General features: G+C 57.1%; 2 protein-coding genes across 3 annotated transcripts; both read right to left on the minus strand.

The window, feature by feature from the left end:
* Window positions 1–11,180: 11,180 nt before the first annotated feature.
* MFNG (MFNG O-fucosylpeptide 3-beta-N-acetylglucosaminyltransferase) lies at window positions 11,181–25,014 on the minus strand. 2 transcript variants are annotated; one of them, XM_040985789.1, is made up of 8 exons: window positions 24,541–25,013; window positions 19,864–19,912; window positions 19,430–19,532; window positions 19,158–19,311; window positions 17,060–17,145; window positions 15,364–15,529; window positions 13,474–13,559; window positions 11,181–12,025 (listed from the first exon to the last, which is right to left on the minus strand). In XM_040985789.1, the coding sequence occupies exons 1-8, from the start codon at window positions 24,793–24,795 to the stop codon at window positions 11,959–11,961; spliced, it is 966 nt and encodes a 321-aa protein (XP_040841723.1). In that variant the 5' UTR covers window positions 24,796–25,013; the 3' UTR covers window positions 11,181–11,958. The 2 variants fall into 2 exon arrangements, with proteins under 2 accessions (XP_040841723.1, XP_040841729.1); XM_040985795.1 differs by lacking the exon at window positions 19,864–19,912 and having other exon boundaries at window positions 19,430–19,535; window positions 24,537–25,014.
* A 2,997-nt stretch (window positions 25,015–28,011) lies between these two features.
* On the minus strand, window positions 28,012–53,767 carry CARD10 (caspase recruitment domain family member 10). The gene is made up of 20 exons (XM_040991088.1): window positions 53,518–53,767; window positions 52,327–52,464; window positions 50,309–50,634; window positions 43,877–44,068; window positions 42,943–43,098; window positions 42,222–42,347; window positions 39,611–39,802; window positions 38,078–38,212; window positions 37,327–37,442; window positions 36,599–36,627; window positions 36,104–36,227; window positions 32,251–32,410; window positions 31,941–32,052; window positions 31,377–31,620; window positions 31,180–31,249; window positions 30,367–30,469; window positions 29,245–29,403; window positions 29,020–29,135; window positions 28,432–28,544; window positions 28,012–28,273 (listed from the first exon to the last, which is right to left on the minus strand). The coding sequence occupies exons 1-20, from the start codon at window positions 53,750–53,752 to the stop codon at window positions 28,039–28,041; spliced, it is 3,081 nt and encodes a 1,026-aa protein (XP_040847022.1). The 5' UTR covers window positions 53,753–53,767; the 3' UTR covers window positions 28,012–28,038.
* Window positions 53,768–69,278: the final 15,511 nt, after the last annotated feature.

Genomic DNA, 69,278 nt, shown 5'->3' on the forward strand with positions numbered 1-69,278 from the left:
CCTGTGGCTGTAATGAAGTACCTGAGGCAGGCTCATTTGATGCCCACCCTCTGGAGTGGGCACTGGGCACGGTGCACCCCAGCAGGCACTAGTAATGGCTCCGGTACCTGGCTTCCGGTGACTCCGGGCTCCAGCCTGGCCCAGGCCCGGTATTTGCAGTCATTTGAGAAGAAAGCCAGCAAATGGAAGGTGTCTCTCTCTCTCTGCCTTTCAAATAAAACGAAAATAAATAAAACGTGTAAGGAGAGATGATTTCGCTCTCAGTTTGGGAGGCTGGGGCTCCACGATGGGGCAGCCCCATGGAGGCAACAGGTACACAGGTGTAAGCTGGCGGGGTGCCTGAGTGCCTTTAAGGGCCAAGCTCCTCCACGCACCCAGAGACCTCCCATTCACTCCTAGCACGCGAGCCCTGGGGGGTGCACTCCAACCACACCCTGCAAGGAGTTATTCCAATATCCCACCCTAGACGGGGCGCCATTTCCTCTTCCTCACAGCTCACCTCACGAAATTCGCGCTAGTCCAGCCGTCCACCAATCAGGCCTTTCACCTGAGAATCCCACCCCCAATCGCCCAGCGCCTTCCCCAACTCTGCCCACTGACCAATCATTCTTAGGCAATCGCCTGTGACAGTCTCAGGCACCAATCCCCTGGGGCCTGCCCTCAATCCCTCCCAATCCCCGCCCCAACACCTTGCGGGCTCACCTGAGTAGCAAAAAGGCCCCCAGGTGCGGCTCTTTCTCTTCTCCTTCCGGCTGCCACCCCTTCCTCCTCGCCTTCCCACCACCCTGTCCTGTTCTGGCCCCGCTGGAATAAACCTCCTAAGATACCTCTGGCGTCTGGAGTTTTCAGCTCACCTTAAAGAACCAGGTTGCGGGAATTAGCTGCTGCGCATACTATTATCGTAATAACGTATGAATTAGAACTTTAACCTTTTAAATAACTAACACACCCGGATCACAGCAATGTCCTGCACATGTGACCCCCACACACACTAAACCACACCCCACGTCACCTTTCACCCACGTTGCCTGCCATAGTGGCTGGGTACTCAGACAACCTGGGCTCAAATCTCTGCCCCTGGGACACTCAGGCCAGCTCAGCGAGGCCACCAACAGATGGCAGCTCCTACAGACCCCTGACTACCGCAGCCTGAGAACTGCCAGGCCAAGTCCTTCCAGAATATTCCAAAATATTCCTCTGTACCCACAATGCTAAAAAAAAAAAAAAATCAAATGTGACTTTAAAAACTGTTGGAGAGAAACACAAGAAGATGTTGCCAAACAGTCCACCCACTAGAAGACCACTGGACAGCTGAGCCCTTGCCCTCCAGCCTAGTTTTGTAAGTAAGACACAACAGGCTTGAAATACGAATCCATGTTTACATTTCCTGTTTCTTTCGTATTGATGATGTTTGGTTCAACCAGCTGACCTAGGCACAGATATTGATGTTGTAATTGTGGGACATGTTCTGGTAAATATACAAAGATTTTTTTTTATCACATGTTTGCCAGAAAATGACCACACTTGGGGCCAGCATTGTGGCATAGTGCATTAAGCTGCTGTTTATGATGCCGGCACACCATATAGACACCAGTGTGGGTCCTGGCTAATCCACTTTCCAACTCCTGTCTGCCAAATGGGCACAGGAGGGTGACTGCAAGGATTGCAAGGGCAGACCCGGGACCAGCAGGGAGTGGGAGCACCAGGCAGGCAGCAGGGGACGGCAAGGACTGGCTGTCATTGCCATGGTCACGTTCCTGGTGAGGACTTGGCTCCTTCTCGGGTCCCCAGCAGGGACCTCACAAATCTGACTTCACACTGACTGCTCGGTAACCCTGCAGGCCTCCTGGCCCCTGGAGGGGGGAGGCCTGGGCTTTCCCTCTGCCTGCTTCCTGGAGAACAAATGAGGGGTAATCACTCGATGCCCTTGGCAACCCGCCCCCCTGCTGCCCCATCCCAAGCTGCCTGCCCTCTGACCCAGATGGAAATTCCACATTAGGGCCCCAGAGCCCCAGGAGGAAGATTCATTTACCGGTGCAGCTCTGGGAAGCATCTTACACAGGCCCAGGTCACCAAGGGCAGGGAACTGTGTCGAGGAAGGGTTGGCAAAGCCACAGCCAATGTTCGCAGCCTCTGGGGGCAGCTGAAAAACCTGTGCATTCATTCTCTCTCTCCTTTCTCCCACCCACCACACACACACACACTGATAATCGCTTTACTCCAGCAGCAGGTTTTAAGCCTTTATCTAGGCTACCCCGCCCCTGCCCCCAGCTGTCCCAGCCACCTCTGTCCCAGCAGGCCTTGCAGAGCTGCAAGCTCAGCCCAGGGCACGGACCAAGCAGCTGCCAGGGGTAACCCACATGTGTTCCCACTCCTGCACATGGATGTGTCACCAGGCTTCTGGGGCCATGCACCCCAGACCCCATTAGGTGCACCTAAAATCTTCCAGGCCCACCGTAACCCCCAAAACAGGGGTGCAGAGAATGGCTCCCTGACACTTTCTCCCATGGGGTCCCGTCCCTCCCCCATCCCATTGCCAACGTGCTCAGCCCTCCTCCCTGGGGAACAGTCTCCCCACAACACTGCCTCGGTCTTGCTTCTGGGACAGGCAGGCAGGGCAGAGTAGGGGTGAGGCGGTGTCACTCAGGGGGAAGCAGGCCCAGTCCTCCTAAGTTGGTTGTCCTGCCCCCCACCAGAGGCCACCAGGCCTACACTTCACCTGTCTCTTGTAGGAATGCTGTTGCCAAGTGGGCTTGGGACCCAGCCACAGGCTGCACTGAGTGATGCTCACTGTGTTCACGGCGCTTGCCCTTTATGGCAAGATTATTTAATAGTGGCTACTGCCCCCTGCTGGTGATGGCCTGCATTGCCCATGGGACTGCAGCTGCTGGCCAGGTAACTTCCAGATAACAGTGCTGGTTCCTGTATACCGGGGATGCTGTGTCTGGGCCCACCTATCCGGGAGCTCAAAAACAAAGCTGTTTGGGGCCGGCACTCAATGCTGGCATCCATATGGGCATCAGTTATTCCACTTACAATCCAGCTCCCTGCTTATGGTCTGGGGAAGCATCAGAGGATGGCCCAAGTCCTTGGGGCCCTGCACCTATGTGGGAGACCTGGAGGAAGTTCAGACTAGCCTTGCTCCAGTTGTTGCAGCCATTTGGGGAGTGAAGCAGCAGATGAAACTGTCTTTCTGTCTTTCTCACTCTCTGCTGAAACTCTTCCTTTCAGATAAATCAATAAGCCTTTTTTTTTAAGCTCTTGGAATGGGCATGTGGTCTAGTGATCTGGATTCTGTGTAGAATGTCTGCAGCCCGCATAGAGGGCCCAGCTCTGGCTTCTGCTCCAGCTTCCAGCTAACATGCCCTTGGGAGGCAGCAGGGATTCTTCAAGGAGTTGGGCTGCTACTGTTCAGATGGCAGACATGGACGCAGCTCCATCTGCCAGCCTCAAGTTCAGCCCAGCATGCTGTAGCCAGAGTGGGAGTGAATTGAGGCCTTCTCTTCTCTGTCCCTCTCCAATCAATTCTTACTTAAAGTTTTTCAGTCCAAAAGGTCAGCACAAAGACAACCATGAGCCAAGGAGCCCACCTGTCGCCCTAGAACCCAGTCTAGGTAAGCACTGAAGTGGAGATAGCCGGAGGGCTTGGAGTGACCACTAGGGAGAGGAAAGCTGCCCACGCAGCTGCACATGGCAACCACCCGGGCACCCTCACCCTGAGGCGATTGTGTCTCAGGGAGAAGACAGCGTGTCCCCAAGAGTCCCTGGAGAAGTGGGAGCCACAGGCACCCAGTGTGGACATCAGATAAGGACCTTGTTGCCTTTGGATGGAGATGCAGACAGGAAGGTGGCTCACTCCCCGGACACATGCAACGTCAGGACCAGGCAGAGGTCAAAGCTAAGAGCTGAAGTTCAGTCAAGGTCTCCCACATAGGTAATAGGAACCCGCTTACTGCAGCCATTGTGACGCCCTGCCAGCGTCTTTGCTGTGGCTTTCCTGGTTCCTGATTCCATTCATGCACCTTGCACATCATGACTTACTCAGCATGTCTTTCTTAGCATTCATATGAATAATACATGGGAGCTGTGCAGGGTATACAGCATGGGCTGGCCTGAGCTTGTTTACAACTTAGGCCATTCATGAGACTATTCTCCCTTAAAAAAAGTTTCCTCTTTCTTGCAAATGGTGACTGGCTAAGTTAATGATAAAGTGTTAGCAGAACGTAGTTAAAGTGACTCTGGTTTGGTTATCCCTGTTCAGGGCCCTGATTTACTTCTAACAATTCTCAGCTACTTTCTCAATTACTGTTGCAGGCGTGTGTGGTTTGCTGTGCATCCTGTGCCCAGTGGCTGCCTGCTTCTCCCGGGCCACCTCCAACATCGAACAGTGTGTGTTTGGTTCTGTTATCATTCGCAAAAAGAAAGACTTTTCGGTCATGAATTTTCATAGCCCTCCTTCTGGGACACAATTGAGAAAAACAAATTTCGGAGCATTTGGAAAGATGGGCAGACATATTGTGATTGAGTCTGTTTTTTTTTTTTTTATATCAGTCTACTGGTATTCAAAGAATAGCTTTGGTGGGGCTGTTTTTAGCTTTGAGCAGATTTTTAAAAAACATACAGCATAAGTAGATTTGTCAGAGCACAGGGTCAAAATTAGTTCTGTTGATGGCAAGTTATTCGATATTAATTCTGTTTAATGAACAAATGCAATTAAGTTGCAAATCCCTTCACAGGGTGCAATGTTAGGCCAATTTTTTAATTGGTATTAGGAAATGTCAGATTAGCATCCCCAAGGAAGACAAACTCTTTGGCACAATGCTGGAAGCATATGTGCTGGGTTCAAAGCCACGCCTTGCTCTCTCACACAGCTGGTGGCAGTACAAAGCCAGGCCGGCACCCCCAGCGCGATCAGACGGAGGCCACTCCTTGGTCAAGTGCGCCGTCTCTTTCTTCCATCATGCCCAGCAATAGGAGCTGATCTTCCACTGCACGCACACGCAGTGGGCCAGGAAGTCATGAGCGTGTGGTCAAAGCAACCGAAACACCTTCCCAAGAGAGGACTGCTGGATACAAAAGCATTGTTGGAATATTACATGGCTGTTAAAGAAAAAAAAAAAAGAATGAGGACGCAACGACGACAAAAACATGTCAGGTAAAAGCTGGGAAAGCTGGGCAGACTGGAGGGGCCATTCCCACAACACGCCTGGACCTGGGAAACTTCACGCCGACGCATTAGGAAATAGCTTTGGAGGTGGTTGGACAGCACGGAATGAGATGAATGTCACGGGCCCCAGGAGAGTCAGCACGTGGATACCCACATCCCAGACAAGAACATCCGGGTTCAAGTGTCAGCTTTACTTCCCATCCGACTTCCTGCCGATGCTCACCCTGGGAGGCAGCAGGTGTTGGCTTAAGCACCTGGGTACCAGGTAGGAGAGGGACCCTGATCAAGTTCTAGGCTCCTGCCTTGGGCCTGTCCAAGCCCTGACTTTTGCAGGCACTTGCGAAGTCAGCCAGAGAATACAAGGAATCTCTCTATCAACCAGAGGATAGAAGACATCTTTCTTTCTTTTAAATAAATGAAAATTGATCATTTTAGAAATAAATTAATACCATTCACTTGTACACTAAAAATAGTTAAAACGGCAAACCCTATGTCTGATCTATTTAACAGAATTTTTAAAAACTAACACTCCAGGGCCAACATTGTGGCAGTGAAAGCTGCCACCCACAGCACTGGCAGCTTGTACTGAATTGCCAGTTTGAATCCCAGTTGTTCTGGTTCTGACCCATTCCCTGCTGACACACCTAGGAAATTAGCAGAAGATGGCCCAAGTGCTTGGGTCCTTGCCATCCGTGTAGGAAACCCAGATGAAATTCCTGGCTCCAGCTGCACCAGCCTGGCAATTTCAGGCACCAGACAGGTGGGTGAGCCTCTGAGGACTCCACCTGGAGCCACCCCACTCTGCTCCAAGTGGAGCAGAGACCAGCTGAGCCACCGAGCCCTGCCACACCAAAGCCAGTGCCACTGGGGATTTTGTTCCAGGCACTCTGGTAGGTAGGAAGTGGTACATAAACATCTGACCACGTGTCAGAATTTATTTCAGTTTCATTTACAAGTAATCAAACCTAGGCAGCACAGATATAGACTGCATTAATGTCTCCTACAAATCAATTGACTTGCTGGGAGGGCTTCCTTCTCCAGGTCTGCCTCTGGCCCTGGTGACATCATCAAAGGGGCAGGAGCCAGTGTAGGATGTATCGAAGTAAGCCACAGCTTGGGACATGTGCATCCTGTGCGGGAGCCCCGGTTAGAGAAAGAGAGCTGCCCTCCTGTTGGCTCACTCCCCAGATGGCTGCAACAGTATTGTCTGAGCTAGGGTAAATCCAGACACCAGAAAGCCTACCCTGGTCTCCCATGTCAGTGGTAGGAGCCCTTCTTCTGCTGCCTTCCCAGGTACATGAGCAGGGAGCTGGAATGGAAGAGGAGCAGCCGAGACTCGAACCAGTGCTCTGTGATGCTGGTGTGGCCAGCAGTGGCTCAATCCAGTACCACAACAGCAGCCTCTAGGTGCCAGCTCCTGTCCACCTGCTCACAGGGCCTGGCACCGGACCTGACACATGGTGGACTTCGAGTAAATGGAGATCCTGTGAGTGCTTGGACTGGGCTCAGGGCTATGGGCACTTTCAGCATTTCTCAGATGAGGGGAATGTGGCTTGGACACCTCAGCAGCATGCACAAGGCCACCCAGCCCCAGCACATCCCCGAGCTCTGAAATCCCACCCCCCGCCAACTGCTTCTTCAGAACTCATACACACTGTAGACTCAGTGATCTTCCAGGACGTTCCCCTTCGTAGCAATCACATTCAAAGAGCTACCTGGAGCCCAGCACGATAGCCAAGTGTCTAAATCCTCACTTTACAAGTACCGGGATTCCCATATGGGTGCCGGTTTGTGTCCCAACTGCTCTACTTCCCGTCCAGCCCCCCGCTTGTGGCCTGGGAAAGCCGTAAAGAATGGTCCAAAGCCTTGGGACTCTGCACTCTGGTGAAGACTCAGAGGAAGCTCTCGGCTCCTCGCTTCAGATTGGCTCAGAGGTGGCCGCTGCAGCCACTTGGAGCTTGAACCAGTGGACAGAAGATCTTTCTCTGTAAATCTGTCTTTTCAATAAGATAAATATATAAAATCTTAAAAAAAAAAAAAAAAAAAGCTGGGCCCAGTGTGGTAACCTAGTGGCCAGGACCGCATGTGAGCTCTGGTTTGTGTCCCAGCTGCTCCACTTCCCTTCAAGCTCTCTGCTTGTGGCCTGGAAAAGCAATCAAGGAGGGCTCAAGGCTTTGGGACCCTATACCCACGGGGGAGACCTGGAAGAAGCTCCTGGCTCCTGGCTTCAGATCGGTGCAGCTCTGGCCGTTGCGGCCACTTGGGGAATGAACCAGCAGATGGAAGATCTTTCTCTCTGTCTCTTCTTCTCTCTGTAAATCTGACTTTCCAGTAAAAATAAATAAATCTTAAAAAAAAAATCACAGGAACAACAGCTGAATCTCACTCGTGCACCTGGGCTGCCAGCACCGCCCATGGACACAGGAGGTGTGTAAACCATGTCTGGAGGAGTAATTTGCTAATACAGCTTGGGCTCCATGCTTTGCTGCCTGCACCATATGGGGGTCGGTTACAACTGATGAAAGAAAGCCAAAGGATGTTTATTGTGGGACCCTTCCCTGAGCAGAATTTGAGGAGTCCCTAGGGCAGTGAGTCCTCTTGGAACCTGCTCCTGAAAGCAGGCAGGAACTGTCGCCCCTAGGAGCCAAAGCCACAGGAGTCACTTGAACCCCGTTTGGGGCTGAGCTGTGAGCTCCAGGACACAGACAGATGCAGCTATCTTGCCCAAGGAGTCCCTGGAAGGGAGACAGAGGCCGGGACAGGGCTCTGTCCATCGTGCTGAACTCACATTTCTTCTTTCCACTCTGCACCCCAACAACTTCAAAAGAGCTGGGCAGCCAGGTGGCGGTTCAGATCCCCTTTGCCCTTCTTTAGAGGGTATAATTTGGAGCCCTGAAATCTGGTTTGACCCAAACCCAGAAGCTCCTGTGAGTCTCCATAGCCAACTTGATCCTGGCCTGAATTTGAACACCCACTGCTATCATGAATCTGTACTGATGGAGATAGCCTGCTGTGTGTGCCCAGCCCTGAGCCAGACCCTGGGCAGCAGACAGCTGCATCTTGTAGGGTTTCTGCTCTGGGCAAGGGCAGAGGTAGGCAGGGATGGCGTTGGAGCAGCCCTTCTGTGGATGGGACCCACCTGCCAGGCACACACCTGGCCTTCCTCCTGCAAGGTGAGATAGTTGAGCACGGCAAACAGTGGCCACTGCCAGGAGAATCCAGGCTCAAGTCTTTGCTTGGGGTGTCACACCCCTGTGTGCAGAACAATGGGCATAACCTTTGCTCCTTCAGACCTGCGGGGCTCCAGACCTGGACCAGCTCCTCCTCACGCACGAACCTCCTGCCTCCTGCCACCCAACATGCCCTGATGGCTTGGTCTTCCCTCCCTGCACCCTGCAGCTGTGGGCTATCCCAGCTTCATCCTGTGCTGCATTTCCCACGCAGACTGGGCCGAGGTGGGAGCACCCACCTGCGGCCAGAACTGGCACCTGCTGCCCCTGTGTGGCATCTAACACCCACACCCACCCATTCACAGAGCAGGTGATCAGTAAGTTCCCATTAGAGGAGGAACTGGCAGAGAGGGGATTAGAAGAAATCCAGAGGAATGTACTCCTGGGTCACAGAGCAGCTGGGAAAAGTGCTCAGGACTGGGAGAGATCAGGGTGCGCTTCCCAGAGATCCAAGCACAAATGCCAATCAGGCAGGGCTGGCCTCCAGTCAAGGTTTGCTTCTCCTTGAGCCAGACGTGTGGGAAGGGCAGGAAGAGGAGCTGGGACAAGCACACTGGAGGGAGACAGATGTTTGGGCATGAATGTGGGGCATAAGGGAGGGGCAGGGAGGGGAGAGGGAGTAGGGCAGAGGCGGGGAGAGCTGGAGCTGGTGGAACAGAATAGCCATGGACCCTGGTTTATTCCATTCACTGTTACGGAGAAACATACACACGGAGGGAGTGGCATTGTCACTACCCCCCATGCCACAAGCAGCCCCAGTTTGCATTTCTCAGTTCATGCTTCCCCTCAGGCCCTTCTACGTGCTGAAGACACCAGGTCCTGTGTCGCACAGAACTGGCCCCATTACTGACACTGACGGTGGGACACTTGTGGTGGCTGGCACGCAGCACCTTCCTTCTGAGCCCTGTGACCTGGAACACACACCCAAAGGGACAAGCTGACTTCCTGGGGGGTGGGAGGACCGTGGTTTTCCTTTTTCATCATCTGGTTTCTCTTGGGGGTCACCCTAAGAGTAACCAGGGTGGGTGGCTGGCAACATGGCAAAGCTGGTTAAGGCTCTACCCACAGTGCCAGCATCCCTATAGGTACCCGTTTGAGTCCTGGTTTATCCAGCTACCTGCTTATACACCTGGGAGAGCAACAGAGGAGGGTGCAAGTGTTTGGACCCTGCATCCAAGTGGGAGACCCAGAAAAAGCTCCTGACTCTTGACTTCAAATCAGCTCAGCTCCAGTAATTGTGGCCATTTGGTGGGCCCGGCGCCGTGGCCTAGCGGCCATTTGGGAAATGAACCAGCAGGCAGAAGATCTACCTTACTGTAAATCTGCCTTTCCAACAAAACTGATGAATCTTTTAAATAAGAAAAAAGAAAAAGAAAAAAGAAACTGTCTCCCGGCCCTAGACCTTAGATCTTTGTGCGCGTGAGTGGAGCTGGGAAACAGGGAAGGAGGAGGCCTTCAGATGCAACGAGGGGTCTGCAGGTTCTTGTGAAGGTCCCAACCCTGCCAGGCTGGGCTCCCATTCCTGTCACACTCTGTCCCCAAGTGAGGTGGCCGAGGGGCAGCTGTGTGCCTGAGGGCACCCCAAGGGCCGAGTCAAGGTGGTTCGATTTGCCCCTCTGCTTCCTGCCCCTGCCTCTGAAGCCCAGATGAGTCCCCCAAGTACTGGTCCAGGATGGCATCCTGGCCTCCCATGCAGATCCACGAAGGGTTAACCTAGCTCCCTCCCTTAAGCATCGCCTTTCAGAAGCATCTGCCTTGGCTCCCCCCTCCCCACCCCAGCTATTCTGGGACAATGGAGGCAGCAGATGGCCGAGGCTTGTTCCCTCCACCCGACCCTCAGGATCTCTTTCGGGAACAACCCAAAAATCTGCCAGCCGCTTCCCAAAGCAGGCACAGGCTACTGGGGTTGCGGGGAGGAAGGGCAGCGCACCCCAGTTTATATGGGAACTGCAGGGATGGGGTAGTGTGGGGTGGGGTGGGGTGGGGTGGGGGCTGCCCAGCCAGGGATGGCCTCACGGCAGCCTGGAAAACACAGCGTCTTCAGGGGGACTGAGCAGCTGGGCTCTGCACCTGACTCACTGAGTGGCCACAGGTGTGCGTGGACCCTCTCTGGACTGTAGACTCCAGCTTGGCACCCAGGGTTGGGCTCTAGTATACAGCATATCCAACACAGATATGGATGAAGGATGTGGGAGGCTAAAGCCAAAAGGAACCCCCACCATCTCCATCCCTCAGGGTCCCTCCTCCTTTCTCCTACAATACGCAGTACCTGCAGCCTGTGAGGCAAGGGTAGTGAGAGACCCTCCCAATATTCCATCATCTCACCCCTGCGGGACCCCAAGGCCTGAGGGTCCCACTTAATCCTGCACCTGCCTTGGCTGTTGAATCGCCCTCAGCCCCTGAGACCCTCCACCTCCCCTGACGCTCCACGCACTCCAATCCAGGCCTGTGGGGGGACAGACACGACAGGGAGAGGCTCCCAGTGCCAGTGGCTCATGGCGCACACTCTCTCACACGTGCAGGCAATCACATATACAAACGCGTGACACACACACACACACATCCTTATGCTCAGACATGTGCTGATGGGTGCACCACGCACACATGCTCACGCACACTCACAGCCACTGTTGGTTGAGCGGTCCCTTCTGTGCCAGGCACCAGGCTGTACCACTTCCAAACCTGCCATTCCAGCAACCTCAAGTGGCCACCATCACTTCTGAGACACTGACGTCACAGACCCTGCCCTAGCCAGGAACGCAGCAGAAAACTGACCCCAACCATACTTGAACAAATCAGGATTTAATTTTCTTTGCAGAATCTGATGGTAGAGGGGACAGCAGCACATGACTGTCTTGGTCTTTCCTTCACTGTAACAAGATGGCTGACTCTGATCCAGCCATCATGCACACACACTTGCAGTAAGCAGACAGGGTCTGGGGCTACAAAACCTTTCCCCCCAAAACCTCCCCACGGGCTTTGCTTTTTTCCTGAGGACTAGAGCTAGGTTGCATGGCAGCCTCCAACATCTAGGGAGGCTAGGAAAGCGAATGAGAGGACCATCCCCATGGGCAAGTCCCATGAGGACCCCTCACCTGGGGGTGGGCATGCTCCCAAACATCAGGGAGCTCTGAGCGCCTCAGACCTAGCCCCCCACGGCTGTGACTCCTCCTGGGTGTTCTCTGTGATTGAATATGGCCAAGGGATCCACTCAGAGCCCCACATCACCAAATGAAGGGGCACACTCCTAAGCCCAGCTGCAGAGACCCTGACCTTGTCAATTCAGGCATCCAGGGCCCTCGTGAGCAAGCTCCAGAGTCTCTCTTGTCTTCAGCTGGTCCCTTGGTTCCGGGCTTGCCACCCAGAGGCCCTGCTACAGACAGCTTCCTCCCTCAGGGTCCTTGTGTGCAGTGGGAGGTAAGCGCCAGTCAGAAGGTTAGGCCAGCTCAGCCCATCCTAGCCCAGCCTAGCCTAGCCTAGCCCAGCCCAGCTCAGCTCAGCCCAGCTCAGTCCAGCCCAACCTAGCCTAACCTAGCCCAGACCCGCCTGGCGGTTCAGGATTCACGGGACAGTCAACTGCGGACACCAGGGTGTCTCTGGGTACAGGAGGCAGTGCAGAGAGCGAAACCTGCAAAGAGAGCAGAAATGGACAAGGCAGTCACTGTCACCTCAGGTCACTGTCGCCTCGGCCCTGGTCCCACCTCATGAAATGTTGGGCAGCATCCCCACCCTCATAAGGAGCAAAAATGGCTTTGGATGTCGCCAATTATCCCTGGTTGAGAGACCCTAGAAAGCCAGAGCTGCCATGGTGAGTTCGGGCAAATCTGGGCCAGACCATCAGACCACATGCAGATCTGGGCCTCCACTCCACCCTGGGCCTGTGAGACTTTCAGGAAACCTCTACCACTTCCCAATGTCCTTAGGAAATAGAGCCCAGGCTTACCCACTTCCCTCTGCAAAATAGCTCACCCCCAAAGACGATAGCTCTGTTCATCCCAGCATTTAAATTTGATTTACTGTTTTGAACCAAACTCTGAGTCTATGTGCCATCCATGTAACATCCAGAGAGCCAGCCACCTCCCTAGCTCAATATGGCACTGCATTCTGGCTTCAACCTGGTCCCTGCCCCTGGACCTTAACAGGTGCTGTCCCCACTGCCTGCAGTCCATCTGTCTCCCCTAGATCACTGCTATTCCTCCCTCCATCCATGTCACATCCTCCGAGAAACCCTCCTGGCCGTCCTCACTCCCAGTCAACATTAGATACCTGCAGCAACAGCCCTCACTCATACACTGCCCTCCTCCCCAGCACAGACAGCATCTGCAACCCTGAGTCCCTGGGACTCCCTCCCCACTTCCTCACCCATCCCCTGGCTCTCCTGCCATAGTCGAGCCTATCTATGACAGGAATGGAAGGCAGAAAGGGGGAGGAGCTGCCTAGGCAGAAGGCCAGCGCCAGGAGGCACAGATGAGGAGAAGGGGCAACACCGAGCCCACTGCCCACAGAGGGGTACATGGCCCAGAGGAAGAGCTTCCTACAGCCAGTGGCATGCAAGCTGAAGCCAGCTGTTGCCTGGCAGAGGTGCAGGGGATGGGGCTGCACCACTGGGTCTCCCACGCCCATGAGCCTCCTCCATAAACCCAGGAGCATGGGCCCCCAGAGGTCAGCGGGGAGTACTGGGAGAGCCTGTTGTGGGCCAGGCTAGAAGGTGCCAGACAGTCCTCCCCGTGCCTGGAAAAGGGAGAACCCAAAGAGAAGCGGATGAAATCTCCACTCCCCCATTCCGCAGTTGCCTGGGCCTACACTGACAGAATCTAACCCACCCCATGCTCAGGGAAGATTTTTCTGGCTGCTGGGGTCTCCTAAAGGGTCCCAAATAGGAAGATAGAGGCTCGGATGTGGCAAGGCACCTCCTTGAAGTCACACAGCTGAGCCAGGGACAGAGAAGGGACTGAAATCCATCCTAGCTGTGTGAGCCAGTCACCAGGGCCCATCCACCCTTCTCCCTGCCCAGTTCTCTCGTCTTGGGTGGCCTGCACTAGAGCCCCACCCCTTCCACCCTGCCCCCAGGCTCACCTGGACGGATCCTCCTCCGGGGAGAAGGGGCCCTGTAGCTTAATGACATTGAGCTTCCCCTCAAAGACGCCATAGCTGAGGGTGACCTGGGCAGAGAGGCACAGAGCAATGAGTAGCAGCGGTGTCTTCCTGAGGACCCCCCGCTCCAATACAGTGGTAAAGAAGCCACACTGGACCATGGCGAGGCAGAAAACCTGCCTAGGCACCTGCAATTCTACCACAGGTGGCAGGCGCTTCACAGGGGACCCTGTCACGCCCACAGGGGCTTGACAGTGAAGGGCATGGACACTTCCACGTCCCACTGGCTGCCGTGACCTCTCAGTTCACCAAGGAGGCTACATGCTCGCACTCATCCTGCAAACTTTTAAAACTTTCAGGGGAAAGCTGAACTAGAACTGGGGCTTTTCCAAGATTCACTGGGGAGCCCACAGGGCACCCCACACCAGGATCTCCACTGCCCTAGGCAATGAGGTCATGGATAAGGTCAGCTGAAAGGTGGCTGAGCACAGGAGACCGTGGGTTCAGAGAACAAAGGGTTATCCTGCCACCGGCATGCCACCAACATCCCTTAGGAATGCTAGTTTGAGTCTTGCCTGTTTCACTTCTGATCCAACTCCTTGCCAGTGTGCCTGGAAAAGCAACAGAGGATGGCCCAAGCCCTGTACCCGTGGGGGAGACCCAGATGCAGTTCTAGGCTCCTGGCTTCAGTATGGTCCAGCCCTGGCCATCCGCAGCTACTAAGGGAGTAACCATTGGATGTCAAGACTCTCCCTCTCTCTTTCATTCCCCTCTCTTCATAGCAACTGTGTGCTCAAGGATCAGTTGTCCGGTCTGTAGAATGGGGACAGTGTTAGCCCTCAGCACCCACATTGCAGCATCCATGGATTTAATCAACTGGAAGTCAAACCCAACTGGAAAAAAACAGTGTCAAGTACCGAATACATGCAAACTTCAGCCTGGACTCTATCAGTGCAACAACTACGAACACAGCAATGACCTTGTACCAGGTCTACTAAGTGATCAAGACACGACCAAGCACAGGCAAAGAAGTGGGCCAGGTCTCTGCAGACACAGGTTGGTATCAGAGACCTGGGCACGGGGGACTCCAGTAGCCCCAAGTCAGTCTTGTATAAGCTAGAACATTCTAGAATGCAGCTGTCCAGCGTGGTTCCTGGCACAACGGGGGCTCTGGAAACCCTAGCTGCCTGGATGACCAGCTTTGGGAGCTGCCTAGGGACCAGCTGCCTAGGGAGCTGCTGTCACCTGTACCCCCAAATGGTCTGACAGAGGACCCCAGGAGGCCTTCCCAGCTGAAGGGCAGAGGCTGCCCTGCCAGGAGATGGGACAAGGTCACCATGACGCCTGAATGCCGCTCAGGAAACTCAGACTCCCTTGGGCCACCATAGCTGGGCTACAAGGAAAAGGAACACAGCAGACTGGGGTGGTGGCAGGGGGTGGGCACAATGGAGGGGCTTTAAGCAAGGTGACCCCACGAAGGGCCAGGCCAGGCTGGGAGAGGGACATGGAGGAAGAGAGACAGGGGTGGGAGGGCAAGGCCAGTGGACAGTTGAAGACGAGTTCTATCTCATCCGGATGGCATGCAGGAAATACACAGTCCTCTGATGCCAAGCCACGAGGTGGGGGATGAGGGGCCAGCAGGCAGAGGGCTGAGTGGCTCTGCGTCCCTGCCAGAGGCTTCAGATAACCAAGGGAGGCCTCAGTTTCCCTGTCCACAGGGTCTAGCCAGGCCCCATCACCTAGAGCCCCAGGTTGAGAGTAAATGCCAAGAGGGAAAGCAGAGGAGCCCCACGTTCCCTGAGCAGTACAGGGCAATGGAACAGGGGCACCTCCCCTCCCCCACTGCCATTGACCCAAACGCTGCTGGCTCACCTGTTTTGGGAGCTGCGTAGCCCCCAGCAGCTGCAGGGTCTCCAGGTGAGAGTGGAAGAGGGGGCTGGGCTGCAGGCGGACACCCAGCTTGCACTCAATGATGTAGCCCACCGTGCAGTCGTCGGGCAGCCGGATGAGAGCTGATGTGTCCACGAAGCGAGAGCCACTGGGGGACAGAGCAGTACAGTAGCCCTCGGCCCCAGCCAGGGCCAGCTGCCTCACAGAGGACCCTCCAGGAAGGGAGAGGCAGGTGGCTGACAGAGCCCAGCTCACCCCATCTCTGTTCCTGCCAACTCTAGCCCTCAGAGTAGTTATGGACCTGGGAAGGGGAAGCCTCAGTCTGCTCTTCCATGAAATGGGATAATAATGGTGATGCTTTTCCTCGGATGCCCAGCCCAGGGGCAGAGGGGAAACTTTTTCCTAAGATACAGGAAGGTGAGACAAAGCTGGGCAGGGCCGTGACATAGCGGGAAACCCTGGCTGTGCATGTGCACCGGCTGCAGGTCTGGGCCATGACAACGTGCCCCCACCACTGCAGTGTGAGCCCTGTCACCACCCCCCTCCAGGATCCCTCCCACCCAGGGCAGGGCAGAGCAGGGCAGGTGGGGGAGTGAGGGCGAAGGCAAAGCTCACAGGTGCTAAAGCTGACTCCAGCCACTGCATGATGTTGGAATTGCTTAACCCCTTAATTTCCTCGGTTCCTTCTCTCACCCTTGGGAGTTGTGAGACGCCCCCCAGTGAAGAAGGGCCGGGCTCGAAGTCAACCTTAAGGTCCAGGCAGTGGGTGTTTCTACTGAAAACAACAGCAGCCTGCCCAGGGAGGCTCCAAAAGCGCGGCCCCTGCATTTCCCAAACATTGTAACCCCCAACACTGAAGGCTCTGCCCCCACCCCTTTTAACCCTACTCATCTAGAAACTTCTAGGGTTGTCTCAGCTCCAATACCACCTCTTCCAGGAAGCCTTCCCTCCTGTCCCCCAACTAGGAGGCCTTCTCCTGTCCTCTGTATGCCCCTGCACTTGGCCTTTATCTCCCCTGTGGCACTGACCATTCAGAAGACAGCTATAAATGGGGCCCAACGTGGGCCTGGCACCATAGCCTAGTGGCTAAATCCTTGCCTTGCACCTGCCGGGATTCCCACAGAGGCTCCAGTTCATGTCCCAGTTGCTGCACTTCCCAATCAGCTCCCTGCTGGTGGACTGGGAAAGCAGTAGAAGATGACCCAAAGCCTTGGGACTCTGCACCCACATGGGAGACTCAGAAAAGTATCCTGGCTCCTGGCTTCCGACTGGCTCAGCTCAGGCCATTGCAGCCTCTTAGTGAGTGAACCAGCAGATGAAAGATCTTTCTCTGTATCTCCTTCTCTCTGTATATGCACCTTTCCAATAAAAAATAATAAAACATATCTTTAAAAAATGGGACCCAACACTTCCTGGGCTCCCACCAGGGGCCAATCCAGACATTTCCTTGGTGGACCCATACAACTGCACAGACTGAGGTTTCAGAGGTGACATATAGGCCCATGCACAGCCCCCCACCCCCAGGGCAGGTGGCAGGTGGCGGTGGCATGCTCCCCACCAGCTGTGCCACAGCTGAGTAAGAGTGGATCTCTTTGAGCTCATTGTTACATATTCCCACCCCTCTCCCAGTATCCCACACACCAACCCTGCTGCCCACCCCGGGGTGATCTCTGCTTACCCGGCCCACGGGGTCATCTTCAAAACCAATCTACGGTTGATGCAGAAGCCAGCGCCACCAGTGGCGAACCAGAACTGGACCAGCCTCTGCACAGAGGAGGGCCAAGGAGAGGTTGAGCCCAGGGTGGGGAGATCGGGGACACCCAGGCCACCCGTTTCCTCCCCCGCAAGCCAGCATGGCTTGATTTCACACCTTTCTTGAGTTTAGCTCCAGCCTGGTACCCATTCTAGGGTCCAGAAGGGTGAGGTCTCTGATCAGTCCCAGACTCTTGGATTCTGGCAAAGGGAACATGTGGCATCCTATTCCCTCAGCCCTGAGAAGTATCTCTGGCTCACTCCAGCAGAGCTGAGGGGCAGCCAACACAGCCCCTACTCCTCTGAGTTCAGAGGCAAGGCAAGTGCCTGGGAAATGAGAGATCACAAGGCCACACCCCTTGATCCAGTGATTGGCCCAGCCATAAGCTCAAGATTCAGGCCAGCCAATCAGAGTCCTTCCCTGAGCAACAGCAAGGAGCAGGTGTTCTCTCCAAGGATCACCCAACTGTAAATGCTGTAGTCCTTAGGCCACCTCCACCAGGCTACCACCACCAGTTTCCCCACCGCCATCTTCTGGGACTAAGACAGCTGTCCCACCAAAGGAGAGGAGGGGGTCTTTCCTAGAGCAAAGAGAAGACAGACATGTCTGGGACCCCTTGGCATCTCCATCACAGGAATGATACCATTCTGGGCTTTCTGCCCCACCCACCATCGCAGCAGCCCAGGCCACTCCCACCTCCACAGTGAGGAGCCGTGAATCCACCTAACCATTTCTCCGAGGCTGCTGGGAAACCAGCACCTTCCTACAAGCTGCCCATCCCTTAATCCAACAAGTCCCCCAGGATTAAGTTCCCCCAAGCATACAGCTGGTACCAAATGGATGCATATTGCATCATGAGTCTGAGCTCTCTGCCACAGTGCAGAGCCAGCCCTGGGGGTGCCACGTGCTCCACTGCACCACTGTGGGCCTCGGAGGAAGCCTTGTCTCTGCCTCAGAGCCACCACCTGTGAGTACATTGCTGCACTCTCTAAGATACCTGTCTAGGTCTGTCGCAAACCCGACCCTTTCCAAGGACTTGTAAAAGACTTCATTGCATCCTTTCTACCAGGCTCTCAGCCACCCTATCAGTAGGGCCTGGGATCACCTATTTTACAGATAAGCAAACTGAGGCACAGACCAGGTGACTTGGGCAAAAGTTACAAAGCCAGGGAGCCAGGTTCCCAAATGGAGCTCTCAACCCCTATAGCAAAGTGTTAAGGCCAGCTGCATGGCCGGGGTGTCGCCAGCTCACCCGGCCCAGCTCACAAGGGTTTAATTAGCGTTCACAAACAGCCGAGGAGCTTGCCGGTAATTAAGGCGGCATGCTTTCTGCTCCAGGTTTCTCTAGTGAAGCAGATGGCGAGCCGGGCAGGGGGAGCAAGCCCCACAGTGTGCCCGGTGCCCTCTCAGGTACTGCCTACAGAGGAATCACCTTCTCACCTGCCTTTTCCCTGGGGCCAGAGGAAGCCCAGGGCCCTGGGCCACTACCCCCATGCCACCTGACGTCTGGTGAGTCCTGGGAACAGACGGAGACCTATTTAGGACATACCTACACTAAATATTGCTGCACTGTTTACCTGGGGAAAATGTAACTAACTTTCTGTTCATCTGTTTTCTAAATGTGGCAACTTTAATCAGTGCCCAGCGGGGTGTGGAGTTGAATCCAGGGTTGGGCTCTGTGCTGCAGCAGGTGCCAGCCAGGGGAGAGGAGCATGACCTCTGGGGGAGGAGGGACAAAGCCGGGTTGTTCTGAGGCTCAGAGTTGCTCAAGGTATCAGCTGGCCCAGCTCATGGCCAGGTCACTAGTGCACTGCGAGGCAATACTGAGGCCCTCGTGTGTGTCCATCTCTGGGCTTCCTCGCCCAGGTTATTTCAGCGTCTCCTTTGCACAGTAAGGGCAGATGGAGGGCAAAGATGCACAGAACCTATCCCTGCCCCTGCACCACCCATCACCACACCACACCATGTCACATCACACCCCATGCCTGCAGCCAATGAGTGAAGGAGGCAGGCGGGCACCCACCGAGCGGTTGTGCGGCTGCGGCTCGGAGGCGCGGATGGGCCGGTTGAGGCTGGGCCGTCCCACATAGACATCACGGGTCTGCGGGAAAGTGCTCAGCAGCCGCAGCAGTGCCCTTGGGTTGACATAGTTGTCGTCATCCACGTGGCAGAACCACCTGTGGGGATGGGGGAGGATACCAGTGAGTCAGGGGCAGGGCACATTTAGCCCAATCCTCACACGGGGCCGAGGCCACACCTCCTCCACCCCACCCCCTGCAGACCCAGGAAAGGCACCTGCGACTACTGGCCACAAAGGCGTCCAGCTCAGCAGCCATCTTGCAGGACAGGGCTGGGTGGCTGTGCTCGGCGGAGCAGTTGGTGACCACAAGGTGGGAGCCTGGACAAATGAAGAGTGGTCAGGGGTCTGCCCAGCTCCTCCCCGCAGCCCTAAACCTGGGCAGGTGCTGGGTGTAGACAGCACACATGGGCCCATCACTCCCATTTCCCACCAGGCAAGATGGAGGCCCAGAGAGGACAGACATGCCCAGGAACACAGCTCTGAGCTGGAGCCAGGTCCGTCCACACGAACTTTCCCGGGGAGCGGATGCTGCCCCTCCAAGTCAGGACAGCTGTATTTCCTAGGAACCCCCAGGCTAGGGCAGAGCCACCCCAACCCTCCCTGGGGAAATGCCAAGGGGTTCCCACCCAAGCCAGGGGTCCCAAGTTACCCAGTCTCTCCCGGAGGCCTTCATCTGGACTGTCGGTGAAGACAAATGTCTGGGAAGGAGAAGGAGAGGTCAAGGGCAGCCCCAGGTCAATGCACAGCCCACCCTGACCAAGCCCCAGGCAGGCCACCTGTACAGGTGGACACATACTGTCACCTGCTGACCTCCGGGGACAGACATACACACACCTCTCCTGGCCATCGGCTCCTTGAGGACATACACACACAACCTCACGTTCAGGATGTGCACCTGCCCAGCCTCACACATGCATCACCTTCTTCACAGAGCACCCATGGCAGAGCCACACCCTCTTCTAGCCGACACAAGATCATAGGTGCCCTTAGCCTCTCCAGGATCACTGAACGAAGCTCCACCCACCACTAGGCTGAGGCTCCACCCACCACTAGGCTGAGGCTCCACCCACCACCAGGCTGAGGCTCCACCCACCACTGGGACCTGTCCTCACCCACATCTGGCTCATGGCCCCACTTAAGCAGCACACAGCGTTTGTGGCCACACAAACCCTGGACAATACCCATGCCCAAAGCATCTCAGCCCAGACCAGACACACAGCCCCCAGCAGGTGCTTTTACACACCTGCTTCCCAACAGCCCTAGTGGGATGGGAGGCATGATACGTCCCCTTGATGGATGACAAAAGTGAGGCAAAGGGTTCAGCTCGGTAGCCTAGTGGCTAAAGGCCTAGCCTTGCACATGCCAGGTGGGTGCTGGTTCATGTTCTGGCAGACCCTGCTTCCCATCCAGCTCCCTATTTTTGTTCCAGGAAAGTAGTCAAGGATGGCTCAAAACCTTGGGACCCTGCACCCATGTGGGAGACCCAGAAGAGGATCCTGGCTCCTGGCTTTGGATCAGCACAGCTCTGCCATTACAGCCACTTTGAGGAGTGAATCAATGGATAGAATATTTTCCTGTCTTATTCTCCTTCTCTCTGTATATATCTGCCTCTCCAATATAAATAAATATTAAAAATAATAATAATAAAAGTGAGGCAACGTCACAGACCAAGGTCCCAAAGTCAGCAAGTACAGGACTGGATTCCACTCTCGGACTGTGGCCATTCACTCTGCACACCAAGGGAGGGGAGCGTCTAGCCACCGAAGGCTTAGGACATCACAAGGGCTGCTTTTGCAAAGGCCTCTGGTCCACTAGGTGAGCTTCCCTGACCCTGAAGTGGCTCCACCCAGAATCTGGGACAGCTATGGGCCTCATCTAACTGATGCCCAAAGGAAAGCATCTCACGGATTCAAAGCTCCTCAGCTTGAGCTATTCACACACACACACACACACACACACACACACACACAATGTGGCTGGTCCCCATCCTTCCTCCCAGCTCAGAGCTTCCAGGTGCAGTGTCCCAATCTGCTCAACCAGAAATGGGTCATTCAGGTCAGAACAGTCCCCCATTCATGAGCCTCAGCCCACCCATCTGTAAAATAGGGGTTCTTGGTCACCATGGGAGTCAGATTATGTGGATGATGCAGCCAGGGACACTCAGGAGAGGGGACCCAGAGGCCAGGAGCCAGGTCTGGGCACTGCAAGTGGCAGAGAGAGCTGGGACCGTTTCCCAAGGCTCATGGTCCTGGCCCATCTCAGCAGGTGTTTGCTGGAGTCAGCCTTTTTCTCTCAATCCGTCTGCCTGTCCAGACCGGAAGCAGAGGCCTCAGAGATCACCCCACTGCCCCAGATGTACAGTGCGTGGCTCCCTCCTGCCCCACCTCCTCAGCTGACAGAAGGTACAACCTGTCTCATTGCCTCCTGCCCCTCCTGGGCTGCCCTAAGCCCACAGTTCTTTCAGTACAGCAAACATGCCACATTCACACCCCTCACTGTGCCTCCTCCCAGCCTCCAATTCGCACTCAATGCAGGTATCACCTCTTCCAGGAAGCCTCCCCTAGTACCCCTTCCACTACATCAGGGGCCTCTCCCACACGGTCCTCAGCCCCCGTCCTTCCGGTGGTTCCAGCAACCATAGGGTTTGAAAACTGACTCTGCCCACCCCATGTCTTCCACCAGGTGACAGCAGCTTGGAGGCCACAGGCCTGGTCCCATCCATCTCCTTGCCCTGCTCAGGGAGACCAAAGCAGGATCTGCCTGCTGAGCCCTTGGCTGCTCCAAGCATCACCTGTAACTCAGGGTGCTGGCCCAGCGTCTTTGCCTCCGCCACACTCACTCCTTCAGCCACGCTACCTACAGGAAGCTGGCCACTCACCTGTGCACCTGCCCTGCCTTCCCCACCCCTCCTTGCTCTGAGCTGCTAAATGCTCAGCAGCCGTGACCCCACGTTCTCAGCCCCCTCCCTGTCCAGCCAAATCCAAGTACCCGAGATCCATCCACTTGCTCCATCCATGGCCAACCTGGGCCTGCCTCCTTATCATTTGGTTGCAAGTGCCTCTTTCCTGGCCTCCTGCTCTGACCCACCCCACCACAGCTCTGCCCCCAGTCAGTCTGAATTCAACACAGCCCTCAAACAGCCTCTCTTGGGATGGGAACCTGAGCCAAACGGGTTCAGGAACATCTGCAGATGAGGAACCAGGAAAGCTGAATAAATGGAAGGACAGGGAAGTCAAGGGGGGACCACCTGGGGGCAGGGCTAGCGATTCCAGGCCCAGTAAATGCCAAGGTTGGCATACAGCACTAAGCAAAATGCCAGCAGAACCTTGAGGACTGCACTGGGGTTGTGTCAGGGCAGGGGTGGGGGCGGGGACCCTGGTGCAAACAAAGGCACCAGCAGCCTGCTAGAGAAAGGAGGGGTGCCGGGGACCATCTGTGCAGAGGAAGGGCTGTGAGGCCACCCCCCTTCCCCACCCACCCAACAGAGAGAAAAGGCGCCCCCTGGGCACAAAACACACAGAACACACCCCCTCTCCCGCCCACCCCTCTACCAGGCACAAAGGCTGCACGGGAGTCCTGGCCGCTGCCCCGCTGCAGGCCCACCTGCCACCCCACACACACACACTCACTAGCAGGGAGCAGTCCCTAGTTAACCAGCCCAGCCCACTTGCTCCCTGACCTGGGCAGATGGAGAAAAGCAAGGGCCGAAACAGGAAGGTCTGAGGGCACAGAGCAAGGAGCCCAAATTGCTGGGTGAGGAGTCTTCCTATATGTCCACCCCTCCCACCTACCAGCCCCCTTCCTTCCTTCCACTTCTAGACACAGCCCCTTGCTGGGGAGCCCAGTGGAGGCTCCAGCCTGGGAAATGGGAACCAGCAACAGCCACATGCACACGTCGGGTTTGTGACAAGAGCTGAACCCCAGAGAGAAACATGTTTGATAGCAGCCTTTGCCCGCCAACCAGCAGCTGCCCAATCAGCCTCTGTCCCTGAGCTCAGGACCCATCAGGGCATGCCTGCTGGCCTCTCTTGGTCAGCCTGACAACACCCAGCTGCCCAGACAAGAGGCCTAAGAACATTTCTGGGCACTGGTGACCCCGGGGGCAGGGAAGAATTAGGCTCTGCCACCACCCTGGCCTGGAACAGTGTGTGTCCACCCTCCAGGCCTCAGTTTCCCCATCCAGAACAAGGGTACCCCACCATCACCACTGCAATCAAAGCACAACAGGAAAGGGCCAGCGGCCACGTGAGACCATCTCCCGCCGCGTGTGCAGACACGGCGCCATAAACAGGAAGCCTGTGGGGAAGGCCCGCCCGGGCAGTTTCCGCGGCAGGAGTTGGGGGTGGGCAGTGGGTAGGATCTCTCCAAGATGAGAAGCTGTGTGAGGCCCAGAGGGTTGGGGGCCTAGCTTGGAGAGGATCCTTCCTGGGTGTCAACCTCTTCCCTTGGGGAGGGGAACCCTTCCAGGCATCACTTCCACACACCCCAGGACTCGGTGACTTCCTCCCCAGCAGTTAGCTGCCCAAGTGGGGGCAGAAGTGGGCTGGAGGCCTGTGTGCCACTCCCATGGAGATAGGCCCCAACACCCCCAAAGCGCTGACTCTTTAGGGAGGCTCGGGGTGGGGGCTGCAGGCCAGAAAGGGGGAAGGACTAGAAGAGGCTGGGCTCCTGGATGACAGAAGCTGGGCACTCGTGTCCCTGCCGTGGGCCTCCTACAGTGACCCCCACCTGACACACATGTGCACACACACAGAGCCGCCAGGCCCAGCAGGTTCCACCCCAACCTCCCACAGCCCCCTGGCTCCCTCCCTCAGCCCCTGAGGAAGTGAGTAGAGGAAGCAAGATGCCAGTCCCCTTGGCACGCCCTGGTAGCAGCGTTCTGCAGCTGGGCCGGTTAGGAAACCCAAGGGGATGTGTTCCTTATCCCCTCAGCAGGCCCCACCTCACTCTATGGGCAGGGACAGCTTGGCCCTGAGAGCACATTCGAGGCAGAGCCTGGCTGGGGCCTCCACCCCAGTTGTCCAGTAGCCACCATTGCCCCCTCCACCCTCTGCCGAACTGGAAGCAAAGGGATCCCCACTGTACCGGCCAGGGAAGACAGGGACCCCAGGAGGGAGCTAAAAGCCCGTGACTGGGATCCGGCCTGAGTCGCAAAAGAGAGAGGAGACAGAGCTGCCTTGATGTGTTCCTGACGTGAGCAGATTTGAGCTCCGGTTGCACCAGCAAAGGGTACAGCAGCCGGGGACCCCAGCCCCGAAGAGCGAGAAGAGCGAGCTCTGTGAATCCCAACAGCCAGAGACCACTCCCAGAGCTGCCCGTCTTTCACCTGTTGCCTGGTCCTGGAGACCCACGTGTCCAGCAGTAGCTCCAGGCGTGAGCGATGGAAGGCCTGGGTAGTCTTCACTGCGATGAACACATCACGCAGCTGAAGATCAGAGGTTCCAGAGCTTGGTGCGCTCAGCCTGAGGGTCTCCCGTCCCTCCTGAGGAGACAGATCAGAGCGGTACCGCAGGGTCAGGAGCCACGTACCCAGGAGAGTGAGGAGAGCTCCCACCAGGCCCCGGAGGAGCCGGCACTGCATGAAAGTGCCCCCAGAAAGTTCAGCTCCCCAAGCCCCACAACGGGAGCAGGAGGAAAGGCTGGTCAGGAGGGGGTCCCGGCAGAGGCCAAAACCTGGCAGGCATCGGGGACATCGGGGGCAGGCATTGGGCTGCCCAGGAGCCAGAACCGCGGCTGCCCAGGCTGAGCCATTGCAGCCGGCCGGCGGCGCACCACCTGCTCCCGCAGCCGCCAGCCTGCCCCACTGCCGGCTTGGGGGCGGCTGGCCCCGCCCCGGGCCTCAGCCCAAGGGGCGTGGCCAAACCAAAGGCGCTACAGAGGTGGCAGAAGGGGAGGCACCTGCTGAAAGGGCATTAGTGACAACAAACCCGGATGGGAGAGTCCCACCAGCCTGCCCCTCTGCCCCCTGCCCCTGGCCAGTGACCTGTCAGCTCAGCTCATACCACAGCGTGTTCTCAGCTTGCACTCATTCCTCTTCCTCCAGGATGCCCTTCCAGTCTCCTGTCATCCTCCCCACCTTCCCTCCACCAGACTGAACTTCCAGGCTTAGTTCATGGGTCCCTTCCTCCAAGAACCTTCCCTGATAGTGTCTGTCTGTCAACCTCTAGGGTTCCCACGGTAGTTTGCTCAGGTCATGCCTGGGTTACAACTGAGGTTGTGGGCCCAGGGACAGAGGGTGACCTCAAATGGTCCAGCTACTTAGATCCAGCCAGGTCCTCATCTGACCCACAGGCATCTCAGAGGCACCTGTCCAGCTGTAGCCTCCTCCATGCCCCCATCTTGCTGGGCAGCCTATAGAGCTGCCCTGCTCCCAGCCCAGTGGCCAGGCTTGGCCCTATTTTGCACAGTCAGTCACATTGCTCCCTCTCTGCTCAAAGCCCATCCTGGCTGCCATTTCCATCTGAAGGTAAGCCAGGAGTTGGCAGGTGCAGCTAGTTAACCCACCACCTGCGATGCCAGCATCCCATATAGAACACTGGCTTTTGTCCTGGCTGCTCCACTTCCAATCCAGCCCCTTGCTAACGTATCTGGGAAAGCAGTGGAGTATAGTCCAAGTTCCTGACCCACGTACAAGACCTGGAAGAAGCTCGGGGCTCCTGGCTCCAGCCGGGCCCAGTCCCAGCTATAGTGGCCATTTGGAGTGAGCCAGCAGATGGCGAGAAGACCCCAGTTGCCTCTGCTGCATACCCTTGTTCCCTCCACTCCAGACCACGGCGAGCTTCCAGCTGTTCCAGGCACCTGCTGTTCCCGCTTGGGCACCTGTTCTCTTATTTCTACACGTCACTCCTTTGCATCCTTTACACAGATGTCACCTGCTCCGTAAGATCCCCCCCCCCCGCCCAGCATCCTGTGCGTGTTATGTGTGTATTGTCTGTCTGCTTCCTGAGAGGCACAGAAGGGATCTGTCCTTTTTTCATTATAGAATACCAATGCCCAGGGCCCAGCACAGTGCCTGGCAGTTAGCAGCAGTAAACATTTGTTCATCAAACACAAGCAAGTGCAAAATGGCTGGTGGACTGGACAGCCCAGCTCTGCAGTGGGCAGCAAAGAGGAACCCCACTGCCAGAGTGTTACCCAGCTGTGGCAATCACAGGCTCTGTCCCATACACTGGGGTTCAGATCCTGCCCAGGCCCCTCCTGGCTGGCTGGCTGGCTCCAGGCAGGTCACTTTCCTAGTAAAATGGGGACCAAGCCATGCCTTGGGGACTCTTACAGGAGGGGCGAGTTTCCCCACCCACAAGACATGTCAGGAGCTGATTGCAACACCAGGCAAGCAATGCAGCAGATTCCTCGGCCAGGATGGCCTGCCTTGGTTGCTGAGCTAACCCTAAATCAGGCAGCATATGAGGCATCCTCAGGGACCGTTGCAGCCCACAGGATACAGCCTGTCCTGTACATCAACACCCATTTCCTACCACTCCCCACCAAGGCGGCCACACCACACCTATAGTCTCCAAGCTTCTGCTCCTGGGCACCCCGGTCCACGGAGTATGCCCCCACTCTCACACCACAGCCTACTGGAGTTTCCCACAGTGGTGGATGACAGCTGGCAGGGCACAGACACACAGGCCCCACAGTCACCTCCTCTTGTCAGGCTGCCTGGATTGCTCCCACCACAGGCAGCCGTCCTTTGGGAGGTGGGGGTGGGGATGCACGCAGAGGGTCTGCTCTTGGTCTCCTGGACTCAGCAGCTGGCTCCTTCAACCAGACCACACCCTGCTGGTTTTGGTGTCCCCACTCCGGGGCTCTCCTTTGATGCTCAGTCATGGGCAGCACGGAGCTCTGGGTGGCCCATCTATGGGGCCGCCCCTGTTGTCCGGGGCAGGTAAGGCGACACCAGCACAGATGGCCAGCGGCCCTGGGAAGAATCAGCAGGGAAATCTGACCCCACAGGCAGGTGGGGGGAGGGGCACCTGAAAGGTGGGATCCACTGGGGAAGATGACGGTAGGGACAAATGGGAGGGGAGACAAGGAGGCGCCAGGCCAGGGAAAAGCAGAGAGCACAGCCATCTATGACACATGGAGTTTAATGTTTTGTAGTGTGCAGCTTCCCAGTGTTTGGGTATGTCCCCCACTCACACCTTTAGCAGAGCAAGGCGCAGGGCGAGGGGCAGCCGCTGTGACATGTGGTCACTGGGAACACACACGTCAGCACCCGCGTGTCCCAGGGTGAGAACACAACATTTACACAGGAGACAACCACAGACAGGTGAACCACGGATGGGCGTATGCCCCACCCACACCCCTGGCAGGGCAGGCTGTGACACACGGTCACTGGGAATACACACGTCAGCACCCGCGTGTCCCAGGGTGAGAACACGACATTTACACAGGAGAGAACCACGGACGGGGGCATGCTCCACCCCCAGCCTTGGCAGGGTGGGGCACAGGGCAAACACACATGTCAGCACCCTGAGTGTCCCATGATAAGAACAGAACTTTTACACAGGAGAGAACCATGGACATCCATCCACACGAGGAGCCGGGGCACACGTGGGCACACTGGATTCATGTGGTGGTTCACACAAGAAACATCACAGCCTTGAGTTTTCTATGGGAACAGGCCTGGGGCAGGGACTAGAGAGACCTGAGCCTGCGCATGAGAACCTGGGTGTGCAAACCATGTGCGCAGGATGAGAACTTGGCCTCCGTGGCAGGGGGTCTGAGCAGCGAGCACCACGCCCCGTGGGCTCCCACAGGCTCCTGAGGGCCACGTATGAAGTGAGGTTTCAAAGTCCAGATGCCACCCAAGGGCATGGCTCCCTCAGGCCTCGCTGCTGCTCTGACAGCCTCGGCTGCTGCCTCGTTCCACCCACACGAGGCGGGCCTGCTCCTGCAGGATGCGGCCACGGACCACCTTGGCCAGCTCCTCGGCATGAACCCAGGCGTGGGCAGGGACCTGCACCCAGGAACAAGGCAGTCCCCAGAGCGCCTGCTCCGAGCTGCGGCACTGACGCAGCAGCTCCGAGTCCCGCCAGCCTGGCCGGCCCAGCAGCCCCCTGTGAAGAGAGAACATCAGGGGGCATCAGTGGTCAGGGAGGGGCCTCTCCACACCCCCAAGGCAGATGGCAGAAACCACAGAGAGGCCCTGAGAGAAGATGCCATGAGAGAGACAGAGACAGCAAGGAGCTGGAGAGAGCCGCGGGCACCGGCGCACCTGACTTCACGGACGTTCTTCTCGGTGACTTCCACGTGGATGATAATGGGGTAGATCTCGTTGTGGACCAGCTCCCGCACGCCCCGCACGCCCAGCTCCAGCAGACAGTGTTTCTGCTCAGAGGAGTGGGAGGCACATTGTACTCCCGGCCTCCCCAAGGCCCTTGCCCAATCCAGGTGACCCATGTCACAGCTCCCATTGCCAAGTCCTGCTTCACCACCCCCCCCCACGCCCAGCAGGTGTCTAGGCAGCAAGCAGAGAACCTGGAATGGAAGACCTGGGCACTCTGGTGACCTGGAGGAAGGTCCATGTGGCATATCTCCTACCCACCCTACGACCTACAGCTCCCAGACAGAAGCAAGCTCAAGAGCAGGAACAGACAGCCCTATGTCTACGATCCACTTGAGGGCCCTATCCCACCCATGTCTCAGATAAGGAAAACTGAAGACCACAGGAAGGAAAGAGTCTGCCTGGGGGCCCCGGCACCACATGAGCAGCAGAGCAGGGTTGGCCTTGAGCTCTCACACCCAGGAGAGGAGCCACCTGTTCTAGCCCAGTCCCACCCCCACCACTGGCCCCCGTACCCACCTTCCCGACTGACTCCTGGATGGCACGGATCCTGCCACCCAGCCCAGGGGTGGCAGGCCGGGCCTTGGGGGCTCCAGGTGCTGATGGTGTACCCTGCTCCTCCCCAGACAGGCTTTCTATACAAGGAGAAGGAGAGAGGCAGCCAACAAGAGTCATGGGCTTGGCTGCCCAGAACAATCCTTCCCCCCCACCCCTGACCCTCCCCTCTCAAAGATGCAGGCTCACCCGCCGGGCACACTTGGAAGTCCAGCCGGGAGCTGGGCAGGTCCAGCAGGTTGCGGATGAGCCGGGGTGCCAGGCACTCGGGCAGCAGCACCACGGGTCGTAGGGCAGACACCAGTAGCGGCCGCACCAGGCTGTAGGGCTTCAGGCTCCGCTCCGGCTCTGCAGCACGGAAGGGGGCCGGAGAGGTGAGGGTACAGGCAGGTTTCCAGCTGTAAGCGACAGCCCTGCCCTGCCAGTGTTCCATATACCCATCCTAAGTGCTGCTGTGTATAGGAGCACACACATACACACCCTTGCAGGCTGCCTGCCCTCACTCCCTGGGACCCTCCCCTAGGCTTCCTCCCTGAGCTTCCTGTCTCATCCCTGCCTCCTACAGGTCATTCTCTGCACAGCCACCAGATCCTGGAACTTCACAGGTTCTGGAAGAAGGAGCCACAGCCTCCATGCAAGTGACAGAGATGCAGCCCTGCCCTGGGGAGCCCCAGGAAGTCCACTGCCACCTCAGTTCTGCTTTCCGCTGCCTGCAATCACAGGGCCCTTGCACACCTGGGTCAACCCCCCCGCCCCGGACCCAGCTTCCCTTCAGAGCCCAAGCCACATGGGCAGGGACCCTGGCATGCATTCCTGACACACCCCTCCCCTGCACCACCTTCCCACTCTATCTTACTATGCTCCTGAATGTGTTTCTCTGCCAGCACCTGTCCCCGTCCAAGCCCTGCTATAGTAAACTCCATAAAGGGCCCTTGGGCCAACCTCAATACACTCACAGCTGGCATGCAACTCGCACGTGCCGGTTCTAGCACTTCCTCTTCTAGGAAGTCTTCCCTAACCACTGCCCCCACGGCCACCCAGGACTCCTCCCCGGAGGCCTCCCCTCACCGCTGTAGGCTCCTGTAGCCCCTGCCAGCACGCATGTGTGGGAAGCACAGCTACACCACAAGCCCCACAGTCACAGTCCCACACAGGCACCTGCCACGTGGTCTCCTGCCACCAGGGGGCACCTGTCCCTCAGGCCCCTGCCTCACCACACCTCACTTCCCACAACAAGCTGTTCCAGACCAAAAGGATCACCAAGGCTGAGGGATCCCCAAACCCCAACCCTCCTTGCACCTGTGCACTCACCTGGGCAGGGCTCCAGCAGCAGCTGCTCTGGGGAGTCCCCTGCGGGCCCCCCCACCGGCTTGGGCCTCACCAGCCGCAGCTGGTCCAGGGCTCGCTTCTTTAGCTGGAGGGTGGGCGTGCAAGGAAAGAAACGGCACCTGAGAACTCAGCCCCACTCACTCCGAGGAGAGAAGGGAGCAAAGGGGGTCCCAGCAGAGCAGACCCCATCGCCACCGCAGGCCAGGTGCACTGAGAGGTGGCCCAGCACAGCACCCCAGGCTGGGAAGAGGGTGACCAAATCTGGGCAGCCCAGAGAGCCAAAGATCCCCAGAGAGACAAACTCTGGGATCCCTCCCAAGGAACAGGCAGTATGAGCTGGGGTGGGAAGAGCAGTGAGCCAGCTGTCCACATCACTGACGGGCACAAAATGCCACCCCAGCCCAGACATGGACAAGCTGCTACCATATAGTCACACCTGCCGCTGATGGCAAGTCAGCCCAGGCAGTCTGCCTCCCATGGTTCTCAAGGGTCCCCTCACTGGCCTCCCTCGCCTAGGGGCTCAATGAGGGGCTCACCCAGGCCTGGAAAGGGGACATGACTGCAGCCGCCCCCACACTCTGAGCACTGCCCATCAACCATCACCTGCCCAGGGCAGTGAGCACCACTGCTCTGTGGTGAACACAGCACATGAGTGATCAAGTCCCAGGGCAGAGTGACCAAGGGGCCTCTCTGCCCTCTCTGCTCCGGGGCTCCCAAAGAAAGCTGTCTCTCTTCACCCCTGCTCACCCCTACCAGCTCTCTCTGCTCCTCCCCTGCCCGCTCCACCCTGCTTACATTACTCCGGGGACTTCGGTGGCGGCTAGAGGGCAGACATTTCTCCTGGGCTTCCAGAAGCTGCTGGGCTCTGTGGGAGGGAGAGCTGGGAGGTATATCTGTCAGGGAATGGGGGGGGGGGTCCTCACCAGAGAACACGGTGCAGGAAGGGCAGCGAACCCCATGCCGTTGGCCCCTGGCTCCCAGCAGTGCCTCACCTCTGGTAATTGGGCACGGTGCCCCGATCCAGGTCCCGCAGTGTGAGGGGGTCCACCCGCGTACAGTACCACTCCTGCCGCCGCTTGTACGCAGGGTCCACCAGCCGCAGGATCTCCTGGGCTTTCACGCACAGGGCATGGGGATCAGCCCGCTCAGGCAGGCTAAGGTTGGCTCGGATGTAGAAGGGCTCGGCCCCTGGGCCCTTTGCCCAGGCATCAAGGGCTTCATGGAAGGACTGGCAAGCTGGGCGGGGAAGCAGGAGGAGGAAGGTGGTAAGGCCAGGAGTCAGGTCTGGCACTCCCAAGGTCACAGCTATCAGGAGCCCACCTGCCCCTTCTACAAGCGAGTGACAGCTCCCAAGGTCACCAAGCCACTAGGGATACGCCCAGGTCTCTCTCCCTTTGCTGCCTGCCACTCACAGCAGATAGCATGCTGGGAGCCAGCCAACCAGCACCAGGTGAGGTGGACCCCTTTGCTGGCCTCGGTTTCTGCTAGCTGAGCCCTCTCTTGGACATCAACTCTAATCTTCCAGGACTCGCGTGAGTCTCCAGGGCCCAACTTACCCTGGGAGTCCCGCAGGGAGGGGAGTGTGGACCACTGGCTCCAAGGCAAGGTTCTGTGCTGGGCCTCTGCCTCCAGGCACGCCCCCTCATGGCCAGCTGTCTCAGCCCTTGGCTGTGAGGAAATGCAAGGTGACAGGGACAGGGCTGGAGAAAGACTGGGTGTGTGGGGGGTGAGCACACCTTGTCACTCACAGGGCAGCCACACCCCACGACTCAGACCACACTCCCATCCTCAGGATGCCCCCAGCCAGTCAGGATCTGCCCTGGTACTGTCGGTCTTCCCCAGTTCAGGAGGCGGAGTTTGCCTTACCTCTTGTGATTCGGTCCTGGCTGACCCTGGCCCAGACAGCACCCTGCGTACCACCGCCCCAGACCATCTGTCTCCAAGGAATGGCAGGCAGTCTAAGCCCTTGTCTGGGGACTCTGGTCCCCCAGGAGGGCTCCAGCCAGACACACGGATGGCCAGAGACCTGGGAAGAGAGGAGGGGAAGGTAGAGGCCTGTGGGTCCTGTGACTCAGTTCAGCATTCTTAGACAAACCACAGTGACTCCATTCCCCAGGTATGCCCTGGCTGCACTTTAGGGCCACTGCACCTGCTGCAGCCTCTGCCCTTCCCCCTCTGCCCCACCCTGGCCCATACTCCTCATCCTCACTCCAGTTTTCCCTTCTCCATCCGAAAGAGCCTTGGAACCAGCCTCGCTCCCACCGGGCAACAGGAGCCACTGCGCAAAGCAAGCCAGGGTCCTGGATGAGCTGCGGTGAGGACTTAGGGGGCCTAGCTGACCCCAGGTCCCTTTCATAAGTCCCTGGTTATAGCATGGAAGTCATGTGGGAGGGGCGGCCAACCTGGGGTGGGAGAGCTGCAGGGAACTTAACCCCATCAATACCCTCTGGAGAGTGGGAAAGTTGGGGCCAAGGGGGCCCATCTCAGCCCCCGTCCTTCAGTCCACACAAACAGAGTCAGAGTGGAGAGGCTGGGGCTCCCCTGGGCAGGGCCGGCTGCAGGTCCTACAGAGTCAGGAGGCCTGGGTTGGGCCTATGGCTGGTGAAACGTGGCAGAACACAGATAAACGTGCCCTGGACGTGGACAAACGAGCTGGTCACTTGAGGCTTGGTCCTCAGGATGACCAGGTAGAAGAGCAGGTGGACAAGAAAATCAGAGGGCACAGGGCTATGAGTGGCCCTAGTGTTAAGCAGCAAGCTGCCTGCCCACCTGGGGACAGCAAACTGCAGTCTCTGAGGCAGGCATGTATGCTCAGGGCTCTCTGGCTCCATGGAACCTCCACAAAGTTTAAGAAAGGCCACCCAGAGAGGACCTGCCTGAGCCACCAGCTCTCAGCCTCTTCCAACCCCTCCAGCCATGCCATGAGCCCGCATGACTTCAGTTCTTGGGGTTCCCAGTGGTTATGGCCAGAGCACCTCTCACAGGCTGTGGTTTCAAAGGCACAGACGAGTGGCCAATCCTGCCTCCCAGATCTGCCCTGCCCACCCCAAGCCTGCCCCACACCTCCCTCCCACCACCACGGAACTGGGGCATTAAGGCTGGTGTCCCCCAGCCCCGCCAGAGCTCTTCCTGCCAACGCCTACTACTAACTCCCCTGCCCCACCCAAAGATCTAGCTTAGAATCTCCAGAGTGAACAATGCTGAGCACTGCCGAAAAACCTACAAGACTACAGTGACCAGGGTCCAGGCGGCAGCACCCTGCACCCAGGCCCCAGCAGACAAGCCGGTGGAGATGAGAGGAGGGAAGGCTGCCTTCTCTAACTCCTCCTAGGACTGAGCCAGCAGGGCCATCACCCCCATGTTAGAATGAGAAAGACTGAGGCAACAGGAGACATATCCTGCCAAGGGTGGCATGGCTGGGAGTGGCAGACCAGACAAGCACCAAGGAGCACCCAGAGGCAGCAGCCCGGGAGAGGCGAGCAAGGGCAGGGGACCAGCACCCTGACAGCCTACATCACCTGTCCCCGGGCCACACAAAGGACAGGAGAGGAAGAGCAAAGGGATTGGGAGCAGGAGAGGAAAGGCAGGGGTGAGGGTTCAGGGGAGGGGAACACCCCAGGAACCTGAGGCTGGAAGCAGCCTGGGCAGACAAAGGCAGGCACAGCCAGAAGCAGCAATAACAGCAGCCTGGGACTGAGGACAAACTTCCAATGTTCACTGGGCCTTCATAGTCCTCATCTGAGTAATGGGACTGAGAACAGCAGTCCTGCCAAGCTGGTGGGAACTGAGCGACTCCACAAGGAGCAGCTGGGAGCACATAGCGGCAGAGCCCTCGGCACGGGCTTGGCGCTGCTGGATGGAGCCCTGGGGCTGGCTGTCCCACACAGCAGTTAGGATACCACAAAGCATGCAGGCAGCGTGCCTGGGTCCTGGCCCACTCAGTTTCCTATTCCAGCTTCCTGTTAACACACACCAGGGAGGCAGTGGCGATGGCTGAAGCGTCTGAGTTTTTGCTAACCATGTGGGAGACTCAGATGGAGTTTGGGGCTTCTGGCTTTGGCCTCTAGCTGTTGCAGATTTGTGGGTGGGGGCAAGAGTCAACCAGCAGATGGAAGATCTTTCTCTCTCAAGTACATTAAATATATTTCTGTTGCTGAAGAAGAGATACCAGAACTCTGTCAATGACCCTAGGGGACAGGCACTACTGTAACCCCATTTCACAGAACAGATGACTGAGGTGCTAGGAAACTGACTTGTCCAGGCCCCGGGACAAAGCAACAGAGCCAAAATTGGAGTCAAGGCAAGTGGCTTCCAAGCCTGCTCTCCTCATCCCACCCGTGACAAGGAGCCCCACCCTACCCAGGCCTCTCACCTCCAGCTCTGCCCTGTCCCCCCTTCCCCTCTACCTTCCACCCACCGCACCAAGTGCTCCTTCCCCAGCTCCCTCCGCCCCAGGAACGGAGGTGGTGCCACGTGGGCATGACTGTGGGGCTGGCCCAGGCCTCTTGCTCCCTCCTCTGTATCCTGGAGCCCCCTGGACAGCCGCCAGGCCGCCCTGCTGCAGCCTGTGCTGGAGGAAGGGCCGAGGCAGGCAGGAAGGCAGGCACCTCCACCCCTTCCCCCAGAACTATGTCCTGCGCACGCACAAACAATGTCACAATGCTGTCGTCCCAGGCTCCCGGTGGCCGGAGGTGGGGGTGGGGGAGGTCAGGGGCCCAGACGCCAACCTAACCAAGCTGCTTCCCCTGGCCCCACGCCACCCCAATCTGTTGTCTGACCTGTCCCTCAGCCCAGCCTCCCCTACATTCCAGAGCAAACATTCAGTGCTGCCCACACCCCCTTGCAAACCCTAAGACAATGCAGACCTGGGCTGGGGTACTTATCAGCTGTGTGGCCTCAGGCAAGCTACTAAACCTCTCTGGGCTTCCGCTGTCTCCTCAAAAACAACAGAGATGAGCTTAACCGACTGTGGCCCAGCAGCCAGCAGCTACGGAGAGCTCCTGGACGCCGAGGATGGACAAGCCAAAGTCCACATTCCCAGCCTGCCTTGGAGAGCCGGCTCTGGCTCAGCCCATCCACCTGCCTCCACTTCCCTCTGCCCTCCCCTCTGCCAAACCGCAGGTGCCTCCCTGGCCAGCCTCCCTCCGTCCACTGCTGCCAGCCTCGGACCCTGCACCCCAGCCCTTCTGAGAGCCACTGGCCCTAACAGGGAACACCACAGGCCAACACACAGCATGCCACCTGCCATGCATTCTGTGTGGAGGAGGGGGGGTTTCCATCACAGGTGGTGGGGGGGAAGGAGAGTTAAGCTCCGCCCACAGCTCAGCAGGAAAGCCAGGTGCCACTGGGAGCTCAGGCAGCGCCAGTTATGGGACAAGGGCAACCTTTTCTTGACACCGACTGTGCACTAAGCACCTACTACGTGCTGATGGCTTCACTCACACACAAAGCTACATAAAAGCACATGCCCTTTTCTGATGAGGAAATTGAGGCACAGGGAGGAGTGAGTGGGCCAAGCCACACAGCTGGCGAGTGGGAGTGACAAGGTCCCCAGTCAAACAGTCAGTATCTGAAGACCTTGTTGCTGGGCCAGGTTTGGCCCCACCCACCCTGCTTCGCCCCGCCCCCTCCACCTCGCCCCGCCCCTTCCACCTCCCCAGGTGTCCTCCACCTCAGGTCATCACCAGGCCCAACACTGCAGACCCCACAGCCACAGTACCTGTTGAGGAGATCCAGGCCACCGCCCCAGGATAGGGGACCTTCTGGCTTTCCCAAAGGCCACACACTGTCAGAGGAGGAGGAGGAGGACAGACCCGGGGACCAGGGCTTCAGTGTCACGCTCCCTGGGAAGGAAGAGAAAGGAGAGGCTGGAGAACCAGGAATGGGGCTAAGGCCCCGCCCAGCCCAGGTCCTGGAAGCTCCAGGGGTACACGGCACACCCTCCTCCCGCAACCCTCAGCCCAGCCAGGGGGACCCTCCTGCTCCCTGGAGGCTGGGCCTCTGAGTAACAGAGTGATTGCACAGCCAGGGAGGAGAACATGGGCCGGCTCTGGGCTCACCAGACCCAGGACTGCACCAGATCGCCCAGGAGCCTCAGTGAGCACAGACACAGACCAGGGCAGAGCAGGCGACCCAGGCCTCGGGCAGCTTGCAAAACCCTCATCACCACCACCCTACCCAGCCCAACCCTGTATGTAGTTCCCAGCATTGTCACCTGTGATGTCCGACATGCTGCTGAAGGACCTGCATGGAGACAGGGTGGGACAGAGAAGGAGATCCAGTGAGACTCGGCCCCACTCCTTCCTCCCGCCCACCAAGGTCCCACAGTCCCTACGGTGGGGGTACCCAGGCTCACAGAGCCCCTACATTCACAGGGTGAGAAGCTAGTATGCTGGCCTCTGCAGGGAGGCCACCTCCTCCAGGAAGCCTCCCTGGACCTCTCAGCCCTTATCTCACTTGCCACCTCTGTGGGTTGTGGCTCAGGATTGTGCCATGCAACTTAGCCAGTGACCTCCCTATCACGACCCACTGACAGCAGACACAGAGCAAGCCTAGGGTGGGTACGGCCGCCCAGGGCTTGGCTTCTCTCCGGTCAGTACTGGGAAATCAAATGGAACTGACTAGAGGAAGCAGTTGTGGAGGGCGGGGCTGGACACACCTGCAAGGCAGGACTCAGCCCAGCTTTGCCACCATGCCTGGGCAAGTTTTCTGTATCCCTCAGCCCCAACCACCAGCTTCCTCACGGGGTCAGCTTCCTTGTGGGGTGATGACCTTCAAGGCCTGACCTCCAGCAAGTCCCCTTCGAGGCTTGCCCTAATCCTTGACCTCAGTCCCTCCTGGGAGTTGCAGGGGACCTGGGTGGTGGTCTCCTGGATCCACTGAGGTGTCCCTGGGGACCTCACTGCCTCGGGCCCTGCTTGCCTGTCTCCCTAGGCTGCTTACCTCTTAGGGGGTGCAGGGTCCTCCTCGCGCTGCCGCCGCAGGATGGATCCAGCGCTGGGGGGGAAGGGCAGGATAGACAGCCGGTTGATCTCCTTCTCGCTGTCCGTGGCCTCCTCCTGTAATGCCACCACAGGACTCCGGTCACCCCACTGCCCAGCACTGTCTCCGTGCCACAAAGACACCTGGGGTCTGGAGCACCGGAGTGGGCTGCAGGCTGACATGCGGTGAGTGGCTCCCAGGCCTTATACCACCTTAGTCCAGGGTAAGATAAAGAAGGTATGTGGTTAGGCAGCTGTTGGGCACAGCAGCCATTTGGGACACACACAACACAATCCGAGAGAAGAAACTGGAAGTTGAAGCTACAGCTGAGGGCACCTGTATGCCGTCACAGCATGCTCTGGCCCAAGTGCCAGTTCTGCTTCCAAACCAGCTCCCTGTTAATGCACACTCGGGGAGGCAGCAAGTGGCAGATCAAGTACCCGGGGTCCTGCCATCCAGGCAGGAGTCCCAGATGGTGTTCCAGGCTCTTGGCCTAAGTCTGGTTCAGCTCTGGCTGCTGCGGGCATTTGGGAGCGCACCAGCAGAAGGAAGCTATCTACTTGGCTAATACAGATACTTATGTTGTGAAAGGTGCTTGGTCTCCTGGGGCCTCAATGTATCCGCAAAAGAGCGCCATAAGCCAACATGTACCCCATATTAGGAATGATTTAGATGCTATCAGCATCTCTGGGGTGAGGTGGAGTGGGCTTACCGAGGTGAGGGGCTCAGAGCCACCCGTGCCAGGTGCATCACCAGCTACTTCCAGAACTCCCAGCGGGGAGGGGAACTCACTGAGGCTCCAGGTGCTGCTGAGGTTTGAGCAGAGGGAATGGGAAGAGGCACAGGCCTGGGAGGGGAGAGGAAAGGGGGAAAAGAAGAGGTGAGGCATGCTGGGCCCAGGCAGCCAAACCATTTACCGGGCACCTGCCCTGCACCAGGTCCAGGGACAGAGAGCCAGGGCATGAGCAGCCAGATCCCTGCCTTCACGGGGCTCCCAGACTCCACAGGGAGAGCAACTGGACCCCAGCAGGGAGGTGAACAAAATGATCCCAAGCACAGAACAGCAGGCAAGTACTAGGGACATGGAGTCCTCCTGGGCCCCACCCAGCCTGGCAGCATCAGCGTTTTCCAGGAAAAGTGGGAATAGCCTGGGAGGAGGGTCCCAGCTGCCAGGACAACATGTGCAAAGGCCCTGAGGCAGGACCGTGCCACATTCTAGGAGTCGGAGAGCTGTGACTCACAGTTACAGGACACAAGGAGGAAGGCTTAGACTGCTGGGCCTCTCCAGCAATGAAGAGGGGCTAGAACTCAGAACAAGGCGGGCACCTCAGGGGGCAGTGCATTAAACCTCCACCTAGGACACCAGCATCCCACAGGAACACCATTTCGAGTCCCAGCTGCTCTGTTTCTAACCCTGATCCCTGCTAATGCACTTGGGAAAGCAAGCGGACAAAGGCCCAAGTACCTGGTCCCTATCACCCACATGGGATGCCCAGTGAGTTCCTAGCTCCTGGCTTCATCTTGCCCAGCCCTGGCTATTGTAGCCATCTAGGAAGTGAATCAGCTGTTGGAAGATCTCTCGAACTCTCTCTCATTCCCCAATTCTTCAAGTAAGTAAATAAAATCTTTATTTTAAAAGGCACACTGAGAATTTAAAAGCAAAAGTCAGGTTCACAGCTGAGTTCTTTTCCATGCCCATTGCCTCTAACATGCAGCCCACTGAGCTCACCTTTTTTTTGGGGGGGGGGGAGTAAACTTTTTTTTATCAGTTTTTAACAGGTTTACTGCAGTTCACAGACACAATTCTAAGAAAATAACGATGAGCTCAGCTTTGTGTAACCCAAAAGGCCAAAGTCAAGATGACTTCTGGCCGCCACACGGGAGCCAGTATCAAACTCAGAAAGAACTTGGGGTCATTCCACACTGGCTGGTGGCTGTGTGACCTCCAGCAAACCCCTGACCCTCTCTGGGCCCCCTGCAATGAGTGGATGAGGCTGGCTGGTCTCTGAAGGGCTCTTAGGTCCATGGTAGACAGGAGTAGCTGGTCTCTGAGGCCATGCTTTGCATCCCACTTGTTGGCAGCCCAGCTTTCCTAAGGGAGTGACCCTAGAACCTCAGAACCCCACAGGCCCCACCCTGCTCACCAAGCCACACCCTCCCAGCATAGGATAGAGCGTCCCACCCCAGCTGAGGTTTCCAGTAGGGCCCAGTTGGGCACCTTCCCAGCCCCTAGCCCTCTGTTCACCTTGAGGCAGGACCCGCCCTGGGCCCGCTGCAACTGTGCCTCCAGCAGTGCCTTGGCACCCTCCAGGCTGGTGAGCGTGGTCAGCAGCTCATCCCGCTCGGCCTCCAGGCCCCGCACCTGCTTGCGGTACTGGTCCTTCTCGATGAGGCTCTGGGAATACTGCAGCTGGATGCGGTCCCGGCTCTGGATGGCCTAAGGGGGAGCAGCAGGAGGTGGGCAACTGAGGGAATGCCATGCCTCTCCCCCAGCCTCTGATCATGAAGATGGGCACAGTCACCGGAGCAGCTGCGATCCATGACTGTCCACTTTGTGCTGGGACCACGCTATCAGCTCATGGAATCTTTGCATGTGACCACTAGACACAAGTACCCATTACTTACTGTAACCAGGTAGACAGATTTGAACCACACCGCCCAGCAGCAGCTCCCACTCTCACCAACTCACCAAGAACAACTTAAAAACACTTCTGGGGTCCGGCACAGTGGTACAGCAGCCTAATCCCCTACCTGCAGGGCCAGCATCCCATAGGGTGCCACTCTGAGTCCAGGCTGCTCCACTTTTGATCCAACTCCCTGCTAACAGTTTGGAAAGGCAGTGAAGGATGGTCTAAGCACTTGGGGCTCTACACATGGAAGACCCAGAAGAAACTCCTGGCTTCTGGCTTCAGAGCAGTACAGCTCTGGCTATCGCAAACATTTGGGGAACAAACCAGCATATGGAACATTCTCCCCCTACCAACTCTCTCTCTCTCTCTCTTTCTCTCTCTTCTTCTGTCTGTAACCCTTACAAAGTAAAATAAACAAATAAATAAAACACTTCAAGGAATCCTATTGGATGCCAGGTGCTTTCTTTTATTTGTGTGTTTGTTTGTTTGTTTTTATTGGAAAGGCAGATTTACAGAGAGAAGGAGGAGAGACAGAAAGATCTTCCATCCCTGGTTCACTGCAAAGACCAGAACTAAATCAATCCAAAGCCAGGAGCCAGGAGCTTCTTCCAAGTTTCCTACATGGATATATGGGTCCAAGGCTTTAGGCCATTCTCTACTGATTTCATAGACAGGGAGCTGGATGGGAAATGGAGCATCTGGGACACGAACAAGCACCTATATGACACTTGGAGGGGGAGGATTAGCCAATTGAGCTATCGTGCCAGACTCACCAGATGCTTTCTTCACAGCATCCTCCCTGGAGGAAAGCTGAGTCCCACCCACTGCATCCTAAGTGTGGCTGCCCACAACAAAGACCAGGTCACCGAAAGTTAGACTCACAGCCACCAGTCACTGCCTTGGAGGGAGCTGGGTACTGGGCACCCACTGTGGCTGCGAACAACCTGGTAACACACAGATTTCCAGGTCTCACCTCAAAGTATGAGAACATTCCAGGGAAGAAACCCAAATCCACAGTCTGCCACTTCAAGGCACACTCCAGTGTATAGACTTGAACTCCTCTAGCAAGACACAAATGCGGTCAAGGACAAAATCCTCCTACCCTCCCCCTTATGGGGAACCTCACCCAGGAGGCCTCAAGGAACAGGCCCAGGGTCATCAGCTCCCCCCTCTGCCTCCAGTCTCAGCAAGTGACAAGGGCCTGGGTGCCAGGCACTGGGAATCAGTCTTGACAGATCTTCTTCATCAGCAAATATTTGCAAATACCTGCTATGTCAGCTGTGTCTTCAGGTGCAGAAAACAAGGATGCCAGGTCTAATTACCCAGCTGGCACAGGGGCTCAGGTGAGCAGAGGAGCCCAGGGAACAAGGCTAGGACCCCCAGCACATGAGGGCTGTGCCTGTGCTGCACACATACCCCATTCAGTGCACTGCTGCCATTCATGTCTACAACCCTGGATGCACCTGCTCCACTCATTTTAAAATGTTTTCCTGCAATGCCAGCATCCCACACTGAAGTGTTGGTCTAAGTCCCCACTGCTCTACTTCCAATCCAGCTCCTTGCTAATGCACCTGGGAAAACAACAGGGGATAGTATAAGTGCTTGAGGGAGACTCAGATAAAGTTCTAGGCTCCTGGCTTTGTCCTGGACTAGCCCTGGTCCTTGTAGTCATTTGGGAGTGAGCCAGCAGACAGGAGATCCCTTTCTCTCTCGCCCTCTCTCTGACTCTGCCTTTCAAATAAACAGGAAAAGAGCACAGTAGCACAACAAGCAACCCTCTCCCTTCAGTGCCAAGCATCTCATATGGGTGCCTGTTCCAGCCTCAGCTGTTCCACTTCCGATCGAGCTCCCTGCTTACAGTCTGGGAAAAGCAGACGATGGCCCACAGCCCTGGGACCCAGCACCCATGTGAGAGGCCAGAAGAAGCTCCTGGTTTGGGCCTGGTCATTGCAGCCATTTAGGGAGTCAAGCAGGGGATGAGAGATCTCCGTCTCTCCTCTCTCCGTAACTCTTACTTTCAAATAAAAACAAATACTGAATCTTTAAAAAATAAATTAATCTTTACAAGTTCAATCAATGTAAGATTTCAGGAACCTACTTTGGGCCTGAGGCTTTCGTCACTGCTTCCTGATTGATGGAGAAGTCAGGAATCAAGCCCCATCCACCACCTGCCAAGCAGCCGGCGGTGTACCGGGCCCTGACACCACACCGTGGGCCAGCCCTCACCTGGTCCCGCTCCTTCTCGATCTCCTCCAGCTGGGCCAGCACGGTGGCCATGCGGTGCTTGTACAGGTCACAGTCCTTCTGCAACGTGCGGTGTTTCAGCCGCAGGTCCTCCATCTCCTGCAGGTACTGCGGGCCAGTGGATGGGCTCAGACCACAGGGCCGGGAATGAGAAGTGCAAACCAGCCTGTGGCCAGCAGGTCAGGGGACAGAGGCCTGAGCCCCAGGAACAAGCACCCACCTCCTCAGCAGGAACACAGACCTCACCTCACTGGGCCTCAATAGCCTCATATGTAAAATGGGTGGAACAGCATCGAAGGCCTCCATGCAGAGCCAGCCTCAGCCTCCACATGGAACCTGCAGCCTGTACCCTGAACTCACTCTGCCCCTGGCCTCACCTGTGGACTCAGCCACTTAACCATGTGCCTGCCACACTGCTGGTCTCCCAGGGCCCCAAGTTGTGGTCCTCAAAAGCAAGACCTCTTTATATTCACAGATGTATTTCAAGCACCCAGAAGGCAGCCTCCATCAGTATAAGAACAAGGGAATGCCCGAATCCTGGCATAGCACCTGCAATCAGCAGGTGTCCGAGAAGGCTGCCGGACATACAGAGAGGTCCCTCCCACCCACAGGCACCAGGCATGAACACAAACAGTTAAGGGCTGTCGGCACGGGTTAGGGAGGAGGCGGAAGGACGGGGCAGATGGGATGATGGGGTCACCACCTTGTCCCGCAGCTCCTCGGCCCACTGCAGCTCCCCCTGCACGGTCAGCAGCTTCTGGCACAGCTCCTGTCTGCTGTCCTGTGCCTCCCGCCAGTCATGCTCCAGAATGTCCAACAGGATGCGCTCGGAGCCTGGGGCCCCTGGCCGGCTCGCCTCCTGGGGATCAGGGTTCAAGACCACCTCAGCAGCTGGCCCAGGGCCCACCTTGGGGATGGGGAGTAAGGCGGGAGGACATACCATCCTCAGTTCCCACCCACTAGCTCTGCCTTCTTGGCCCACACCTGGACCTGCTACCCAACCTTCACTCCCATCCCCATCAAGACACAGGTGTGGCCCTGGCAGACCCTGACTACCCTCCAGGAGATACCTGGGCTCTCTAGGAGGTAAGGAGTGCAGGCTGGGCAAGTACGGCCAGGACCTCTTGTTTCTAAACAAGATCCAGGCTGACTCCTCTTGCTAGCTCCCACCCAGCACACAGGACCCAACAGGTCATTCCCAAGGCCTCCATTCATGACCCTCACAAGGGGGCTTCATGGGACTGAGCCAAAACAGAAAGGCCCTGGGCCCAAGTTCATCGCCCCAGTCCCCCATCTCCACCAAGAACCCCAAACCCCAAAACACCCTAGCCAGAAAGCACCCATGCTGTCATTCCCAGCCACAGGACACCAGGCAAGCTCCAGACCCACCCAGGCCACGGAAACTTCCATCTTGCCAGGGCCACGGACCCCTGTACAATCCCAAGAATAAGAATCAGCCCTGATTCAGATGCACAAGTCCTTGGACCAAACAACATCTGCTAAGCACCCTCAGCTTAGCCACGAGGGATGGCAAGGCCCCTGGCTAGATCTCAGACAGCTGGATTCGGACTCTTCACACCTAAGAAGGACTAGTGAGAAGCAGGGGTCACCCACACCTGACAGCCAGGCCCCGGTACCTGCTGCACGCCCTGCTGCAGCTCCTGCAGTGACGCCGTCAGCCGCTGGTTCTCAGCACGCAGCTCAGAGACAAGGTCCACGCTGTCCAGCTCCTTCTCCTTCTCCTCGGTCCCAGGAGGCGGCCCCCTGGCCCTGCGCAGCAGCGTGCACTCTTCCTCCAGCCGGCTTACCTTGAGCTTCAGCTGGTCCACCTGGGGCCCAAGAAAGGGGTTAGGCCAGAGAAGCAGCAGCTGGCAGCTCCGCAAGCTCACCGGGCATGTACGTATGGTAAAAGGCAGGCACTAGCCAGAAAGGCTCCCCGGATTGGTCAGCAAAGAAGGGGCAAGCAGAGCATTGAGGACACAAATATGGAGTAGGAACGAAAGCCACAAGGCCACCACCCCCAGGGGCACCTGCTTCAAAGACAAGTAGATAAATGAGTGGCATCACGGCTAGTTTGGTCACACACACTTCTGACACCAAGCGTCATCAATGTAGCCCAGGATTATCATGACGGGAAGGGGGAATGGAGGAGGAGGAGAAGAAGGAAGAAGGGAAAGAGGAGGAAGACCATGACAATAACTGCCTCAGAACAGGTGACTCTGAGCTGGCACAGTGGCTCAAGAGGCTAATCCTCCACCATGCAGTGCCAACATCCCACACGGGAGCTGCTTCTATTCCTGGCTGTTCCACTTCCCATTCAGCTCCCTACATGTGGTCTGGGAAAGCAGCAAAATATAACTCAACTCCTTGGAACCCTGCACCCATAAGGGAGACCTGGAAAAAGCTACTGGCTCCAGGTTTCAGATCAGCTCAGTTCTTGCCATTGTGCCCTTTTGGGGAATGAACCAATCAATGGAAAATCTTTTTGTTTCTCTTCTCCAAAAATCAGTCTGTCTAATAAGAAAGAAAGAAACTACCAAGGAATCTGCCTTGGGCCACATCGTGGCTCCCCAAGTGCCCAGAGGGTGAGAGGACGATGTGTGTTTAAGAGGCTCACCCAGCCCAAAAGCCAGGATGGGTCCAGGTGCTGTAACCCAGCAAATTAAGCTGCCATCTGTGGTGCTGACAGCCCACAGAGAAGCATCAGTTAGAGTCCCAGCTGCTCTACTTCCAATCCAGCTGCGTGCTAACAGCCAAGGAAGGTAGCAGAAATCCTTGGGCTCCCAGCAGCCCCGCAGAAGATCCAGAGAGCTTCAGTCTCCTGGGTTCAGCCTGGCCCAGTCATGGCTGTTGTGGCCATGTGGAGAACAAAGCATCAGATGGAAGATCTGTCTATGCCATCTGCCTTCCAACCGCTTGCCCCCTCCTATCTGCTCTCCACCCCACACAAGCCTACCTATACCCAATTCTTCCTTCAGAAACTCCTGGGGCCAGTATTGTGGCACAGGGATGTTGGGCTGCCACCTGTAGCACCCACATCCCCTATAGGCACTGGTTCAAATTCTATCTGCTCCACGTCCAATCCCTTTCACGTGCCTGGGAAAGCAGCAGAGGATACCCCAAGTATTTGGGCTCCTGTTCCCATGTTAGTTAGAGTCCCGGATGGAGCCCCGGTTCCTGGCTTGAGCCTGGCCCAGCCCTGGCTGTTGGGGCTGCTTGGGGAGTAAACAAGTAAATGAAAGATTCTCTCCCTCTCTCTGTAACTCTGCCTTTCAAATAAAGAAATCATTAAGAAGAAAATCCCTAATGACCTCAGCTCTAAAGCCACAACCTATTGTTTGTCCCCCACGAGACCTGCCTGGCCAGGGTTCCAGGTCCAATTGGACCACTTGCTAGGCTCTGTCACCCTGAGTCTCTTCTCTCCCCTGAGCCTCAGTTTCCCCACTCCCCAAATCACTGCAAGACTCAAACCAGACAGGGACAGGCAGAGGCCGCTGTCAGCAAGGGGCAGCCTTGGAGCCGCCACTGGTGTGACTGAGCTGTCTGCCACACTCTAAGTCACACCTCCGTGTCCTGAGGGCTCACATGTTCTGTGGGCACAGCCAGAGGCTGGGTGGGGGGCTGGCACAAGGAACAGGAGTGTGCCAGGCCAAGGGTTGACATGCATGACTGGTCTGCTGAGCTATGAGTCTCAGCCAGGGTCATGTTCCAGGTGCGTGTGGTGGGGTTGGAGGCAGCCAGATTGGTGATACAGGGAGCAGCAGGAGGCAGACATTAAAAAGAAGCCTTTGTTGGGCAAAGGTCTCCCTGTGACCTCTGGAGCCATCCTCAGCTGTGCCAGTGTCTGGTGCCCTAGGAATGCCCCAGTCCCTCAGGCATCAGAGCCTAGAATGGCACAGACCCAACTCCCCACACAAGGGACTGGAGGCGGAGGCAGGTCCATCCGCTAATTAGCTTTCTACTCCTCCTCCACTAGAGACTCGAAGAAATCCATGACTCCCACATTCCTTTCCACTCACAAAACGCGCTTTGTGAGCCGCCAGAGGCTGACAACAATGCTGGCTCAAGGAGAAGCAGGGCCACGCCCTCCGCCTCCCCCGATGCATACACCTCCCCGCACACAACCCCAGCACCCACAGCCGCACACCGCCATCTCCTGCAGCCACAGCTTCCCCCGAGGAGCTCACAGCAGCGGCACACCTGTGGAGTCCTCGCCCCACCACCAGGAAACAGGCATTTAATCCAGACATACCAACTCGCTGAGCACAAAATTACAACGTCCGGGCCTTTGGTTTATGTTGCTTGGAAATAACAGCTCATTAAATTTGCACCTTATAAAACATAACATTCAATCAGCCACCATGCACCTGTCCACAGAGGGATGGAACCCAAGCTGCCTAGCCTAGGGCTGCTCACATCCACCTGCAATATCTTGGTTTATTTTGTGGGTGGAAAAAAAAAAGAAGAAGTAAATCTACAGTGGGTGAGTTTAAAGCAAATCTTACTGACTTCATTCCACCACTCACCTCAGAAACAGTGGCCACACCACCGGCCTACTGGCACACAGCCCTCCCCAGGTGTCCCCGAGTACCTCCAGCCCCCAACACCCCCAATCAATGGCCACTGTGGAGACGCAATCACAATTACAGCAACCCCAAGGGAGGTGCCCCACCCACTCTGAGCAACAGGCTGCTTTCTGCCCAACCTCACAGGAGCCCTATGTCTGCTGCAGAGAAACGAGGACACCGCACAAGAAGACAGGGGACCTCATTCCTCCTCCCCTGCCACCCTTTATGCCTCCACAGTTCTGACAGCAAGGTCACGAAGTCTTCAATCTGGGGACAAGGAAAAGTGAAAAGTGTCTAAGCAAACTTCTCTACGCCTCAGTTTCTCCCACAGAAACAGGGCAGACAGCAGTACCAGTCCCCAGCACGCAGGCACACAAGGTTGCCAGAGAACGAAGAACGAAGGGAATGTACACGTGTGCTCACTGAGGGTGTGCTCACTGAGGGTGTGCTCACTGAGGGTGTGCTCACTGAGGGAGTATTCACTGAGGGAGTGCTCACCGAGGAAGTGCTCACTGAAGCAGTGCTCAATGAGGGTGTGCTCACTGAGGGTGTGCTCACTGAGGAGTGCTCACTGAGGGGTGCTCACTGACGGAGTGCTCACTGAGGGGTGCTCACTGAGGGAGTGCTCACTGAGGGGTGCTCACTGAGGGAGTGCTCACTGAGGGGTACTCACTGAGGGGTGCTCACTGAGGGGTGCTCACTGAGGGAGTATTCACTGAGGGAGTGCTCACCGAGGGAATGCTCACTGAGGGGTGCTCACTGAGGGGTCCTCACTGAGGGGTGCTCATTGAGGGGTGCTCACTGAGGGAGTGCTCATTGAGGGAGTGCTCACTGAGGGGTGCCCACTGAGGGGTGCTCACTGAGGGGTGCCCACTGAGGGGTGCTCACTGAGGGGTGCTCACCGAGGAAGTATTCACTGAGGGAGTGCTCACTGAGGGAGTGCTCACTGAGGGGGTGCTCACTGAGGGGTGCTCACTGAGGGGTGCTCACTGAGAGAGTGCTCACTGAGGGGGTGCTCTCTGAGGGGTGCTCACTGAGGGGTGCTCACTGAGGGGTGCTCACTGAGGGAGTGCTCACTGAGGGGGTGCTCTCTGAGGGGTGCTCACTGAGGGGTGCTCACTGAGGGGTACTCACTGAGGGAGTGCTCACTGAGGGAGTGCTCACTGAGAGGGTGCTCACCGAGGAAGTATTCACTGAGGGAGTGCTCACTGAGAGGGTGCTCACTGAGGGGGTGCTCACTGAGGGAGTGCTCACTGAGGGAGTGCCCACTGAGGGAGTGCTCACTGAGGAGTGCTCACTGAGGGAGTGCCCACTGAGGGAGTGCTCACTGAGGAGTGCTCACTGAGGGGTACTCACTGAGGGGTGCTCACCAAGGAAGTATTCACTGAGGGAGTGCTCACTGAGGGAGTGCTCACTGAGGGGGTGCTCACTGAGGGGTGCTCACTGAGGGGTGCTCACTGAGGGAGTGCTCACTGAGGGTGTGCTCACTGAGGGAGTGCTCACTGAGGGAGTATTCACTGAGGGAGTGCTCACTGAGGGGTGCTCACTGAGGAGTGCTCACTGAGGGGGTACTCACTGAGGGAGTACTCACTGAGGGGTGCTTACTGAGGGGGTGCTCACTGAAGCAGTGCTCAATGAGAGGGAGTGCTCACTGAGGGGTGCTCACCGAGGGAGTGTTCACTGAGGGGTGCTCACTGAGGGGTGCTCACTGAGGGGTGCTCACTGAGGGAGTATTCACTGAGGGAGTGTTCACTGAGGGGTGCTTACTGAGGGTGTGCTCACTGAGGGGTGCTCACTGAGGGGTGCTCACTGAGGGTGGAGCCTGCTGCAGCGCAGGAGAAGTATCGTTGCCCATGACCCCTGCTGGAAAGATGAGGAAACTGGATCACGCAGATGGAAGCCTGACCTTTGCCATGCTGACAGCGAGCAGCTGTGCAGGGACCTGGGCATGTGCAAGTTGTGTGGTTGGTGTCTCCCCAGGGTAAGCCCTGAGCTGGGGTGTGGAGCTCGTTTTGGGTGTAGGTCACTGCTTCTGCTGTGCGCTGGTGGCTGGTTTGTTGAGTGACCAGGAGGCCATTGTCTGAGGGGCTGCCTGGTGTTTGCTTTCTTCATTTCTACATCTGAGAAGCAGGGAGAGAGTGTGAGCTTCCTTCCCTGTACGCCTGCAGCAGCCACGGCTGGGCCAGGCTGTAATAAGGAGATAGGCTCTCCTTCCAGATCTCCTGTACAGGTGAGGGGCCCAAGCACTCAGCCCACCTTTTGCAGCTTTCCCAGGTGCATGAATGGGGAGCTGAATTGGAAATGGAGCAGCTGAGACTTGAACTGGCATCCTCTCCCACCCCCACAGCCAGCACGTGGGCTCCTGACAACGCTGCTCCACAACACTGAAGCCACAGTCCTGGGCTCTGTTACACCTTGCACAGTGGGGCCAGAAAGTGCCTACTATGTGCCACTGGCACCCTGAAGCCTTTGACAGGGATTAGCTCATTAAACTCTCGGGACAATGCGTTGAAGAGTCAAATACCAGTGTAATCCCCATGTTAAATCCCAACAAGAAGCCAGTTCGGCATTGCCGCCTGGGAGAGAGGATTAGGAAAGATGCCGTTGGCCAGCTAACCAGCCAGCCAAGGAGCAGTCTGATAGTGCCAGGGGGAGGAGGGCAGCACTGGCGCCAAGCAGACCAGGTCCAAACCTAAGCTGTGCCACCCCCTGGCTTGGACCGGCAGCGAGCTCTTTGCCCACCCAAGCCTCAGTATCTGCATGACAAAACCAGAAACTGGAGTGAGGTGGTACAGAGGGTAAAGCGACCTCCCTCAAGGCCGGCATCCCACATGGGCACCAGTTCAAGTCCCAGCTGTTCTGTTTCCAGTCTAGTCCTCCACTATTGCACCTGAGAAAGCAGTGGAGCACGGCCCAAGCACTTGGGACCCTGCATCCATGTGGAAGACCTGGATAGAGTTTTAGGTTCCTGGCTTTGGCCTGGCCAGCGCTGGTTGTTGCAGCTGTTTGGAGAGTGAACCAGCAGATGGAAGATTTCTGTCTCTCCATTGCTCTGTAACTCTGCCTTTTCAACACACAAATAAATCTTTATTTAAAAGCAATTAGCCTGCTATAGATTTACTGGATTTCAGGTGCCACCTGCAGCTGTCTTGGCAGAACCAGATGCAATGATTTAACCGGCCTTCTATGGCTGGCAGCTTGGACACTCCCCACCTGGCCTCTGTCCACCTGAGATCCCACACTCCAGCCATGACAATGAGAAATGTTCCCAGATACGGCCAAAAGCTTCGACCCATCAAATTCATCCCCAGGTGAGCATCACAGCCATGAGGTCACAGTACTCTATAACCCCAGATCTCAGATGGGTAAACTGAGACCCAGGGCAGATGTATGTGCCCACAGCTAAAGGACATGCCGGGAGCCAGCTACCAGATGGCTAGTTGGCCAAGGCCACTCCTCTTCCCCACCCAGCCCCACCAAGGATGCAGTCCCAGGGCCTACCGCCAACTGCAGGTCGCGGCTACGTAACACAGCCGAGTTCTTCTCCTCGCTGAGCTGGGCCAGACGCATGGCGATCATGTAGTTCTCATCCTTGAGGCGCAGCAGTTCCAGGCTGCCAGCCTCCCAGTCCTCCCGCAGCCTCTGGCAGCGCTCTTGAGCCTGTTGTTGCTCCCGCAACCGCTGCTCCAGCCCGGCCCGCTCCTCCTCCAGCGCCCGGCCGCGTGCCTGCAGCTGCTGCTCCCGCTGTAGCTGGCTCTTGCGGGCGTCCCGCAGCCGCCGCACCTCGGTCATCAAGAACTGGGTTAGGCCCTCAGGCCCCTCCTCATCTGCAGGGACAGAGAGCCAGGTCAATGCCAAGTTCACTCCAACAAGTGGGATGGGGGCGAGGGGAGGAGTAGCAGCCTGCATAGGCAAACTCATGCTGTGACAGCCAAGAGAATTTCTGGTCTGTACTTTGGTCATCTGGGGTACTCAGAAGCCCTGCCTCCACAAGGTACCAGCTCAAGGAACTAGGAGAGAAAGGATGAACAAATGCATTGAAAAGCTAGCACAAAGCCAAAGCTGTAACAAAGTTGTGAAGAGAAAAAGCCACAGAATGGAGACAGAGCAACAGAAGGACTCCAGTGGGATACAGCCAGCTCCAGGCAGATCTGTAAGAAAAGGCAAACAACAGAATAAAAATATGGGCGGCAAACTATAATAAGCAAGTCTCGAAATAAAAACGGCAACAAACATGCAAAGATGTTCTAGCCTCCAGCAACAGTATCAGGCCTGATGGTTGTTAACTTCATTCTCTGTGCTAGACAGAAATGTCAACTGTTTGCATCTCCATGACAACACTGTAAGGTAAACACTATTATTATACCAATCTGAGAAATTTTTTTAAAGGCTGATTGATTTGAACACCAGAGAGGAGAAAAGGAAAGACAATGAGAGTAAGAAAGCTCTTCCATCCACTGGTTCACTCCCCAAATGGCTGTAATGGCCATGGCTGGGTCATGAAGCCAGGAGCCAGAAGCGTCTTCAGGGTCTCCGCATGGGAGGCAGGGGGTCAAGCAATTGGCCCAGAACCCGCTGATTTTCCCAGGTGTGTTCACAGGGAGCTGGGAAGGAAGTGGGGCAGCCAGAACATGAACCAGCACCCATATGGGATGCTGGCATGGCAGAGACTTAACTTGCTCTACCTGCAGCACCAGCCCCTCCCTGTGCTAATTTTAAAGATAGGAAAACGGAGGCCCATGAAGGTCAAATTGTTTCCTGGTCATTTATTAAATACAAACGCCACTCAATGAACTACAAACTTAGAACAGTAAAATCACCTTCCAGACACTGGACTGCAGAAAACATTCCTTTCTTTTTTTATTTTTTCATTTATTATTTCGGCGAAAACATTTCTATCTGATTCTGGGTTTCACGAAGGTACAACACAGGCTCCCATTCGCAACAGGTGCAGTGACTATAAAACACAGACTCTCAGCATCCCTGTTTTCCAGCTCCCTGCTCCCATGACACAATTTGTACAAAGACACAAACACATCAGAATACTCCCAGCATCGTCGCAACGTGGCAAATCCGGAACCAGAGTAGACAGACGTCAACCAGTGAAGGGTCATGCGGAGACAGCCTTCCAACAAGCGTTAACAGAGATAGCTAAAATCAGTGCTAGAATCGGGCACGCGGAATGCGTACCTAACTAAGTGGTGCAGCCCATCTCACACGCATGTGAATAGGGAGTGTTCAAAAGGAAGCGTGCCCAGGCACAGCTGCAGAAAAAGTGCAACCTCCTCCTTGGACCCTAAGGTGGCCTGGCGCCTCTTGGGTGTTTGTACAGCCACTTTGGAGCTGCATTCGCCAGACATGGGGTGTCCACAAACAACCACACGGGCTCTGAACTCAGGCTAGCCAGAACGCCAGCCCCACCCTCTGCCTCCTGAGGGACCTGACCCCCACGCCAGGGCAGCAGCCTGAGACGTTCTGCACCTCAGTTTCCCCATCTGTTCGACAGGAGAGCCACTCACCCAGGATCATGGAGCAGCGCTGGGCCGGCTCCCGGCCTGTGAGCAGCGTAAAATGTTCCGGATAGTAGAACTCCAGGGCTTCCAGGAAGGCCTCATAGCCCCTCTTGCCACGGCAGCGCAGGATGTCCATCAGGCGCCCTGGGAGGGAGCAGGCGTGGGGGTGGCACCAAGAGCCAGGGGAGGGCTTCCCCTGCCATGCTCAGCTGCTTCCCCCACCAGGCTCCAGGGCCCACAATCCCAAGATTTTTCTGAGTTGGTGTCACACACACATAGGGGCCTGCCCCAACACATCAGGGAAGTGAGCCCAGAGTCGGCCTGGCCAAGAGAGCCAAACACTCCACACACTCTGCTACATGACACATAAACTTCAACAGCCCCTTCCCCTGCCCAGCCCCCCCAACACACACACACACACACACACACACACACACACACACATAAAGATGCAGGCCAGTAAACCCCGCCTGCCTTTTCTTTGTTATTAGCCATTCTTTTAAGGCAGACAGATGTCTACCAGGCATGGAGAGTGAGGCAGGCAAAACAGAAGGGGTGCCCCTGGCTGGGTTACTCCTCAGATGCCCAGAATGGGAGGGGGTGGGGGGGCCAGGGCCCTGAAGCCAGGAACTCTTCAGGTATCGGCTGCTGCACCTCTCCTTGAGCTGCCCTGGTTCCCTCCCAGATCTGGAGTCAGGAACCCTCCAAGGTGGGGTCTGTGTTAGCTGCTAGCAGCCTCCCTTTGCAACAACACGGGGTGGCCTCCACTCCCCACAACAAAATACTTCCACTAGCCAGGGCCTGAAATTCCACCATTGGCCCCTCATTCCTTCGCCAGTTCTGGCCCACTGAGTGGGTGAGGAGACCATGGCAAAGTTGACATGGGTCCCAAGTACCCAGAGGAAGGGGGCTGACAGAGCGAGAGGTCAAAGGGCAAGGGGAAGATGCCATCCCACAGGACAGCGAGGCGTGGCCTGCACCGGCAGACCACAGCACAGGAAGTGAAAGGGAACCCCAAAGCCCTGCCATGGGGCCATCCAGGTGGTTCAGACAGCAGGAAGGTGGGCATTCCCCACTAGCCCAGTCAACCCACGCGGAGACCCAGGCAGGTTAGCAGCGCCCACCTGGCCCGAGCTCCAGGACCGTGCGCGCTGTGAGCACCCCGGGGATACGACGGGATCCCGGGCTGCGACTCACCGGTGCGGTTGACACGGCATGGAAAGCGGTAGGTGCTCAGCACCTCCTCCTCGTCCTGCTCGTCGATGACCCGGCACTGGCGCAGATACGGCGTGAGCTTGGCCGGGTTCAGGGCGCGCGTCAACCGGTGCCGGACACCCTCGATCCGCTCCCACAGCGCGTCCTCCTCCGCCTCGGACCCTGAGCCGGCCCCGGCCTCCTCCTCGGCCTCCCCAGCCTCAGCCCGGCCCAGCATGGCTGCGTCCTCGGGGTCTGTAGGAAAGAGGGGCGTGGGGTAGGTTAGCAGGGGCGCTCTTCCCCCGGGTAGTTGGGGAGGGGGCCGGGTGCGCCTGCCGACCCCAGCTCCGGGCGTCGCCTGCAGGCTCCGCCGCCGCCGGGGCCCCTTCTCCGCACCGCCCCGCGACCGACTCTCACCGTTCGCGCCGCCGCCGCCTCGGGCTCCCCGGTCAGCGCTCGGGCGGCGGCTCCGGCGGCGCAGGGGGGCGGCGCCCTCGGGGCCCCCGGCTCCGCCCCCGGCTCCGTCCGCTTCGCAGAGGCCTTGGCCGTGGCCGCCGCCGGGGCTGCCCGGGCCCCCCCACATCACCGCGGCGGCCCGGACAGACAGTGTCCGACCGGCCAGCCGCCCCGCACGTCCGCCCGCACGCCCTCCTCCCGGCCGTCCGGCCGCGCGCCTCCCCCTTGCTTCCTGTTTCCCGCCGGCGCTCCCGGCCTGGCGCGGCGGGGTCCGGGCGGCCAGCCCACACCTGCCCGGCCTCGGGGCAGGGCGGGTCGGACAGGCAACTTCGTAGAGCCCACGCCTGTGGGCTCCGCACGCCCACCGCGCGCTTAGCCCCGCAGAGTCGCGACCCGGCGCAGCATACAGCCTGGCCCGCGACGGCCCCAGGGGGCACCTCCACCTCACGCAGCGTCACCCCCCAACGAACTCTGAATAGATGCCACACACCGGCCCACAGCCCTGTGGACCACCGGAAAGGACCCGAGGTGAGAGCGGCGAGGGCTTCGAACCTTCCAGCGCCTTGTAGTCGTGGGCAGCTGTGACGCTCAACTCAGGACAGCCCCTGGGTGGGCAGCCAAGGGCACGGACGCCTGCTCAGAGATAGACCATTCCAACTTAAGTCCTACCATAGGTGGGGACAGGGAATCCCTCAGGTTTCCAAAGGTGTTCCCCAGGATGCATGCTTAAGGGTGTGATTAAAAGCCAAGGAGGGGTGGTGGTTGGCACAAAGTGCACCTGGTGGCCTGTGGTTGGTGTTGGCCCATCAGAGTTCATGGGTTCGATTCCCGATTCCGGTTCCTGGCTCCGGCTGCCAGCTCACGCAGCCTATGGAAGGCACCTGTGATGGCTCACGTTTTGAGGTTCCTGTCCCTCCCCCTCAGTTCCATGGGAGACAACTTCAAGTTCCCAACTCCTCACATGCGGGTATGTGGAGAGCAAATCAGTGACGGGGAGTTCCCTTGTGCTGGCTCTCTTTCTCTTGCGTGTTAAATCAAAATAAGCTTGTGGGGGAACTCTATATGACCCTCGTGGGTAGACCAAGATGAAGCTTCCTGCTCCTGGCTTCCACCTAGCCAGCGCAGCCATTTGGGAAGTGAACAGGCACATGAAGGGAACTCTCCTCTCTCTCTACCACTTTTCTCTCAGTAACCTTACCTCTCAAATAAAAACGAAGCCTTTGAGACAAACAAAATAAATAAATAAATAAATAACTACGTGTGGATCCCACTTTTGCACACCTGTCCAGGTGTGTGGGAATTGCTGCGTCCATACGGCACCCTCGCTGGGAAACAGGCGGTCCCTTAGCAGGCTGACATCTGAGTCTACCCAGCTCTGATCCTACACCGGAATCTGCCACAGATGCCAGGCTCCGGGGGCATGGGGAAGGGCAAGTACAGCTGGCTGGAAAGAGACAAGCTCCTGAGCTGCCCCCTGCACCTTCTGAATCCAGTACTTGGGCCATGTGTGTTAACTTCTCCAAATGAAAAATAGTCATAATAAAGTTTTCAATCCGAAAGCCAGAGCGAGGCTGATTCAGCTCCCTGGAACCTGTGTGCCTTTAAAACCAGACTTGCTCTTCTGTTGTTACAATTGTTGCTCACTCATCTTCTGTTGTTACAATTGTTGCTCATTCGTCTTTGTTTGGGCGGCACCTGTTTATATGCAGCACAAACGCTCAGGGATGAGGGAGTTCCAGCACAGATCTGTCCAGGAGTGCCAGAGGGACTTGCCCACACTCACACAGCCAGGCAGCCCTGGGCAGGAGGCTGGAGCCAGGACGCCTGGCCTCTCTCCTCCCCCAGGCTCTGTGTCCAGGCACACAGCAGGCAGTCCTCCCTCCAACACACACACACCTTCCTCCCCTGTGGCCCCGGATGTCCCAGCCTCTCACCACCCTCCCAGCCAAAGCAGCTCCTCCCAGCAGCAGCCCTGGCTGGCTCATTGTGTTTGTAATTTGGCCGAGAGAACGAGATGGAAGCCTTGGAAAATGAGTCTGTGGTTAATGATTTTTCTCAGCGGAACAGCAGTGCAGCATGAGCAGGCACCCTGGAGATAAGGCATGGAAAACAAGATGTGGGGCAGATAAGCAGGTGGGGTGAGCATCTGGGGACCCCAGGGGCAGCCCCCGCATTCCAGGGAAAGTGGCACATGCTTATCACATTTGTGCACTCTCTCTCCTGCGTGCTCAAAGTGGGCATCAAGCCAGGCAGGCAGTGCCCCACCACCCACAACACCTCTTCATCCTGTCCATCCCAGAGGCACCTGCAACCCCGAGGGCATATGTCCCATCTGTGTCCTCCTGTGGGCTCTGCAGCTAAGCCAGGGCTGGAGCCAGTGCCAGGGCCTTGGATGCTATCCCAAGCTCCTGCACGCACGCACATTAGGGACTTTCTGCCCCAAGCAGGGAGTGTGTCATCCCTGCCACGCCTGGATAAGGAAACTGTGGGAGAGCAGGGCAGGTGCCCTGGAGACCCGCTTCGGCCAGCTTTCTCTGGGCCCCCGCCAGCCTGACCCTCTTCATGGAATGCTTCTCCCATGGCTGGTTGGATCTTCCTCAGGCCGGCAGGAGGGGTGGGGAGGTAGGAGCGGGGCCTCCAACTAGAGAGGTGCATGCACCCCTTAAGCCACTGCTCCTGACACCTCCCCAGCACCCACCTGTCTCTTGCTTCCACAGTAGAGTGGTTCTGGGTGTGATCAAGAGTGGTCTGGAGGGATAAAGAGGGAAACAGTGGAAGACAGAGAGGAGGGGAGGGGCAAGGGCCAGAAGACCTTGAAGGTCATCTTGGCGCCTTGACCTTGGTCATAATACTCCATGATCATGGCCTTCTCCAAACCATCCACCAGGTCCAAAGAGGCAAGAATCTCCTTTCGCATTCCTTCCTTCCGGGCCCTGCCCGCAGCACTTTCCCTGTTTCTCTTTTGTCCTGAATACATCCTGGGTATGTAGATCTGGAGTTCTATAGTGTGTACATGTGGGTGCAGCAGGACCCCAGGTTCTGCCCTCCACATCTGGGCTGCTCTCACCTCGGGTGGCTGTCTCAACCCTCAGAGCAGGGCTTGGATCCTACGGGCTGCCCAGAGCCTGCCACTGCAGCTGCTTCCTGAAAGGATGCGCCAGCACACCACGGTTTGCATCCCAGGCCCATCGCAGACTGGTGACCCTGGGCATAGCACTCACCAGGTGTGGCCATGGGAGCGCCCTCCAGCATCTGTCCTTTGGTTGTCTGTCCTGGATACAGCCCTGACAGCCTTGGCTTCGGGAGTCAAAGTTCTGACTCATCTCACCTCACAGAGATGCACACCTGCTTGGCCTGGGCCTGGCATGAGAACAGCTCTGGGGAGGGAAGCTGAGGCAGGGGCTGGGCTGGGCTGGGAGAGGCAAGGCTAGGGCTGCTGGAAACTGATGCTGAGTTTTCAAGTCATTTCTATGAGGTCGGTGCCACCTACCCTCACCACGGGTCTCCTCGGTGCCTCTCTGCACACAGGGTGGTGGCAGCCAGATGCTCTGGACCTTGAAGGGGGAGGCAGGACATAGGAGGGATATCCCAGGAGTTGCCATGGGAACCCTGGACCTCATTCACATCCCCAGCAGCAAAGGCATCCCAAAGGACATTTCCAGCAGCAGCCTGGGAATGCAGCCTGGGGCCCGGGATTCCAGAGAAAAGTGGGCAGGCCACAGGGCTGAGTCAGCAGGGAAGGGCAGGAGGGGCCGGAGGCAGCTCTGAGTCACGGGCTGGGAGGAGGGGACCCTGCCGGCTAATGTGCCTTTCTCTGCTGCCATCCTGGACCCAACCACGCATTCACCCAAGGTCAACTCTCCACCGTGTGGATCCCCAGGGCCATGACTCTGAAGTGCAGGCAGCCTCAACTGCAGCGACTTTAAGCACTGAGCCCTGTGACCGATGTCACTCAGGAGTTCGGTGCCCACCTGTTAAAGTGTTTTCCAGCCTTAGCAGCGTAAGTACTCTCTCTCTCTCTCTCTCTCTCTCTCTCTCTCTTCTTATTTTAAAGGCAGATTTACAAAGAGAGAAAGAAAAAAAAATTCTTCCATCCTCTGGTCACTCCCCCAAATGGCCACAATGGCCACAATGGCCACGCGGACTAGGCTGAAGCCAGGAGCCTAGAATTCCATCCGGGTCTTCCATGTAGGTGCAGGGGCCCAAGCACTTGTGTCATTCTCTACTGCTTTCCCAGGCATATTAGCAGGGGGCTGGACCAGCAGTGAACTGGCACTCATATGGGATGTTGGCATCACAGGTGGGGGGCTTCATCTACTATACCACAGCTTCAGCTCCCATAAATCTTAACAAGTCCACAAGTTAGCTCCCCTGGGAGCCCCAAGTTGCTGCCGTGTTCCCAGGGCGGCCCCAGGGACCTGGAAACTGGAGCAGTGACTCTGGGTGTTAAATTGAGGGGTGAGCAGCCGGACCAGCCCCGCCCCCCAACACACACCTCCCTGTTCTTGACAGCCCCAGAGCTGTTCTGAGAAAGACCAGAGAGAGACCACAGTTGAAGGTAAGCCAGGAGCAGGGAAGGACAGTCAGAACCAAGGTCATAGAGCCCCAGCTCCTGGGGCCGCTTCCTGAGTGCTCCTCCCCAACTGTAACTCGTACCTGCTCAAGTCCTGGTCACCAGGGCCTCCTGACTCAGACCCCCGAAGGGGAGAAGTGGGCAGGGCCTACCTGGAAGGAGGTGAATAATTGTCCCAGAGCTTGGCTGCCTGAAATGGAGTGAGTATTCCCTCTCACGCAAGCCTGGGGGGTGGGGTGCCTGGGGGTGGTGTGCCTGGAGGGTGGGGTGCTTGGGGGGTGGGAGTGCCATAAGCCATGAAGCAGGGGCAGGTCAGATGAGGAGGTCAGGATTTCATGCCGGCTTCCACACGCTCCTGTGTGGATGACGAACGCTGGGTGCCGAGCCCTACTCTGCTTCTTGTTGCTTGCCAGGCTGTGGGGAGCTGACGCCTCCTTTTTCCGTCTCATTTTCCCTACCACTTGCAGGAGGTGGGGAAGCCAAGACAAAATGAGCTGTGGAGGCAGGAGTCACCTACAGGCATTCCAATCCCTGTCTCTGGGCCTCAGTCTTCCTGTCTGTGAAATGGGAGCAATAATAGCACCCACTGGGTAGGGCTAAATGGTCTAAGACATTCAAAGTGCTCTGCCCAGCGGCGGCAGGTACCATGTGCACAGGCACTCAGTGCCCATTGTGGCCACTGGGAACCACATAAGCATCCTACCTGAGGGTCACCTGTAACCAGCAATGCAGGTAACCGTGTCCCCAAGCAGCAATCCCCTCCACTGAGCCTTTGAGTTAAATGGCTTGTCCCACGTGGGTGCAGGGGCCCAAGCACTAAGCCATCCTCTGCTGTTTAGCCAGGCACATAAGCAGGAAGCTTCATCAGAAGTGTAGCAGCCAGGAGTGAAACTGGCACCCCTATGGGATGCTGGCATCACAGGTAGCAGTTCTAATTGCTATGCCACAGTGCCAGCCCCCAGGTGTTTCGCCACAACACCCAGTGTTACAAGCAGGGAGGCTTCCTAGAGAAAGTGTGGAGCAGATCTTGCACTCAGGAACCCAGTCCTGGGTACAGCTGGCCTGAGTGGGTCAAGACAGCCCTGGGGCTCTTGGTAGGCCAGAGATGGTGCTGGTCACTGTGGTACCTCAGGCCACCCAGAATGCCAGCCGCCTCAAGCAAGCAGGCACCCTTGCCTGGGCACCGGGATCTGCAGCACATGGCTTCCTGGGCTACCTGTGGTTCCTCCCTCTGTCACTATGGGCTCCAGTTCAGGCAGCTTCCTACGCGGCGGTTGCACAGGCAGAAGGCACAGCCTCCTGGGAGAGGACGTCCCCTGGAGGGCAGGGAGAGGTGAGGGGAGACCACCTCTGTCCTAAGGAACAGGTGACAGAGCCCAGAAGAGCACTTTGCAGGCACTTGGGAAAAGGTGACAGGACATGGTGAAGTGTGTGCTGAGCAGCCCAGTGGCCAGCGCCTGGCGAGATCAGCTGGCTATTGTGCTCATCTGGGGAGTGAACCAGCAAATCAAACATCTCGCTCGCTCGCTCTGCCTTTCAAATACCATGTAAATAAAACTAAAAAGGAGAAAGAGACAGATGCAGTGGTGTTTCTGGATGATCTTCTGCCTGCATTGTGTGCCAGCATCCCATATGGGTGCTACTTTGAGTGCCAGCTGCTTCACTTGCAATCCCTCTCCCTACTAATATGCCTGGAAAAGCAGTGGAAGATGGTTCAAGAGCTTGAGCCCTGTAGCCACGCAGGAGACCTTGAAGACGCTCCTGGCGCCTCGTCTCAGTCTGGCTTAGCCCAAGCTGTTGTGGCTGCTGGGGGAGCAAATCAGCAGATGGAAAATCTCTTTCTGTCTGTCACTCACTGTCTGTAACTCTGCCTTTCAAATATATATAAATAAATATTTTTTTAAAAAAGAAACATTTAATATAAGCTAATCAAAATCATCAACTCCTGAGGAAGATATCAAAAGACCGTGTCAGATGGCTGCTCTGAATAACCACAAAACACGGCCTCACATTAGGAAGATGCAAATCTAAACCACAGAGGGCCGCCACACTTCACACCCACCAGAGCGGAGGTGCCAGAACACACACCTCGGAAACAGCTGCTGCCTGCGGGGCGGACGCACACGGGGCGGCCCCGCCGAGCGCTGCCTACAGAGGAGCTGTTCCCACTGACGACCCAAGAGGAGACACGGCCAAAAGTCCACGGATGTCGTCTGGAACCATGGGAAGGGGTGGCATTCTTGTCCACGCTGCGACTTGGTTGAACCTTGGAAACCACCTGTGCTAAAACAAAGATACTTAACGCATGATTCCACTGCCAGGACGAGTTAACAGAACGAGCTGGTCCACAAACAGCAAGTAGCAAACAATCACGCAAGCATGGGGGACAGCAACGGGGAGCTGTTTGCTAATCTGTATTGGGGTTTCTTGATGGGGGAGGTGCTAAAAAATCCTGGAATTACATGGTGCTGATGCTCAAACAAGTTTGTAAATATGCTGGAAACTCACCAACTTCTACTCTTCCAATAGGTGAATTTTATGGTACCAGAATTATGTCTCAATTTAAGTGGGTTTTTTTTATAATTATTTCATTTTTATTGAAAAGTCAGATCTACAGAGAGGAGGAGAGACTGCTGCTCAGACAGAGCTCCATCTGCTGATTCACTCCCCAAGTGGCTACAATGGCCAGAGCTGAGCCAGTCTGAAGCCAGAAGCCAGGAGCCTCTTCTGGGTCTCTCACACACGGGCGCAGGGTCCCAAGGCTTTGGGCCATCCTCGACTGCCTTCCCAAGCCACAAGCAGGGAGCTAGACGGGAAGCAGTGCTGCCAGGATTAGAACCAGCACCCATAAGGGATCCCAGCATGTTCAAGGCCAGGACTTTAGCCAACAGGCCACCATGTTGGGCCCAATTTTTAAGTTTTTAAAAATAGCATGTGAGGGGGGTCTGTGCAATGACCAAAAAAGCCAATCCTGTGTCTGCAGCACCAGCATCCCATATGGATGTCAGCTCACATTCTGGCAGCTCCGCTTCCCATCCAGCGTCCTGCTAATCGCCTGGGAAATCAGCTGAGGATGGCCCAAGTCCTTGGGCCCTGGCACCCATGTGGGAGAACCAGATAAAGCTCCTAGCTTCTGGGTTTGGATCAGCTCAGTCAGTTCCAGCCATTGTGGCCGTTTGGGAATTGAATTAGCAATGGAAGATCTTTTTCTCTCTCTCTGTCTCTCCTTCTCCCTGTAACTCTTTCAAATAGAAATAAAATTAATTTTAAATTTAAAAAATCAAGGAGAAACCCAAGAGCTTACCGTGTAAGATATCAAGAACTGTTATTGGTGGCAGAGATGGGCACAGCGTGGCATTGGTACGCAGCAGGCAGACCTAAGCCAAAGAACAAAGTCCAGGGACAAGTCCTGGCCTCTAGCCACTTGAGTTACGGCAAAGGTGACCTTGCCGAGCTGTGGCAGGAGGTTTCCGTCAGTGTGCGGTGCAGGGCCAAATGGATGGAACTTGGGGTGGGCAGAGACATGCCTGGACCCCAGATCAGCCTTCTAAGCCTTGGTAACTTAAAGCAACAGAACCTAGAGCTACTGGTGTGGCTCATGAGAGGCAGACACTGCTCCAGATGCCCGCCCTCTGTACTGAAGGGCCCGGATTGCAGTCGCACCTCTGCTTTGCATCCACCCAGCTAATGCCACCCGCATGGGAGACCCAGATGGAGTTCCTGCTTCCTGGCTTGGGCCTGGCTATCGCGGGCATTGGGGTGGGGTGGGGGCTGGGAGGAGGTGGCGAACCAGAGAATGGAAGAAATAGAAGGAACATCAGGATTTTTTTTTCCCCCCATTGGAAAGGCAGATTCACAGAGAGAAGGAGAAAAAGGATCTTCCATCTACTGGTTCACTCCCCAAGTGGCCACAAAGGATGGAGCTGCGCCAATCCTAAGCCAGGAGCTTCTTCCAGGTCTCCCACACAGGTGCAGGGTCCTAAGTCTTTCCTCAACTGACTTTCAGGCCACAAGCAGGGAGCTGAACGAAGTAGGGAAGCCAGGACACGAGCTGGAGCCATATGGGATCCAGGCTGACGCAAGGCGAGGACTTCAGCCGCTAGGCTACCGCACCAGGGCCACCACAAAATATTTTAAAAACATATGTTTGGAAAATACTCGGAAGTAAATCCAGCAGACCCCTCAGTCACAGTGTGGTGGGAACACAGAGACCCTAGGCAGTCTCTCAGGGTGCCTCTGGCGATTCTTTCTGCGCAACCCCCACCCCTAAGGCTGGTGTAAAGTTGGAGTTCCACAGCAGCTGTGCGCCGTGCGACCTTGGTAAGTCACAGTTTGTCTGAGCCCCACTCTCCTCGATTGAAAAAGTGGGTTAATAACGCCCACGTCATGCCGTTCCAGGAGCAGGAGAAGCCGGGTGTGTGTGGATGCCAGGAGCTCTGCCACCAGCTGGGTAGGCTGGGGCCTCCGTCCGCGCTGATGGCAGACGGACACACGGGGGCGCTCTCGCCCCGCTGGATCCTGGAACGGAGAGGGCACCCAGCTCTGCACGTTTCTGGGTCCCCGGGGAGAAGGGTGTGTGGAGGCAGCGGGGCTCCTGTTGAGGAAGGTGGGTGTTGAGAGCCCAAGGACGAAAGGAACAGGGAAATCCGTTCACTTGAAGCGCTGTCCTGGACTGGACCATGCCACCTCCGGGCACTCACATCCTTCCACCTGGCAGTCTGGGTTGGGTACAGAGTCTCTGCCAATGTAATTATGATGCAGGTTACAAGACGAAGGCACCTGTGCTGTCTGGGCAGTCCCCCACCTGTGCTGTCTTGGTCTCAGGATGTGAAGTTTGTGGCCTTTTGGTTGCTGTTTAAAAGATGTATTTATTTATTTAAAAGGTAGAGTTACAGAGTAAGAGGGAGGCAGTGACCTAGCTTCCATCCACGGATTTACTCCCCAAAGGACTACAACAGTCAAAGCTGGGCCAGGCCAAAGCCAGGAGCCCGGAACTTCACCCGGGCCTCCCAAGTGGCTGCAGGAGCCCAGGGCCGTGCTCCACTGCTTTTCCCAGGCCATAGGAAGATAGCTAGGTCACAAACGGAGCAGCCGGGACTCAGCCAGCCCCCAGAGGGATGCTGGAGTCTAAAGTAGAAGCTTAACCCTAGTTATACACAGTTATCATAACAACACAGATATTTAAACTGCCTTCTGCCACCTAACCCCCAACCCAGGAGCCTCTCAATAGCCTCCAGAGCCCCCAACTTCTGACTCCAAATTTCCTTCCCAAACCTGAATTCTGACACACACACTGCTGCCCACACCCCCAGTTCTACAGCACTGTCCCCACGTGCTTCCAGCAGGCCCCTGCCTAGGCTCTACTCACTGGTTCTGGAACAACTCCTACACACCCTTCAAGGCCCACCTTAACTACCTTCTCCATCAATGGCTCCCAGTCTCTAACATTCCCCTCCCCGCTGTCCAGGCCTCTGCCATACACCTGGACGAGGCCTCATCTCCTGGCCCATTGTCCCGGACCCTGCCGTCTCCCTCCCGAGAGACCTTCACAGGTTGGCCACTCTGCCCCAAACTGGCCCCTCCAGACCACCGACTGCTCTGTGGCCATAGCTCTGCCAAGTCCCTCCAGCAGTCTGCAGCCCTGGGAAGGTCCACAGAGACTGATAGGTTCTTCAAATGCCACTTCTTTCCTCTCATCTCTCACCCAGGTCCCACACAGCCCTGCTTACACACCTCTAGGACTAGCAACCGGATAGCTCCTCTCTGCTGCCAGGCTTGCCCCGGTGACTTGGGCACACACACACACCCCAACACCACCAACAATGCATGGTGATGGTTGCCCATGCCCCAAATGCTCCTCCTAGCATCCCCAACCATGTCCAACTCACAGATGGGTAAACCAAGGCTCAAACAGGAGAAGGAGCTGACTGGCAGGCATTGTCCTTCCCCTCAGGAGCCGAGCTATGGAGAGAACCTCCCCTCGGCCTCCAACCCCCAAAACACACATCCACCCTGTCTGGCCCCAGACCCAGAGCTGTGCAAACTTCGCCCCTTGCCTCTCCTCCCTGGCTGGCTCTCACTCCCTGCGGGACTGGGGAGGGCTGGACTGCTCAGTGAGTTTCCCTCCAGGAAGCCAAGGGAATAATGGGGGGCTGGAGAAAGTGAATAATCAGTGAAGAAATGAACGGAGCTGCCCCCCCTTCAAAGAAAAGAGAGAATTATGCAAATGATACAAAGGCTCCCGGACCTGGACCTGGCGCTCAGCCTGCCACCGAGCTGGCCGGCCCCTCCTCCCTGGGGCTCCGCAGAAAGTGCCCCGGGCTCTGGCTGCAGGTTCCTGATTGCACACGAAACTGGGGCTTCACGGTGACTCACCTGCTGGCCGGCCAGGACATGTGCAGTGGCAGGTGGGGCAGGCAGGTTTCCAACCAACCCCCTGCCCCTGCTACCCCCTCCCCCAGTTGACCATCTAGGGAGGAATGGGGACAGACAAGTGTCCTCATGCCCCCATTCCAGGCTCTCCCACCAAAGGACCCACACCCCAAGCCCCTCCCCATGGCTGGCATCATAGATTGGGCTTCCAGGTCCAGCTTCCCACTCATGCACACCCCACACCCCGGAAGGGGAGGCAGCAGGGGATGGCACAAGTATTGGGGTCCTTGTCACTCCAGTAGGGTTCCTAGACTGAGTTCCTGGGCTTCTGGCTTTGACCCAGCCCAGCTCTGGCTGCATGGATGTTTGAGGAGCAAACCAATCTCTCTCTCTGCTTTTCAAATAAAACCAAATAGTCCTTTTTTAAAAAAGAGTCTATGTCCAGGTAGAAATCCCCAAGTCCCACGGTATTTACCACCAAAGCTAAAAGCAGCAAGCCGTCGGCACCGCACCTGCCGTGCGCATGAGCCTGACGCGCCTGCCCTGTCTGGTGTGGTCTTGCAGGCGTCATTTCCCAAGGAGAGCGAGAGCGAATCGTCATCCCAGAGGAATGCGCCCCACACCTGCTGGGTAAAGCCCGGCCTGGGGCCTCCTTGTAAATCCGTCCTGCCCCACCCTGGAACCTGCCTGGTCAGAGTCTGGGGGAGAGAAGCCGGTATTTTTAAGTGGAGTCCTGGTTTGGGAGAGGGGGCCGTCGTGGGCTGACGCAAATCTGGGTACCAAATCTGGTTCTGGCACTCTTCTAAGAAAATACCATCCCCCCTACCACCACCTGTCTCCCTGACCTGGGAACAGAACCAGCTTTCTCTGTTTCTCAGCTCATAAAAACACTGGCTCACTAGAGGGGCACGCGCAGGTGCCAGGTGCTTTGCCACACGCTGAGTCTTTTCATTTCCTTTACCCCCAGCTCCATGCCTGAGAGCTCCATTTTACAGAGGGGACCGCACGATCACAAGCCTAGCACTGGCCAGCTTCGGCCTGACTAGCGGCCCTGCCCGAGCAGCCCCAGCAAACAGCAGCTCTACCCACCCCCGGGGCTGCTGGGGGAAGCTCCTCCCCTCACCACACTTACTGGCCCTCACAGAATCCTGAATCCCTCCCAGGGCAAGAGGGGGCGCCCCAGAGCCGTGAGATGCCCAGCCAGCCCAGTGACGCTTCCTCCCCAGCCCCATCCCTCCATTCCCACAGCCCTTCCCCTTTGGCCTGGCCCATGCCATCTCCAGCCGCATCAGACCACTGGCATGTCTCTGGGCATGCCATGCCTTTGGCTAGGCTGTTTACTGGGCCAGGCACACCCTTTTTCGATTGCAGGATTCCATATTGAGAGGGCAGGCTCCCCCTGGAAACCCTCCCTGACTGCCTTCTGGAGATTGGCCTGGTTAGGTCCTAAAGGTCCGGGGGAGCTGGCACAGGAGGGGAGACAGAATGCCATCTCCTTCTGGGTTAGGTGACAACAGGGGGAAGGGGCAGGTGTCCTACCCGGCCTCTTCAGGCCTGGCCGTGATCCTATGCCCTGGGTCAATACCTGTTGAGCAACTGCAGGACAGGTTGGCTGGGGCCGCGGGGAGGGGGAGGCGGCTGTTTGCTTCCCGGTGGCACCTTTGGCCAGCCCCACCCACCGTCAGTCAGCTTTGGGAGCTGGCGCATCAGGCGTGCAGGAAACCTGCCAGGTGCGAAGCCACATCTTGCTCTGAGCCCTTCGCAGCTGGTCCCCCAGGTTGGGGAAGGAGGGAAAGGGGAGAAGAGGAAGGCTGGGCCAGCACAGGAGCTGGCCTGCGTCCATCCTAGGCGTGCACAACCTGAGGTCAGTGGCCACCTGGGCAGGCCCTAGCGGGGAGCCTCAGGCCCCCAACAGCAAGCATGTTGATCCCTCAGCTCCTCCCGGTCCTACAGCTGGGGGAGGAGAGAGGAGGGTGGAGCCCAGTGGAGGGGGGCCTGCAGCCCTGGGGTGCTTCCTGGGACACTGGACATTTGACTCCCACATGCCGGCCATTCCCAACCCCCCACTGAGTGGGGGAGGGGCTGAGACCAAGCCAATTTCCTGGTGGGGGGAAGAGAGAAGAGGGGTTCTGGGGGCCTTATGGGGGCGTCCCCTTGGCTGGGAGGACTTGGAAATCTAATCTATTGGGGCTGCCCCAGGCCTGTGCAGGGCACCGCCCTGAGGGTCCTTGGGTTTCTGGTAAACAGGAAGCCCCCTCCCTTGCAGTTGGGCCTTGTGAGTGTCCCCTGCACTCTGGCAGCCCCGGCTCCTGACCTCTGCTAACCCCTCCGGCTGCAGTTTCCTGTTAGCTGGGCCGGAGGAGGGAGAGGGGGAGGCTGGAGGAAGGATGGGAGCCAGGAGGACAAAGCAGGGAGCTGGAGAGAGCGGCCTGCTGTGGCGCAGAGGCCTGGTGCACAGTAGGTGCTCACCAAGATAGGCCTGAGCTATTTTTAGGACACACGGGGTTGGAAATGTTCTCCTCCTAGAGCAGCACCGATGGGGGAGGGGAGAATGGGACATCCACAGCAGTGGAAGCGCACACAGTGGGGTCCCCCAGGCCTGCCATCTCCTACCCCCACTCCCCAACATTGTCCCTGCTCTCCACTCCCAGTAGCCTCCGGGCCTGGCCGCTGTCTCAAGGCCCTTTATGTTTCAAATCCCTGTGGTGTTGCTGCCCCCAGTTTAAGGAGCAGTGCCAGCCGCAGCTCAGCCTGTGGCCTGGGCTCAGGGCCCACAGGCGCCGGAGGGGGGGCATCCAGCTGCCGAGGAGATGCCGGGAGGACTGCTGGCAGCCAGAGCGGGACGTGCTTGGGCCCCACGGCCAGGCCAGCACACAGCCCAGGGCCTAGCAGCATCTACCAGGGAAGAAAGGGAGGCCGCTGGACTTGGTGTGCGTGAGAAGCAGTAGGAAGAGACTTCCAGGACAGGGAAGCCTGTGGGGACAGCAGGCACTATCGTCGTCGAGGGCTGCTTCCAGAAAGAGCTGTCAGTCGGAATTCAGGAGGGCCCATGCCCAGTCCTGGCTCCGTCGCTTCCAGCTGCCATAGTGTGGCCCCACACATGTTGGCTTAATTTCTCTGGGTCTCGGGGGGAACAGACTGAGTTCCAATTCCAAACATGGCAGGAACAAGGCCATCGTCATCCTCCCAGAGTTCAGCGTCCTGTGGGGCGACAGTCTCTGTACAGAAAGGATGGTACTACAGAGGCATGGGAGGAAGGGGCTTGGGGGACACTGGCATCTGGTGGCCTCTGAGGACACTGCCACTGAGCCAGAAAGGAAACAGCCCCTCCCTGACCAAAGGACAGGAGTGGCCCAGGGCAGAAGAAGAGGCAGCGCAGAGGGCCTGGGGCAGGAACTGAGAGGACTCGGCCCAGCCTCAAGGACTGTGTGTCTGGAAGGAGGAGATGTCATTACTGTCCAGCCCAGGCTGGAGCAGCCAGGGATCACAGACAGGCAGCTTCCCACTGCCCTGTACCTCTCCCCACCCCCTCACTCCATGGCAGCCCGCTGGGCCTCCCAGCCTCACCCTCCAGAGGAGGGGTTCCTGCGGGCCCCAGCTTGGTTTCTGCTTTTGATCCTCCCAACAGCTGTGGGTGGTAGGGCAGGTAGGGCTTATTAGTATGAACCCATTTGATGGATGGGAAGACTGAGGCGGGAGGGGGGCCGCCTGCTAGGTGTGGCTCTCTGAGATCACCTTACTCGCTCACGGGCAAGGCTGAGCCACACCAGCCAGCAGCTCAGTTTCCCAGCAGAAACATTCGCCTGCTGCTGGCCCCTTGGACCCTCAGCCCTGACCTCTAACCCCTGCCACACACACACACACACGTATGTTCTGCACCCAGCTCTCAGCGTCTGTCTCTGTGCCTCTAGCCCCTCCTCAGTGGCACAGACTCCACCAGGAGGTGCCAGCCTCACCCACCCCCACAAGGCTTCAGTAGAAGAATGTGTGGCCTGGCCCTCCCATGGGAGCTCTGGCCAGCAGGCCTTGACAGGAGACAGCAGCTGAGTCAACAAAAGAACTAGAGCTGGAGCTGAGGTCTCCAGGGGAGTGCCCACTCCTCCCCACAAGAGACCCTCCCTCTCTCCTGCTGGTCCAGGTGTCCACCGTCCAGTCAACTCCGGCAGGCCCAGGAGCCACACTGTCACCTTGTTCATCAGCTATAAGCTGGAAGCTTCTGGAGACTTCGCGCATGTGTAAGGGTCACAGAGTCCAGCAAGCTGTGCCAACCCTTGTGGCCCCTCACTGCTGGCCGGGGGCGAGAATTCCCAAGTTCAAAGGCAAAGGCTTGACCGCTGGCTATAGCTGCCGAGGGCTGTTGCTT

This window comes from Ochotona curzoniae, unplaced genomic scaffold (assembly GCF_017591425.1).
Source record: "Ochotona curzoniae isolate NIBS_2020 unplaced genomic scaffold, NIBS_Ocur_1.0 contig_1014, whole genome shotgun sequence".
Taxonomy (NCBI): Eukaryota; Metazoa; Chordata; class Mammalia; order Lagomorpha; family Ochotonidae; genus Ochotona; species Ochotona curzoniae.

Bases quoted from the DNA above. Each gene is read 5' to 3' on its own strand.
- CARD10 (XM_040991088.1), bottom strand. From the start codon at position 53,752: ATGCTGGGCCGGGCTGAGGCTGGGGAGGCCGAGGAGGAGGCCGGGGCC. The intron at 32,053-32,250 runs GTAAGGCAAACT...ATTTCCTCACAG, and splicing joins CCAGGACCGAATCACAAGAG to CCAAGGGCTGAGACAGCTGG. The intron at 29,404-30,366 runs GTGAGTGCACAG...TCCGTGCTGCAG, and splicing joins GCTGCTGGAGCCCTGCCCAG to AGCCGGAGCGGAGCCTGAAG.
- MFNG (XM_040985789.1), bottom strand. From the start codon at position 24,795: ATGCAGTGCCGGCTCCTCCGGGGCCTGGTGGGAGCTCTCCTCACTCTC. The intron at 19,913-24,540 runs GTGAAAGACGGG...TCTCCTTCCCAG, and splicing joins TCTCCAGGACCAGGCAACAG to ACATTTGTCTTCACCGACAG. The intron at 13,560-15,363 runs GTGAGCCAGCAG...CTCTCTGCCCAG, and splicing joins CTACGCAGCTCCCAAAACAG to GTCACCCTCAGCTATGGCGT.